The sequence below is a fragment of the Protomyctophum parallelum genome (assembly GCF_964188405.1).
Source record: "Protomyctophum parallelum genome assembly, chromosome: 9".
Lineage (NCBI taxonomy): Eukaryota > Metazoa > Chordata > Actinopteri > Myctophiformes > Myctophidae > Protomyctophum > Protomyctophum parallelum.
In genome coordinates, this window is record NC_139706.1 from 1,348,173 (window position 1) to 1,405,214 (window position 57,042).

General features: G+C 42.3%; 4 protein-coding genes across 4 annotated transcripts; 1 reads left to right on the forward strand and 3 right to left on the reverse strand.

Annotated features, from left to right (window-relative positions):
* Nucleotides 1–1,185: 1,185 nt before the first annotated feature.
* kctd14 (potassium channel tetramerization domain containing 14) lies at nucleotides 1,186–7,980 on the reverse strand. The gene is made up of 4 exons (XM_083772413.1): nucleotides 7,840–7,980; nucleotides 4,209–4,433; nucleotides 2,403–2,537; nucleotides 1,186–1,520 (listed from the first exon to the last, which is right to left on the reverse strand). Exons 1-4 carry the CDS (start codon nucleotides 7,891–7,893, stop codon nucleotides 1,200–1,202), a joined length of 735 nt encoding a protein of 244 aa, XP_083628539.1. The 5' UTR covers nucleotides 7,894–7,980; the 3' UTR covers nucleotides 1,186–1,199.
* Nucleotides 7,981–10,479: 2,499 nt separating this feature from the next.
* On the reverse strand, nucleotides 10,480–17,991 carry rps3 (ribosomal protein S3). Its single transcript, XM_083772689.1, has 7 exons — nucleotides 17,932–17,991; nucleotides 16,307–16,437; nucleotides 15,428–15,521; nucleotides 14,169–14,263; nucleotides 12,930–13,117; nucleotides 11,795–11,995; nucleotides 10,480–10,551 (listed from the first exon to the last, which is right to left on the reverse strand). The coding sequence occupies exons 1-6, from the start codon at nucleotides 17,959–17,961 to the stop codon at nucleotides 11,799–11,801; spliced, it is 735 nt and encodes a 244-aa protein (XP_083628815.1). The 5' UTR covers nucleotides 17,962–17,991; the 3' UTR covers nucleotides 10,480–10,551; nucleotides 11,795–11,798.
* Nucleotides 17,992–25,821: 7,830 nt separating this feature from the next.
* LOC310863941 (alpha-2-macroglobulin-like) lies at nucleotides 25,822–41,264 on the reverse strand (the record flags this gene model as incomplete). Its single annotated transcript, XM_083772477.1, is given in 25 exon segments — nucleotides 25,822–25,902; nucleotides 26,378–26,446; nucleotides 26,585–26,675; nucleotides 26,864–26,994; nucleotides 27,142–27,369; nucleotides 28,003–28,184; nucleotides 28,494–28,659; nucleotides 28,791–28,892; nucleotides 29,055–29,226; nucleotides 29,350–29,425; nucleotides 29,578–29,754; nucleotides 32,255–32,347; nucleotides 32,535–32,586; nucleotides 32,853–32,974; nucleotides 33,214–33,340; nucleotides 33,623–33,848; nucleotides 34,165–34,347; nucleotides 34,349–34,443; nucleotides 35,006–35,155; nucleotides 35,350–35,495; nucleotides 36,217–36,493; nucleotides 36,926–37,108; nucleotides 39,497–39,522; nucleotides 40,846–41,002; nucleotides 41,091–41,264. Coding segments are annotated over 25 exon segments (3,486 nt in total).
* A 1,313-nt stretch (nucleotides 41,265–42,577) lies between these two features.
* On the forward strand, nucleotides 42,578–55,944 carry LOC310863942 (pregnancy zone protein-like; the record flags this gene model as incomplete). The annotated part of the gene is given in 27 exon segments (XM_083772478.1): nucleotides 42,578–42,751; nucleotides 43,564–43,584; nucleotides 45,591–45,773; nucleotides 45,967–46,110; nucleotides 46,744–46,807; nucleotides 47,023–47,168; nucleotides 47,314–47,463; nucleotides 47,793–47,819; nucleotides 48,108–48,327; nucleotides 48,330–48,387; nucleotides 48,705–48,930; nucleotides 49,301–49,436; nucleotides 49,665–49,786; nucleotides 50,077–50,128; nucleotides 50,286–50,378; nucleotides 50,574–50,750; nucleotides 50,903–50,978; nucleotides 51,101–51,272; nucleotides 51,397–51,528; nucleotides 52,426–52,591; nucleotides 52,824–53,008; nucleotides 53,638–53,859; nucleotides 53,960–54,090; nucleotides 54,269–54,359; nucleotides 54,507–54,575; nucleotides 55,161–55,266; nucleotides 55,898–55,944. Coding segments are annotated over 27 exon segments (3,390 nt in total).
* Nucleotides 55,945–57,042: the final 1,098 nt, after the last annotated feature.

Sequence of the window (57,042 nt, forward strand, 5' to 3'; positions counted from 1 at the left end):
GTAAGCAAGAACAACACATGGTAATACATGTAATGCATAGATCATAACTAAGTAAAGTAGGAACCTGTCATCCGTCTAACAGTCTAACCGTCTATCTGTACGATGAAACTATGAGTATACACAATAGAATGATATGTCTACATAATATGCCATCTATATTTCAGATACAGTGCCCCTCACTTCACACAGGTGTGATTTTTGTCAGGTTTGTCTCGTAACATATACAAATAAACCTGTCACAAGATGTATTTAACTTTTATCTGCCACATGACCACCCACGTTGTCTTTTAGTGCCCTAAACGAACATTAAAAGTCCATAGAATTGGCTGTTAAAAGTGCTCTAAAAGGGACATTTCACCGCTGGAAGAAACTGCAGTCACTTAATGTTAATATTATTTGTAGTAGAACAGTACAGTAGCACAATTAGAAATGTGCACCCCATGGCCAGAAAGTCTGTGGGTTTGACTGCATTGCTATATTCTTACAATGCATAATGCATGCTTTCGTGCACGCAGGGGGCGGGGGAGGTGTGACTTGTAGTCCAGGCCTAGAGTCCAGGTAGGAAGTAAGACGATATTTTCATGACAAACTTTGGTCATGAACATGGCGCCATGACAAAAATATCTAAAAACACATATTACACACATAAAAACGACAGGAAAGTGTTTCTTCTTGTGTCCTAAACATCATTAAAACAGTTCTACTGCGTAACCCGTGTTCCACGCTATTTAATTCATATATCGGGTGGTGCGTAATACGCTAAACCCGCTATTTGTTTAATGTGTTTAATTCGCCGTTTTTTAATAATAAAAAAAGAAAGAGCGGATTTGTCACGGACCTGGTGACAAGGCTTATGATGACGAAACCGGAAATCAAGCCATGCTCTGGGCTGCTAGGGCTTCTGGGAAAATGAATTCAATGCAAGTGAATGGGGTGTTTGTTTGGACTACAACATGCTGTGCAGGCTGTTTTCACTTCGCATCGTAATGGCGGCATGTTTTTCTCTTCAACAAAACAATGGGACTACTTTCCGCCGGATTTTCGTTGATCAAAGCTGCAAATACTTTGGCGTATGCTCCAATGGTAATAGATCAATCCTGGCAGCCTAGATAGGATGGATAGATTAATCTAAGGCCCCGAAAGTATTAAACAAACTCTAAAAAAAAAAGTATCCAAGTCAAATATAAGTGACTTTGTTATCACCACCAGGTGAATATGACCTTGTGGAAGTAGTCGTAGCTCTTGGACAGAAAGCCCCTGTCCATGACGTGAGGCAGGATGGACACCCGGTATCCCCGGGTCTCGATGTCCATCTTTATGCAGTCCAGGAGGTCCAGGACGCTGGGGGGCCCCGCGGCCCCCTTCCAGGGGCCGAAGGTCACCACCGACTGCTTGTCGGCCTCCAGGCTGCTGATGGCGCTGTCGTACAGGGCCAGGTCCTCCTCGGTGCGCAGCACGCACACCAAGATGGTGGAGCGGCGAGCCGCGATGGCCTCGGCCCGCGCGATGCGGATCAGCACCTTATATGGAGAGGTTTGGAGAGGGAAAGGTGAGGAGGTAGTGGGACGATGAAGGCCTATTCATAGTCCAGTTTTAGGTGATAAGGTGACCACCGAAAAGCTAACACAAACACATCTCTCTATGTTTACTAACCACCGTTTCGGTGGTCACCTTATCACCTAAAACTGGAGTATGAATAGGCCTCGAGGCTTCTACTGGAAATGGAAACTGGGGCTTTTTGTGTTATCCTTTTATCATAACCTTTGACTGTACTATCTGTACTGTAAAAAACAAGACTGCTAATAAAGTATTCAATCAATCAATCAATCAAGAGGAAATGGTTAACCAGTGACACGTCAGTAGACAAAAAACCCAATATCAGACAGAATTCAACCCTATGCTCATAAATAGCATGTGGCCCGGCTCTAACACGACTGAGTATATTTGCAGTTTAATTAATTTCTAGCTATTCATTTTTGGGGAATGGGTGGAACTGGGAATATTTTCTATTTCCCACCTTCTCGAGCGTCCAGCCAAGCTGAATGCACCTTTAACTTTACCTGACCAACCTACAGTAGTGTCCCATATGGAAATATCTTCAATATCTCCCCTTTGACACTGAACTGTTCAACTCTGCCCTCTTGCAGTGTACGCTACCTCAATGTTCTCCTTGTAGTGTGGGACTCTGGGTAATGTAGTACTCTACCTCAATGTTCTCCTTGTAGTGTGGGACTCTGGGTAATGTAGTACTCTACCTCAATGTTCTCCTTGTAGTGTGGGACTCTGGGTAATGTAGTACGATAACTCAATGTTCTCCTTGTAGTGTGGGACTCTGGGTAATGTAGTACGCTATCTCAATGTTCTCCTTGTAGTGCAGTACTCTGGGTAATGTAGTACACTACCTCAATGTTCTCCTTGTAGTGCGGTACTCTGGAGAGGAACTGCTGCCTGGACACTGTCTCTCCAAAGAGCTGGGGGGTCTCCTCCAACCGCTTCACCAGGGGGTATATGTCGTAATGCATGGCCTCCCGGTGAACCTATGAACACACACGCATGACTTTCACATGTTACACAGGTGCAACATGTATCATAATCACATTAGTGTCTCTGGAGATTTTTGACATTTCTAGAATAGAGATGCTAGTTTCCATCAGTGCTGCACTGATTCTTGCTCAAATGTGAATCTCGATATTTCCTCCACGAGAATTGAGATCATGATTCTAAATTCTTCCATGAAAATATTAATTTCTTTAGTCTGTGTAGTTGCTGAACATTACTACTTTCAAAATGTGTCACCTGGAGCCATAACTACTGTGACTTTAAACATACGACATCAAAGTGCTCGACTTAAACCTCTCTTAAAACTCTCTCTTGTAGCAAAAACATAACGGTGACTAAAATGAATTGGACAGCCAAACTAGTGCTGCACCATTCTTGCTCAAATTTAGAAATGAGATCGCATAGGTGTCTGAATCTAGATCACGATATTTTTTCTATTAACTGTGCAGCACTAGTTTCCATGTGGTTAAATCGATGCTTTAGTTGAAATACCTGCACATTTTACTTTGAGGTGTTAAGGTGGTTGCACAATGCACACTGGACGCGTTTTTCGGAAAACCGACAGAAAAACGCTGCATTATCTTGACTATAATGCAGTGGAAAGGAAATAGCAATACAAATGAAAATACTATTCTGGGTCTCCAAGGCTAAAGAACAATGCTATGGACTCATACAGCTTAACGTCAACGAAGTCCATGATCACACCAGAGGGAGTTCCACAAACCATGTTCAACCCAGATTCGGCTCAAACAAGGGGTTAAATTCGTTTCGCTCCTATGACACTAAAATGTGGAACGACCTACCAATCCCTAGACTCCTTCAAAACCGCTCTCAAAGAGCACTCATGGGCGGCTGCAATTCGAAACTGGCACCTGTAAAAAAGGCCCATACACGTTTTTTCCTGTTTTTGTTTTTGTTTTGTTTTTAACTGTATATATATGATGATTTATTTGTTTGCATAGAAGTGTATATTTGTCTATAAATGTTCTGATGAATTGAAAATGGAGGACCCTGATGTAAACAAGTCTTAGTGCTTTGTCCGGTTATATCCTCGTAGCAGTTTTTGTATTGACCTGTACTTTTGTTGAACAAACTGTACCCTACAATCTGTTAACAGTTTCCGTGCTTTGAATGGATTACTCCAGGTTAATGTCGCTGCCATATCGGACATACGCGACTTTTGTTTTATGTGTTTAATCCGCCGCAATGTAAAAAATAAATAGAAAATCCTTCTTCGCCGCGGAGAAAGAGAGTAGATGCATCTGTTTGGATGATGAAACCGGAAATCGTCACATGCTGTGGGCTGCTAGGGCTTCTGGGAAATTGAGGCCAATGCAAACGAATGGGGTTCAACGCCTCATGGAGGAGGCTCCTGTGCTGCGTCTTCCGGGTGTACCAAGATGGCGGGTGGTCCGGCCGTTCATAACAAACGGGGGAAGCTTTTTTCGCTCGATTTTCGCGGATTAAAAGCCCAAATAATTCAGCGTATGCTCTAAAGGTAATACAACAATCTCGGCAGTGAAGGGGGGTTGATTAAAAGTCTGGTAAATCGTTTTCCGCAGTCAAACTGTTAATACAATGTTCATTCAATCAATCAATCAATCAATCAATCAATCAATCAATCCGCTACTGACATGTACCGTACAAACCTCCAAGACATTAGCAGTGGGAAGGCGGTCCGTGCGCAGGAACTCCAAAATGGCCCCGAAGTGTGTCCCGTCCCGGTCGATGAAGTAGCGCCCCTCTCTGTCCGTGCGCAGTTTGGGCTGTCCGCTGAACACGCCGGCCAGCTTGGACTCGGGGTGTTTCCTCAAGGTGTTCAGAGACGTGCTGAAGAGGTGACCTCCGATGTTCAGCTGGACCACAGGAGATTGCTGAGCAGTAAAAAAATAAACATAAATCACACCCATGTGAAGTGAGGGGCGCTCTTATCATCGTCAATGGGAATGTAATCTTTGTGTTGGACAAAAATAGCCGATGTGCTCGCCTACTGTAGGCTATGATGTAAATTCTCCATGCATTGTCAATGGGAATTTAGTGTTTGTGTAAGACACTATAGCTGAATATAGGCCCCTCAAAAAAAAGGGGAAATAAATCACACCTGTGTGAAGTGAGGGGCTCTCTTATCATCAAACATCATCATACATCACATTCCATGCTCAACCAATCAAAACCTCACGAATGTCATTCCGGCCAATCACTTCTGGCGTCTTCACTTCTCCGCCCTCACTTTTTACTTCAATATGTACTTATGCTGGCCCAGGCGGTGGCGTAACCGTCTGGGCACCTGACTGGTAACCCAGGCGCAGTGTGCCGCGGGTTCGACTCCCGAGCCCGATACGGCCTTTACTGCATGTCACCCCCCCATCTCTCTCCCGTTTCCTGTCAGCCTACTGTCTGTCCCTTCAAAAACCAATAAAAGGCGTAAGCCGCAAAAAATAAAAATAAAAAGTACTTATGCTCAGCCAATCAAATCATCGCTATGGGGTGATGATCAGCCAATCACAAGCCAATGTTTGTGTTCACACAAACCCGGAAAGCTGGGTGCACGGGTTCGACTCCCGAGCCCGACAGCCTTTGTCGCGTGTCACTCCCCATCTCTTTCCCCCTTTCCTGTCTATATACTGTTAACTATAAATAAATAAAAATAATAATAATAATAAACTTGCCATTATGTTATCTATTGTTCTTTTCTTTTACATTTTATGTTGTGGTACTGTAGCCGGGCGCTAACTGTCCAGAAATCTGGTTGTCTGGCTCTTGAAGGTGGTTAAAATACTGTATATAATATTTTTTAGGTGTATAGTGTTTGCCTGTATTGGGAAATGAGTGTGCAGTTGCGCACAAAACAAGGAAATTGATGACATATAGTCGTTTACTAGTATAGATAACGTGTGGATGGAGGTTGTCACGGGGGATACCAGGTCCTCCGGCTCCTGGTGAATGACGCCAAATCTCAAGTTCAACTCATACTGTATAATTGCACGCAGCAATACAGACAAACAATGTTCTACTTGGATCCATAAAATCAGACATGCCACTGTCCAAATACATATAGCTATATAAGTAGTACCCACCCAGTATCTAGCACAGAAGGGCGTCATGTGTATAAGTAATCTACACATTGGTTTACTCAACCTGATAAAAGCACATTCGTCACTGCACCACAGAGTCAGCCAAGCCAAGCGTGTATGTCTGCATTGTCAAACGGCAACACCCAGGGCAGGCTGATGGCCTACTGTATGCCATGCTATATTATATAATTTATATGAATGCCTGTACTGATCAAAGGGCTTGTTGTTATTGTACAAGGACTGTGGTATCAGAGAGACCAGGGCTGAACCGGTTCAGTCTTTTCTCGCCTAAAATATTGAACCAGTTCAGAGTGTTTCCACTGAAAATCCAATTATTATTATTATTATCCCACACGACACAGCTGATTTTGTGACAACCAAACGTTAAAGTTTGGTTATTTGGATTTTAACCACTTTCAAGAGCCAATGCAGGTCACCGGATTTCTGAACCGTGTCCACCCAGCTATACTGAGTAGACAAAATGTAAAAGAAAAGGAGAAAAGAAAACAGAGAAAGTAGGACGAGTTTACAAGCTCGCCACGAAGTTAGCTTGTAAACTCGGCCTATACTTGAGATACGCCTTGATATTTTGACCTGCCCACTCTGTGACGGGAGGAGTGCCACCAAAACCCACTCTGTGACGGGAGGAGTGCCACAAAATGTTGGGAAACCAAAACATGTTGGGAAACCAAAACTCATTTAAGGACAAAAGCTTAGAACACCGAATTCATGCATCATCACTCCAGCAGTGCTAGTCATCCTGCCGAGCTGAAGCTCACACCAGAAGTTCTTTCCAGTAGACAGTGCCTGATCTTGATCCCTGCCTCTCTAAGCTTATGTATGGCTTTGCGTAGCCTAGGCCTAGGCGAGCCTCACTCACACCTAAGACACACATGTCCTGTGTCTTATGTGTGTTATGGCCAACCTCAATGCATTTCCAATGGGAGTCACATGGTTTCATGGCACAACCTTGTCTTCTCCTGTCCCGCCCCCCATGCAACAACGTTGTGTCTTCAAACCATGTGAATCCCATTGGAAATGCATTGAGGTCGGCCATGACACACAGAACATAAGTGTGTCTTGCGTGTGTCTTTAGGTGTGAGTGAGGCCTATATGCGTACGCATTTGCATGTATTGTACAAAACAGTGCGTGTGGTGTGTGTGCACGTGACAGGGTTAGACACACAGAGTCTAATTACTGAGCAGGTGACCATTTCTAAAGTATGTCAACACAATGCCCCATTGATCACTATGGCCGTGCACATGGTGTCTCACCAGACACAAGTCACAAGTCCAGAGTTCCCATGCAGTCATCACTATGAACTGTATATTGCAACAGTATATTTAAACAATATGGAATATTACATGATGTGGTTCCAATACACAACACTATGAAAGCGGTCTCTGCACCTCTTTGCATTTATTGTAGAGCCCAGAGTGTAGAGTAGGAGAGTAGCGACACGCTATGATCTCACCGGAAAGTGGGTGCACTGCCTAATGGGCGATAGTTCCAAACATTGCTCCTATGGCTGGAACTATCCCATTGAGATAGAATGAGCACTTCCGCATTCCATTGTTACTATATTACTCTGGTAGAGCTAGAGCCTTCTTGTTATAAAGTTCTTCCGATTAGAAAATAAATACTGCATTTCATTGGGCCAATTTAAGCATTTCCTAATAGGCAGATTTATATTGGATGTGACAGTCATCCCAAGCCAGGCTACATAGATCAGTGCTTTTCAACCAGTGGTAGTGGTCCCCAGCTAAATGATGGAGAGTTGGTAACCAAATGGACTCTTATTAGATCTTTAACTAACCAAATGGACCCTTGCTGGTCCATTTGGTTTCATTTTACACTCTCAAGAGTCAAATTATTGTTAAACATTACTCAATTTACAAGTCTATACGATTAGTGAATATAGAATTATTTTGATCAACGTTTGCCTATTATCTCTCCTAATGATACCAACATCAATACAGCATGGAAAAGTTTTGAGAGGCTAAATATCATCAAATGACAGGTGGTCCGTGGCTCAAATGCTGAATGAATAATGGACCTTGATGTGAAAAGGGTTGAAAACCGAACCGCTCACTGACATTTCCTTGCCGTACGTGTCACAGGTGCACCTGTTCACATTTAAAACAACCCGACAATGTTTTGGTCTTATATCTGTAATTATTTTAACTTGTATGTTCTTAATCTTACCGGTGAGGCAGGAGAAGACTGCTTCCCTGGTGCCCTGTAGTCTGGAAGACTCATGATGTCGTCTCTTGGATGATGTTAATCAGTTGAGTTTATTTATGTAAAGTTTAGGAACAGATTGATGTTTAAAAGTTTAAAAGTAGTCACTCAGGTATGAAAGTGAGGGGGCGTGGTTTAACCCGGACGTGTTGTTGCTGTCAGAGCGGAATGGGCTGCTGTAGGCTGTAGGTGTCATGTCGTCATCATGCAGGGGCGGAGCTAAATCCTATTATCAATGTGACTCAAATTCCATAAATGAAATAATAAATATACCGGTATGCTCTTATCAAGTAAGATCATGAATGCGGTAGTGAAACACAGGATTCTTAAATAGCTTGTTTTAAGATAGCTCTGGTCCATAGCCTTCTACTGCTTCTACGATTCTGCCCTGCGCAGTAAAGGCTATGGAACTTTCCGTTTTAAATCTCAAATCGAAATCAGACCAGCCTCTCCTCTTTGGCGTAAATAAAAAGAACGTTTTAGCTACTCACCAAAACAAAGGCGGGTTGTGTCATTAGAAAGCCTACTTTCCTTAGTGGACGCACTCTGAGCCCCCCACCACACGTATAAACGGTACTTTTTGGCCAGAAAGGGATTTTTTCCACCGGAGGAAAAATATTCTCTATGAGGCAGTTCTCTGGGCAATATCAGTAGAGGGCGCAGCGGAGTAACTAAAAATGGTTTTTTTTCGGTGGAAAAAAAATCCCCTTTTGGCAAAAAAGTACAGTTTATACGTGTGGTGGGGGGCTCAGAGTGCGTCCACTAAGGAAAGTAGGCTTTCTAATGACACAACTCGCCTTTGTTTTGATGAGCAGCAAAAGCGTTCTTTTTATTTACGCTAAAGAGGAGAGGTTGGTCTGCATTCATGCGAGCGGCGGAAGTTGATAGTAACATAGCTCTAATGCAAAATTAGAGCTATGGAGCAGAGCTAGTTTTAAGACAAATGTCAACGTGGGTTATTCAGATGAATCTGGCATTTATTTAAAGTAAAAATATGTATGCACCAATATTTTGACTTGAAATAAATCCCAGAATGTAATTTATTTTCTTAGCAGTTCTGAACAGATTGCCATATTATCACCCAGGCTAGGGTATACAAATCACACCTTTGTGAAGTGACTCAAGTGAGGGGCATTATTGATATATTAAAGTCTAACTCATGTGATGTAAAACAAACGGTGTCAAAAACAAACATTAAATTCTCTGTTGTTAGTACCATTTAATGTTTGAATTAGGGACAAGATGACGTAAATGTTACCTTCATTGTCAATGGCGTTTCTAAAACAAACATTGAACTAGAAACAGACATTAAACCTTTATATAGGATAACTAGTCCTTTACTGACCCCTGGTGGGGAAAAAGCATATCTCAAATCAAGTCAACCACTGTGGTGACAGAATATTCGTTGAACATTATTAACAAAAACCAAACACAGGCTTGGTGACAGAATCACCGGTATAACTATTAACATGTGCTATGATCTGACGTGTATTAAATGTCTTATCATTTATAGCTGCCCAAAGTACCGAGTCTTCACATGTTGAGACCTTAATATGGTTGAAACACCCCAGGAACTTTAGGCCTACAACACATTTTCCATGGTATGATTTGCCTATCAATTTGCCTATTCTAAATTCACAAAACAAACGAACAAATCTGCAATACTAATCATTCTACAGTAACTACCCACCATTAATGCTGTACTGAGGAAATGTGTATAGATGTGTAGACCGATTTATTAATTCTGGCCTTGATATTAGGGATTAGTGATACATGGTAGTATTCCTCATGCTTCTGCAAACACAGGAGGAAATTATTTTGATCTGAAATCAGTCTGGTACAGAGACCATCTCAGTCTTATCTTTATATGGACCCATTGTCTGAAATAAAGTTAATTCATCATCATCTAGCCATGCACCTGGTGACCGTGGTGAGAGCAGGAGTGGACCTGGTGAGCCATAGGTGAGGCCCGGACAGGATTCAACACCGTCTAGTCCTTCCACACGTCAGAGGCTCAGAGCTCCCAGTCCCAGCAGAGTAGTTCGGGTGCAGTGGACTGTGTGACATCGTGGGTAGCTACATAAGTGGGGACTTGATCACCCCGGCTGGGTCACCCGAGTGAGTGGTATGATGTTGGGAGACCCGAAACCCTGATGATGATACATCACTGAGGATATGTCCCAGGTGCATCCATGTTTTTTTTAGTTCTTAGCCATATAAACTGTAAACAAGCAGAATATAATTTCCATCTTAAAAATATAATCTAAACATGGCACTAAAATCAGGGATCCTACACATTTTGGAATTTCAAAGTTCCATACTTTGTCCAGACTCTAATTTCGGGCCCGCCGGTCGCTCCCCGGGCAAGCAGCGGCCGAAAAATGGAGGTATCAATTAAAAAAAAAGAGAGACTACCAGGGCGGCGCAGGAAATAACAGCAGTAATAATCTGGAAACGAATATCTTTCCATAGATTTTAAAATAAATTCCATACTTTCATAGGAACCCTGTAAAATGCTCTGGCTTTAACACAGTAGCTCAACTTAGTGGTAAATTGCTTAACAGATCAGTGGTATGGTACAAAATAATCAATACAACAGGGTCATATCGTCCAGATTTTTTAATTTTTGTACACAAAAAACATGGTCTTGCTTCCATCTGGGGGAATAGAGAGCACCTGGAACAGAAACAAAGAAAAATCATGAAAATCCATTTCACAAATGAGTTCACTTTAATAGTTAAATATTCAAATCTGCTAAAAACAAAGGTTTTGGATTAAATCAAAATCCAACTTCACGACGGAAAGATTTGGGATGGTCAAGTCCTAATGAACACCATGTGAAGTTATGTTTTACCAACATTCCTGTACTGCCAACCAGGTGAGGAGATCACAGACTGAGGCTTTACCCTTTGCTTTTACATGAAATACTTATGGCTGATGCTTCTGAACATATTGCTATTTTGACCACACGTCAAAGGGTTAGGGTTAAAACGTCGTATCTACCTACAAGCTCTCCATGCATCTGCTATGACGCATTGAAAGCTTGTAGATCGGTCATTTTCGCTGGCGGTTGAGACTGAGAACATTAACCCATGTTATAATGTTCTTTATCTTAGTAAACCCTTCTCAGACAAATGCCTCAAATGTCTTCAACTGAGAAAGACAGGCTGCTCTGAGGAACTGACCCAGAACCACAGAACGTGACCCTGAGCCAGAGACCCCCAGAACCAGACCCTGTCCCGTTCCGACTCGTCATCGTATCATCACTGAAGGGGAGGAGAACTGACTCAATAAAACTTGGTTGGTTTCAACAGTGGACCATGTTGTCCACCATAAAATCCAGTGCTAACTTTTAAAGCCTCAAAATGGCAAAAGGGACTTTACATATTTTGAGTATCTCCGTTCATCCAGTTATAAAGTGTAACTGGATGAATACGTGTATACAGGGTATAGATCTGCACATTTCTAAAGTGGCAATTTAAGGACTTAAGATATTGTGCATAAGATGGGGGCAAATAGAGGGAAATAGCCAATCTACGAGCTCACAACAAGGGTTGTGGAACCCTTGCCCTAGTGGCCTAGTCCATGGATGATTATGCAGCATCTAATTTCTACATTACACCAGCGTAAAAGACACATTTTATTTAAAAAGAGCCCTATATAATTTTGCCACAAACGATGGCACAAACAGACCATCTACAAGCTCACAGCACTTTATGAAAGATTTTATTTTTTACATTTTCACCTGTAATGACATGTCCAAAATAGGGACACAAAGTTGAAGTGGTTAAAAATGTTTAGGTCTAAGTTCTCTACCATCTCTTCTTGGGTACACCCGTAACCACCGTTAAGCAGTGGGTACGGGTCACTTACCCTGCTGTGCAGTGGGTACGGGTGGCATGAGTCTACCATGTCTTACCCTTTTATGCAGTGGGCACGGGTGTGGGTGGCATGACGGGAGCGTCAGGCTTGACCCCCTTCTGCTCAGAGATGGGTGTGGTGGGCAGGGTCTCCTCCTTGGGCTCCACGATGCTGACGTGGTCGGGCAGGGGCTTCTTGGGACCCATCTTGCCGCTGGGGTCCCATGGGAGCATGATCTTCACCTTGATGCCCAGCACACCTGAACAACAAGATGATGCAACCTTTTACTAAACCTTTCTAGCAGGCTGAGACACTGCCCGACACTTGTCTAGAATAATAAAGTCACACATGCCATTTTATAACCACATCAACGTATTTATCCAATATCAGCTGGTTCAGAAGTTGCATTGTAGTTTAAACTTCTAGCTTCCTTTCATTTTTAGAAATAAAGTACAATCTTAGACCCTTCTCAGACAAATGCCTCAAGTTATTCAACTGATAAGACCGGCTGCTCTGAGGAACTGACCCAGAACCACAGAACGTGACCCTGAGCCAGACCCCCAGAGCCAGACCCTGTCCTGTTCTGACTCGTCATCGTATCATCACTGAAGGGGAGGAGGTGGAGGCTTTGAGGAGCCATTCTATAAAACCTCATCTGCAGTCTAGTAAAGCTGAGAGGGTTGAAGTCAACCAAGTGCTACATGTGCTAGCAAAACAGTCTCACACAGTGCCCAATCTCAGAGTATCCCGATTCAAAATTCCATTCAAAAAAAAGTAGTGGCATGTGTGGGCATTTTGGGAGGATATTTTCTCTTAACAAAACTTTAAAATCATGCATCTTACAACACATTGAGGATCAGTAATCAAACACTCAGCATGGACTCCTGTGACCCTTATCGTTCTGAAGTCTGACATACCATGTCTTTGACGCATACTTTTCTCAAATTACAGGTGAAAGTAGTGCTGCACAATTAATGGCAAAAAGATGCTTGAGATTCAGACACCTATGCGATCTCATGTTGTGAAGAACGGTGCAGCACTAGTTGGCTGTCCAATTCCTTTTAGTTACTCTTATGTTCTATTTATGGAAAACTCAATTCTAGTGAAGGAAAAGAAAAATCGAGATTCACATTTGAGCAAGAATCGTGCAGCACTAGGTGAAATACAAAAAATTAAATCTGGTTTGTACATACCCTGTCTGAGCAGGACGTGACGGACAGCTGTGTCGACGTAGTAGTTGACGGGGTCTCCACTGTGGATCATCAGGCCGTCCACAAACTTCATGGACTTGGCCCTCTGGCCTCGGAGTTTCCCAGACACCACCACCTCACAGCCCTTGGCTCCGCTCTCCATGATGAAACGCAGCACGCCGTAGCACGCCCTGCACCGTGGGAGAAGGAGAAGGCAAGAAAGAATGAGGCTAAGATAAAATCTCTGCACCGTGGGAGGAGGAAGAGAATGCAAGCAGAAGAATAAACCCATTTAGACCGGACACTAGATTCTACAAAATGTTTTCTGAAAAACCTCACGTTTCTATATCAGTGGTGCTCAGCCTGTTTCATGTCAAGGAACCCCAGAATTATCTGCATTTGGCTGCCGACTCGCATATATAAAATAAATATGTTGTTCCAGGGACCTCCCATAAGCAAATATTTGAGTTACAAATGTTCGCTGTGAAATAATATTTATTCAGCGTTTTGGGCCACATTTTCACAATTCTTCAAAAAATATTTTTATATTTTTTAAATAGCTCAAGTATAACATAATGCTTAAGTACCAAAAGGGGTTCAATGCATCTGAATTTCCTTAGACCCTTCTCAGACAAATGCCTCAAGTTCTTCAACTGAGAGGACAGGCTGCTCTGAGGAACTGACCCAGAACCACAGAACGTGACCCTGAGCCAGAGACCCCCAGAACCAGACCCTGTCCTGTTCCGACTCGTCATCGTATCATCACTGAAGGGGAGGAGGTGGAGGCTATAAAACCTCATCTGCAGTCTAGTAGTAGTAAAGTTGAGAGGGTTGAAGCGCAGTACGTGCTACAGCGCTAGTAAACAATCCCCCCCCACCCCACAGTTATTAGTGCCCCCATTGACTCAGTAGCAGAAGTTGGGGCGGCAGTGGCTCAGGGGCTAGAGTGACCGGTATAACAGCCGCATGGGAACCGCGAGGTTCCCAGTTCGATCCCGGGCTCCTCTAGTCAGTATCGAAGAGTCCTTGAGCAAGACTCTGAATGTATACATGTTACCTATGTAAATGTGTGTGAATGCGTGTCTGTGAATGTAATTGCACAATGTAAGGTGGCTTGGATAAAAATGCTATATAAACGGTAAATGCACTTAGGTCTTCGTACTGGACAAACTTCCATTTAGTAATTCATTCAGACAAAGATTTGGAAAACGAGGTACAAATACTAAGAGTATGCATATTTACCTACGCACGGCCAGACCTCCCAGCAGCTTGTAACGCAGAGACTCAGCCTGAGCGATGGCGCACAGTCCACGGGTCGCGACCTTCTCGGCATAGAGCTGTGAGAGGGGAAGAGCAGGACATGATTAAACTTCAATACTAGTCGTAGTTTCGACTGCACGGCCAAATCTCAACCGCCTAGAACTGTCCCCCTCAAAAGTAGACCAATCACATGCCAAGTCAATTTAAAGTTAAACTCATTAAAAGTGATTTTTTTGCAGTTAAAGATGTCATTTACAAACTTCCGTTTGGCCAAATGTGGCATAGACTTCAACACACTAACACATGCACACAAGCAGAGAGATTATATAGTGTGATGTCACCACTCAACACGGAATCGCTCACACAAACTGTACACATACCACCGATAACTCAATACTGGACAGAGGCCAGACAGACAGAAGCCAATATTTAGCCATTACATTGTTTAACTAGAGAAATGTCATTTAGCACGTTGTTAAGACTTAATTGAGGAGCAAATCGAGGTGTGAAGATTAACCACCATTGCGCCAAAGACTAAGACCTCAATTTGCATAAAGCTACAGCCCTTCTCAGACAAATGCCTCAAAGTTCTTCAACTGAGAGGACAGGCTGCTTTGAGGAACTGACCCAGAACCACAGAACGTGACCCCGAGCCAGAGACCCCCAGAACCAGACCCTGTCCCGTTCCGACTCGTCATCGTATCATCACTGAAGGGAGGAGGCGGCAGCCTTGATTAGCCTCAACCACAGAAGCACTGCATCAACGCATCAACTCATTTAAAGTACTGAACACATCTCGCATCCTTCCTACACTCACTGAAATGTACAGGGTTCATGCGTTAAAGCACAGGAAACCAAGCAAAAACAGCTGAGATCATGTCAGCTCCCTTCAAGGATTTTGTTGCTTTCGTTTTGTGTTCTAGATTACCACAGCATATGTCGATTGACAGGTAATTTGGTCGCACAATATGGTAGACTGACTCAATTAAATTTGCAACAGCCAGACTGATAAACGCCCCCCCCCCCCCACACCTTGCATAGTATGGTATGTAATGATCGTTTAAAGATGACCAAAATCATGTCGGGCAGAAAGAAACCTCTTTCATTCATATTCTAACATGTTTATAGTAAATGAACGCCCTTCTTGAGCCATGTAAATATGTACCAAACTAGAGTATAGAAATTGACCAATTAAAAGATATATACAAGAAATTGTCATCCATCCATCAGGGCATTCTCACCTCCACACTGCCCTCAGGGAAGCCAAACCTCTTCTGCACGACAGCAGTCAACTCTCTGATGCGACGACCCTTCTCTCCCAGCACGTTCTGGGTCCTGGACAGAGAAAAGATATATAAATATAAATGCGTACAGTCGCATCCAAAGTTAGGACGAGTGTCATAATTTTTCCCGGCTTAGACCCTTCTCAGACAAATGCCTCAAGTTCTTCAACTGAGAGGACAGGCTGCTCTGAGGAACTGACCCAGAACCACAGAACGTGACCCTGAGCCAGAGACCCCCAGAACAAGACCGTGTCCCGTTCCGACTCGTCATCGTATCATCACTGAAGGGGAGGAGGTGGAGGCTTCGAGGAGCCATTCTATAAAATGCTGTCTAGTAATTCTGAGGGTTAAAGTGCAGCATACGCTAGTGAACAAACACATACACAATGGGAACCCAACAGTTAGTAGTGCCCATTGTGAAGTAGTGGTTTTAACCCATTTAGACCCGAGGACGATTCTACAAATGCCTATGTTTCTATGTCAGTCGTTCTCATACATTTTCATGTCAAGGACCCCCAAAAATGTATTTGGCCGCCGACCCCCATCTGAAAATATGTTGTTCCAGGGACACAACAGAAGAAAAGATTTGAGTTAAAAACGTTCACTCTGAAAGTATATATTCCAAGATTTGCACTACATTCACAATTTTTCTAAAATAGCAGACCTACAAGCTCGTAGCTTGTAGATCTGCTATTTTTCAATTGCTAAAGTATAACAATGCTTAAAACCAAAAGGGGTTCCCTCCCCAAAATGGGTTAACGGGGCAACAATGCCGTTTCCACCCAACGGAGACGATATACAGTTATGACGAGCTCTGTGTGTGTGTGTGTTGCCAACCTGGTAGCCAGGATGATGATCTCAGTCCTGGTGGGGGCCACACGCACCTCCACGCCGGAGTAGCCATCCTCAGCAAGCTCACGAGTCAGGAACTCATTCAGCTCGGCCTTGAAGATACCGTCAGAGACGAACTGGGTGGAGAAAAAAATATATACAAGCATCACTAGAACACCCCCATAACAGCTTATTATCCATCCGTCATCATAGAACACCCACTGGGAGTCACGGACCTAAATAGATTATGGGTCACGACTTGGGTAAAAATCACATTTTCTCACAAAAACTGTTCCAAAGACTTTTCCCTCCACCCCAAATATATTCTATAACTTTTAACCCTTTTAGGACTGAGGCCCGATTCTACAAACGCCTTCAATAAATCCTGACCCAAGTCTCTGGAAAAACTTGTGTACAAAACTTCATCTTAAATGGGTTAAAGAGCTTTTAAAAGTAATTGTTAAGGAGGTTCTGATCTCAGTCCCATATCCGCTAGTTTCATCCAACAGTCACTAGAAAATGCATCATCATCGATCAGAATAAACTCCATATAAATACCAAATATTATAATATATATATTTTACGTATGGCCAGTTGAGACCCGGCTGTACAATAGGACACAATTAAAAATATATAATAATTAAGTAGTGAAAATAGCCGATCTACAAGCTCATAAAGACACTTTTCTTCGCGTTGTGAGCTTGTACATCTGCTATCTTCACTAGTTTCTTTTGGGTCACAGGCTAAAATGTTTGGAAAGTTGTCCTGAGCAAAACTAACTAATAAGAGTATGGAGAGCACAGACCCAATGATGTACTCTTCACGTGCAATCATGGATGCAATACATTCTTCTGGTGAACAGTCAACATAATTAATATTCACTAACTTTCTGAGAAATAAATGTATGTCCTTAGACATGGAATGGTTTGAGCACCACTGACTGACATAGAAACATTGAGTTTTTCCAGAAAACTGCCAGGATTTAAAAGATATTTAGTAGAAACTGCCGGTCTCAGGTCTGAATGGGACAGTGTCATGCAGCCAGTGTGTGTAATACAGTACTGTATAATGAGATGTGCTCCTGTGGTAAGGCAAGCTAACAGATCAGTCCAACCACAATCTAGAAGACTAGAGAATAATACACACATGTAAAGAACTTTACATTGACACAGAACTGCCGCATCTGCAACGATACTTTAGCATGAACTACTCTCTCACACACACACTGGGGGTAGCTAAAGCTAACCAGCTAGCCAGAATAGATAGCGGTACCGTTCCACAACAACACCACACACCAGTCAATGGATACGAGACCAGACGACACCAGTAGAGCTAAAAACAACTCTACGGGACAATGTCGGTGGTCAATGCGGGGTTTGTGTGCCCCAGCAGCGGGTCAGTACGTTAAGAGTACCGCGGCCCCGGCAGACAGACAGTCAGAGAGAGCCATGTTTGCGACGTGAGGAGACATCAGTGTGTGTGGAATAAAATCTGACTCAATCCTCAGCGGAGGAGCGGCGGGCGCGTCCATCCGACTGTGAACCGAACGCGGGACACTCGTATATACCGCGACGCGGTGACATTTTTTGTGTTTTTGCGAGGGTTAGTGGGTGATTAAAAAGGCTGCTAACCTTTCTCTTCTTGGAGATTTGCACCGCCATCTTCCAACAGGCCGTAGACAGGAAAGGACGTGCAGCGGATCCGGAAATCTATTTATACCCGACGCGTGCTGCTTCCGTTGAACCGACTCAGCTGGGATTTGTAGTTTATCATCGGGAAAAATGTTACAGAACCACAATCAAGTTTTAATAACATTGTTATTTGTTCCAGTATTATTATAAAAAGATATTGCAAGTATTAAACGAAAGAACAATATTTAATATCAAATCAGTGGTGTAGAATACAAACCATTACCATAAGCACATAGTCATAACATAAACATAATCAGAATCAGAATCATTTTATTTGTCATTTTCCTATGTACTTGCATACAAAAGAACATGAAATATCGTTTCCCCTCAGTTATTGGCAGTGCAACATAAAACATAGAGCCTATTTAAAAACACAAGCTAAAAACTAAAAACCAAACATGGACAAACATTTAAAAAGAGCCCCAGTATGTATGATGACGTGCAATTCATATGGGCAAGTTAAAAGTTACCAACACCACGCACAACTATAAATAAATAAAGTGGCATGGTGCAATCCTTAAAAACAAAACGTTACCAGCACTGTTTTTTTTTTTTAAGTGCTGTTGTGCATCCAAAAGTGCATTTTTTGTCCAGTTCAGTCCAACGCTTCATTCAGTTTTGCCGGGGGAGGGGGGGGGGGGGGGGTAGGGGGCGCAGTTCGTTTATGAGCCTCACTGCACTTGGGAAAAAACTGTTTTTCATCCTGGTTGTCCTTGCCCAAATACTCCTGTACCTTTTCCCTGAGGGTAGGAGCATAAACAGGCCGTGGGAGGGATGATGGGGGTCCCCAATGATGCTGGTGGCTCTTCTGGCACAGCGCTCTTTATAGAGCTCCAACAAGGGGGGAACAGAGGCACCAATGATCCTTCCAGCTGTCTTCACCACCCGATTCAGCTGGTGTTGTTCCTGTGCCTTGAGGCTGCCGAACCAAGAGGTGAAGCTGTAAGTCAGGATCGACTCTATGGTGCCCTGTAGAAGGTGGTAAGGAGGGGAGTGGGAAGGCCCGCCTTCTTGAGCCTCCGGAGGGGGTAAAGTCTCTGCTGAGCCTTCTTAATGATGGCTGTGGTGTTGATCGTGGAGGTAAGATCGTCTGCCAAATGCACCCCCAGGAATTTGATGCTATTTACCCTTTCCACAGGGGCACCACCGATGGTCAGTGGTGTATGATGGCAGCTGCTGGCTCTCCTCCTAAAATCAACCACCATCTCCTTTGTTTTGTCCACATTCAGAAAGAGGTTATGTGAACTGCACCACTCTGTAAGCAGATCCACCTCCTTCCTATAGTCAGACTCATCATTTTTACTAATGAGCCCCACCACAGTAGTGTCATCAGCAAATTTGAGGATGTGATTACTGCCAAATTTGGCAGAGCAGTCGTGGGTCAGCAGGCTGAACAGCAGGGGGCTCAGGACGCAGCCCTGAAGCGATCCTGTGCTCACTGTGATGGTCCCAGATGTTTGGCCGTTGACTTTGACTCGCTGTTGCCTCTGAGACAGGAAGTTGAGGATCCAGGTGCAGGTGCCATGGTCCACATTCAGCAGCCGCAGCTTTTTCACCAACTGTTGTGGAATAATGGTGTTAAATGCTGAGCTAAAATCAATGAACAGGAGCCTGGCGTAGGTGTTCTCTTTCTCTAGATGTGACAAGGTGAGGTGGAGTGCAGTTGAGACGGCGTCATCTGTGGAGCGATTGGCTCTGTATGCAAACTGTAGTGGATCCAGGTCTGCAGGCAGGCTGCTCTTGATGTGTTGTAGTACAAGCCTCTCAAAACACTTCATCACCACAGGTGTAAGGGCCACAGGTCGGAAGTCATTTAGACCAGTTGGATTTGTCTTTTTTGGCACTGGCACGATGGTGGCGCTCTTGAGGCAGGTGGGCACAACTGCCTGGCTGAGCGATATATTAAAGATATCTGAAAAAACATCCGTAAGTTGCTCAGCACACCCCTTCACCACACATCCAGGAATCCCATCCGGTCCTACCGCCTTGCGTGGGTTGACGCTGGCGAAGGCCCTCTTTACCCCAGCTGCCGACAGCTGCAGCCTCTGCTCGCTGGGAGATGGTGGGGGGATCTGTCCCTCGGTGGTGGTGTCGACCTCAAACCGTGCATAAAAGTCATTGAGTCTGTCTGGTAGTGAGGGGTCGTTGTGGCCAACCTGCTGGGAGGGGGGCTTATAATCAGACAATGTCCTAAAGCCCTGCCACAAGCGTCTGGGGTCGTTGTTGTTCGCAAAGTAGCCGTTGAGTGTCTGCCCATACAGCCGCTTCGCGTCCCTGATGCCCCGAGCCAGGTTGTTTTTTGCCAGCTTAAACGCTGCGGTGTCCCCAGATTTAAATGCCACATCTCGAGCCCTCAATATTGATTGATTGATTATTTATTGCAGACTCAGGGGAATCCATATCACAGTACATAACAGCAACACAATAGATAAAAAGAATAATAATATAGAAAGAAATATACAATAAAAAGAGTTCCACTTCCACCATATTCAGTTTCGAACATACAGACAAGTTCGCCAATGGTTCCACAGTCTGGAGGAGAACCTGACAGAACTATGTAACGCGTTAGTGATGACATTAATGATGTCATTTACTGACTTAGATACATGAATTTATACATAAGATTGCGTAGCACAGCAGAGCAGGTGGGAACCCCAACACTGACAAACATTTGACTTGCACTGGAGCTTCATGGAGCTCTCAGAAGCAGCCTCATACAGTCATTGTAGGCCACTGTCAATCGTCTGAAACTGGCCTGCTTGTAGCGGCACCACAGGTGGGCGGTGTACAGGGGTGTACAAAAGGATTTAAAAAGTGAGATCTTCACCTGTACTGAGCACATGCTAAATTTTCTACACAGCATGTTTCCTTGCGCATACAACATCCGACGCTGTCTAAATATATCCTTGTCATCAGAGAGGTCATTCGAGATGATGTGGCCCAAATATTTAATCTCACTGCAGACACTAAGGACAGAGCCAGAGAGATAAAAGTCAGGAAAGGTTAAATGTCTGTCTTCCCTGCTACGGACAATCATAATCTTGCTCTTTTTTGCATTGTATTTAATGTCAAAGTCAACACCGTACTGTGAGCATGCACTCAGCAGCTGTTGAAGGCCAGCACTATATGGACTAAAGATAACCAAATCAACAGCGTACATAAGGTGATTAATTAGCAGAAAAGGGGATAAAATCCCACCCTGCCTGACGCCATTGTTTACCCCAAAATAACATAATACGAAGCCTACATGAATATAAACAGGCAATGGTACACAGTACAGTACACACACTTTAAATATGAGTTTTTGAGTGGTGCAACCCCCGCGGTCCGAATATTGAAGCATTGTCCTGATTTATTTTGTGGGCTAGAATATTAGAAAAATGAACCAATATTTGATATTTGTTCAGAAACAACAGCAATTAACACACCACTTACACCAGGCCAAGTCAGCCCTGAAGCACCGGGACATAGTCGGTCATGTGCAAAGGGGAAGAGGAGGCCTTTTGGGCTTGGGGAGAGTGAACCATCCTGGTACCAGGAGTTGCTGTTGAACCCGTGGGCCTAAGTCAATTAAACACTGAAGATGGAGGGCGCCTGCTGCCCACCTGACGACGACCCCAGTGAAAGCCTTAGCCCCTTCCACCCACCACTAGGCCTGGCTCAGGGAGGAGGATTTTTGTGTGTCTATGAATGTCTTGATGAATTGAGGGTGTTGTTGGGCCCTATTGTAAACAAGTGTAATGCTTTTATAGTGTTGTCCACTCACAGTTAACAGTTTTTGTATTGAGTTGTGCTTGAAATGTACTGTAATTCTGCAAACTGGTAATCAATCAATGCCCCTGCGCCCCTGAAACCTGAGAATCACCTGCCCAATGGTGGACGCCAGAGATGTCATGGAGTCTTGGATGAACTTTGTTCATTGTCACGCTAATGACAGGCTCTGGTGCCACATATACCAAACCAGTAAGTCACTGCACTTACTGGTAGACATTGCCTCACCCAACTCTTTTGTTTCTGATGTTTCTGATGGATGGTATAAACGGATTGTAACATCCAGTCCCCAAGACACTTTGGATAATAACATCATATCCTGTGTTTGTAAAACTTTGTTCAGAAACAAAAACTGAAAAAACGTGTTTCTTTAAAGTCAATTCCTCCTGTGGATCAAGTTATACTAAGATCCCCTGACCCTAAATATACCAAGGTTTAGTGATGGTGTAACAAAAGTTGCGTTTAATGTTCTACAGTTATAGGAATTATATTTCATAGGCTGCTATAGGCCTATTTAAAACAAGAAATTAGCAATACATTTTGTGAATGTATTTTATTATGTAGATTTTATTTTATATTCAATGTTAGTATCCACGATAAATATCTAAAACTATATTTATTTATTTAATTTGACTTTTTATTTGTTTGTGGAGAGTCGTAGACCTATACTGTATAAATACCAAACCAAACACATATTTGTGAATAGCCTACTTGCAATACTATTTTGAAACTGGTCACCATCTGGCGAAGTCAGGTAAAGGCGCCTGTCACATCTAACCTGACTTCGCCAGGTCAGGGGATCTTAGTATAATCTGATCCACAGGAGGAATTGACTTTAAAGAAACAAGTTTTTTCAGAACAAGTGATAGTCGATAGACCGTTATCACGGCCGAAACGTCGTGTCCTGATTTAAATGGTGTTTTAACCAAATAAACACTGTTGGAGCAAAGACTGTGTGCGGAGCTTCTTCTCTGTATGGACTGACACTTTCCCCACAATTTCGTTGAACTCACTTTGAATATCACTTTGCCAGAAATTGCCACTCACTTTATGCGCACACCTTCTATAGATTTCATTAGACCCTCTCTTTTTGAAAGATGGTTTGGTATAAAGCTCCTTCTAAAGATACTTCTGTTCATGAAATATGTAACACAAAAGTTCCCTCTGGAAATACACTAAAGATTTACATGTTTATAATATATACATAGATTCTAAGATGTATTATGAAATGCAAATTGCAAATTGACCAATGAACGCCTACAGAAAATATAACTTTTGGTCTGCTTTTCATTTTAGATTTTGTTTATGGTTTTCATATACTGTAGGCTAGTAGAATCCATGTTTAGTTGTTTTTCATATCCACTAAATCTCACATGTTAAAGGTCAGGTCAAGGTTATATTTGGTTGTCCAACACTCTTTGAACAAATGTTCAGTTGTTGCAGCAGTTGTGACTTTAGGGCTGCAGACAAACATCCATACCAGGTGGTACTACAGTACTGAAGAACACTCATAATAACAGAAGTACTACAGTACATCCATACCAGGTGGTACTACAGTACTGGAGAACACTCATAATAACAGTAGTATACACTATACAGTATATCCATACCATGCTATATAAGTACTGAAGAACACTCATAACAGTAGTATACAGTACATCCATACCAGGTGGTACTACAGTACTGGGGAACACTCATAGGGTGTGTTCGGAAATATGCACCGGGAATGTGGTCAACTTGTTGTGTGGTGGGCGGTGACGTCACAGAGTGCGTTCAGTGCGCCTTATTTACGAACGACCACAGCTGTGACGCAATCACACCGATTCACACTGGACAACCACAGCTTCAGGGTAGGGTCGCTCAGTGCGGGCACTTGGCGTTGTCGTTCGAAAATCCAGTGCACTGAATAAACAAACGACAAGAGAGCACACCAGTGCGTTCAGGGCGCATTTCCAAACGCACCCAGAACAACAGTAGTATACAGTACATCCATACGGTACTACAGTACTGAAGAATACAAATAACAGAAGTACTACAGTACATCCATACCAGGTGGTACTATAGTACTGGAGAACACTCATACCAGAAGAATCCATCTAGCACCAAAAGGATCTTAAACAGCGAAGGAAATAGATACTTTGCTTTGTTTTCTTAGTACACACCGATTCAATCGGAACTTTACCTGACAGGAGATGATCTATTACAACTAGTCTCCTTGGTATTTATATGAACATACCTGGTAAATCTGTTCACTGTGAAGAATAGTGATGGGGGATCTGTGTGTCTCTAGTGGTGCACAAAATATAATATGTCTTTTGTGTTGGTGAGAGCACTGCGTCAGGCACCCAGAACTAGAGGCAAGTAAATTGACCCTATATGGGAGCCAACCCAGGGCAAAGCCAGGAGGGAAAAGAAGCGTACCATTCTAATGCAGTTCTACAGTAAGCTTAAATGACAACTTTAGTTTTTTTTCAACCAAGGTTCATGTTTTAGGAACCAGACAAAACTAAAGTTGTCCTTTAAATGTTTATGTATGATTAACGTTTAGAGAAAATGCATGACAGTTTGAAGAAATGCCACAGCAATTTAAAAGAAAATCATGTAATTCATCCCAACTACTGTATATGCCACACATTTAGACCAACTTAATTGAATGCAAACTTGTTGCTGTACAAATAGTACCTCACGTGTAGACAAACACATTCCCTTCAATGATAACACAACTTTATTATCTTCCATGAGACATTTCCAATTACACATGATTCAATTATAGGTTGAAGAAGTTGAGACGACGTTTCTCTTCAAGTACTCCACCTGTAAAGTAAAAATATCAATCTATGAAGACATTGTGAGCAATTAAAATATACATATATTATTAAAAGGGGGTTAAGCAAACATTTATATATCTATCATATCCATTACTAATTTTGAACAGTGTCAATACAGTGCTATACTGCAATTATAGACCAGCCCAGTTTGACCTGCATTAGGCTACGGACCCCCATTTCCATCTCAGAGACCCTCAATTTATATTGTAAAATCAATGTTAAACTCTGAGAGTGTACAAATTTGACCCATTAGGGTCCATTTGATTCCATTTGTACTCAGAGTTAGACCCATAACAGTCCATTTGGGACCCCTGGGGGTCCCCGGACCCCACTTTGGGAACCACTGTAGTAGAGCATGCCATGTAGAGCGATACTTATTATATATATATATATATATATATAAAAAATTGATGCATTTAAAAGATACACTTTTACTGTAAACACACATTGAGGAATCAATTTGTAAAATAGTCTGTACCTGCTGGCTACATCATGCATGGTTACTGGCAATGACAAGGATAGCTGTATTCCGTCTCCATGTTGTCACCTGAGTGAAAACAAGACCACCATGAGTTTACTTCAGAGCAACAGGACAGAAGAGTCCTCCATTTGGTGTCCGTTAATCAGAGCAACAGGACAGAAGAGTCCTCCATTTGGTGTCCGTTAATCAGAGCAACAGGACAGAAGAGTCCTCTATTTGGTGTCCGTTAATCAGAGCAACAGGACAGAAGAGTCCTCCATTTGGTGTCCGTTAATCAGATATTGGAACAGGTCAAAACGCAGATTTTAATTATGGGACAACTCAAACATAGATTGACCAACAGCTTAATCACCATTTTAGATCAATGCTCATGATATAATAAACTGCATGCAACTATATAATCAAACCATTCGATTTTCTCTTTGCCCAGAGCTAATCTTGCAATCTGCTGCTGCCAAAAAAAAATTCTTGTGCCAGTATAGGTCAACATACAGTAGTACCTTCCACAGGTTTTATTATTAGTTATTCATAATGGAAGTAAAGGAGGATAGATCGGCTCAAACCGTGCCCAAATTTGGAAATGGCCAATTTGCCTACAACACTAGGTCAGAATTTTACAATAATCTACTGTAAAATGCATGCACATCCCCCAATACTAGTACAGTGTTAAACCTCTCCTACATCTCAGTCACACATGTACTCACTCAGGGTTTAGTCACACATGTACTCACAAATGTACTCACTCAGGGTTTAGTCACACATGTACTCACTTGGATGGTAGTAATCATAGATCTTGACCAGTGCTGGTTTCAGGTTCAGAACAGGGACAGTCTGTATGAGCTCCAAGGTGTGGTTGACTGTTAACAGTGTTAACTGTTGGCAGAAATGTAGTTCACCATACTGTACCCTATCTATATAATATATATAGTCATATACTTGTTATGGCAGTGGTTCCCAATAGTCCTCCTTTGTCTTTCTATCGTATACAGCTAAACATTGCTCTCAAAAATGGATTGATCAACTCACTTCCCATTGTTTTCCGCTGGGCAGACACCGGCCAGCGCAACACTTATGGAATACTTTCATTACTTAATGTATTAAGTAGCCGTGTAATAAGTGGGATAATGTCTGCCTAGGTGGTCATTGTAGGATATAATTCACCTTCAGGGTGACGCTTCACGTCGGTAGTTATAAACACCCCGTCTGTGAATTATCTCTCTACAATGTGACCACCTAGACCTAGGCAGACAATATCCCTTACTTATCCTATCCTACCCCCCCCCCCCCCCCCCCCCCGCCCTCTCACCTCTGTTAGATACAGAATGATGTGGTCGTCCTTTTGCTCTAGAAGATCCACCAGCAGAGCCTTTTTCAGCTGTGAAGAAACCATATTAAACTGGTTAAAATATAACCAATACAGAGGTAATGGATGATACCCATGTGTTGGAACGTTCATGTCTACAAATTAGAAGTTCTCACCAAGGTCAAAAATGTTTATAATAAGTTAACTCACCTTTTTCAAAGACTCTGGGTGTGGGATGAATCCAGAAAGCATCGCTATATCAACCAACACCATGTTTGTAGTGGTTTTATTTCCAGTATATCTGTGTGGGTATAACATGTTAAAACATCATTTCTAATTAAAGTATTTTGGGGGGAGGTTTTGGGAAGCTTTTGGATGTTTGAATATACAATAATATTGCCTATAATTTGTTCATAATTAGTGGGGATTGTCGTCAATAATGGGTACATTTAACATGGTTGTGGTTCCATCTCTACGGGTGATCCTTACAGACTTTGTAGTTTCAGAGTCATCGTCGGTGTCAGAGAGTGAGAGTTTCTGCTGCAGTTGGCCTCAGGTGTGACCTTGATGGACAAACTGCTTTCCTCAACTGTTGTCGGGATGTTGTACTTAAGAGACATCTGAGGAAACGGAAGAGGAATTCCATTTCTACAGTCATGAAGAGCAAATGGCTAATTCTACATGGCTTGTTTTTAAGAAAAAGGCCATTTGTAAATGTAATTACATATAGGACAGTTAATATACAACTTTATAGATGGTGAGCTGACCTGCACTGCGAGGCATGCAGTGCCCTTGACCTCCAGGCTGTACACTCCTCCCCTCACAATGTGCAGCGCCTTCTCCTGGTAAAGCAGTCTGTTGGCCATATTCACATTGAAGATCTCTTCACCGCTGGAGGATTTGACCGTCAGAGTGCTGGAGGCCTCAGGGTCGTAGTACGCTTTGAAGTACAGATCGGCGGAGCGAGCCAGGGCCTGAATAGCCACTACCGTGTCCTACAAAGCACACAAACCACCTGAACATTGAATGTTGTGCAACAGGAGCTCCCAGCCTGTGGAGCGATGCGATGGGTTTTGATATAAATAACCTCTTGATCTTTCTGATCAAACAGTCCTGGGCACTGGGTGTTACTAATTGAAAGGACGGTGAACTTAGTCCTGTACGCTCAGGGTGTCAACAATGAACCAGTCCTGTACGCTCAGGGTGTCAACAATGAACCATTTCATATTTCACAATTTTGAACAAAGTTGTCAAATAAATGTCTGATTCTCTTCATTATTATTACAACCATATTATTTTTCAATAGAACCTCCTCCCTACCCATGCCACTGGCCAAAATCAATTAATGTATAATATTGCAGCATCACAGATAAGAGATGTTGCAATGGCTTTTATGTTTTACTACTGTGTATTACGTGAAAGCGAGACTCCAGGAGAGCAACATCATAATAGTTACAAAGATGTGCGGTTTCAGAGATCTAAGGAGAGCATAAGAACATTTCAGAGATCTAAGGACCTGCTGTTTAGAGCTTAAGAAAGACGAACCATTTAGAACGAGGAGACTATACTCTCGCAAACAGTGCAACAAGGTGTGGAGTCTGTGGACGAAGGCAGCATTTCATCCGAACCTGTGTGGAGGAGAAGCCACCGTAAGAGTTCTGCTGGCGGGCCAACCACCTCACGATGGGTGTATAGTCTGCAGCTCTAGGATTGGGGCTGGCAAGCTTGGCCAGCAGCACGTAGGAGGTGATCTCTACGGACAGAGAGGCCGAAGTGTCGTCGGAGGTCTGAGACCAATGCAGGAAACCTCCTGGGGATGCACCAAGACACAAAACAAAAATCTATCAAGTTTACTGATAAATGCACAACAATAAAAGGGTCTGCACATGCATAAAGTGAGTGCCGAGTTTAACGTCGTCTAATGTTTTACTGTACATTATGGGTCGTCATGGCCATAAAGTATTTTTTGTCACTCCCGCATAACCTCCACTGTTTATAACACAGCACTGACTGCATTAATGCTTTACGGCTGCTAATAAAATTAATTTTAGTCTCAAGTAAATACAGTTTGATAACAATCTTATCTAATTTTACGTTATCTAAATGCTTTCAGTCGCACCATCGCTTTCCAATGCAATCTCGTCCAGGCGATTAAGGAGCCGTGAGCTTGCAGTCGTGTCACCCGCCAGAGAGAAGACGTAGGCCAGCAGAGCTGTAGTGTAGGTGTTGGTCTCCATGGACACATTGATGGCATCCTTCAGGCAAGACAGACTCCCCACATGTTCCTACAGAGAGACAGGTGGCCCTTACCTCCAGTGACATAAGCTAGCCTTCTCCAGGCAAATGTGCTTCATTTGAATAATAGCACCACAGCATTCTCTGAATCTTATTGCATCAAAACTCTCAGGACAATTACCTTTGCATCGATACCGAATTTCTCCTTGCCCATTATCGTCACACATTCTAGGAATGTAGCAGTGATGTAAGCACTGAGAGTCACTTCATCTGACACTCCACCCTGCAGAGGAGAGCAATAATACAAAGACATGTTACAATCTCCCATTATGTTTCTAAAATATATTTTAGAGTTTTACTCCAAAATATATTTTAGAAACATTAACATGCTACACTAAACTCCTTTACCGAGTGTGTACCCGACTCCAATTGGTCCTCTCTATACCTTCAATCTGTTGTTTAAGAGTTTTCCAGATTGTTCAAAACAGCCATTGGGTTTCCGTTTACTATCCAGCCAGGTCTTCGCTTGTTCTATGGTCGACTGTATGTTCAACTGGTCGAGGGAGCTGTAGAAAGACTTCGCTTGGACCAAAGTTCTCAGGACAAATGTAGTCAACCTGGACAAAGATATTTACACACTTGTGTGTTATCAAGACATCAGTTGAGGAATGATTATATCCCCATACCTCAAACTAAATTATACTGTAGCATTTGTTATACACATTTAATAATATTCTCACCAAGTGTTCTCTTCACCATTTACAAACGAGCTGTAGGCACCATTGCTGTGCTTGAAGTGTAGTTGTCTGTGGTAGCCTGAATATAAGTTTATTCATGATTATAAAGTCATGAAAAATACAGAGGAACACAGCATTGTGGGTGAGGTAAAGGTGCGTTGGGAGGGCGACACTCGATTGCTGGCCCTTGAAACATTTACTAAATTAAGACAATCCAGAAACTTGACTCACCGCCGACCAGGAAGGGCATGGCCTTCTCCTTGATGGCCGCTGTGAGCTGGTTTGTGTTCTCCAGGTATTGCAAGATGTAGACGTTGGGAGCTAAGAGCGCCATATTCTGTTCCCCACATCCATACGGCATCCTCAGCAGTCCATCCACGTTCTTCATGGCACGGCCCAGGAGGTCGCCTGTCGTCAAAGAGATACTAGATTGAAACTGTAACAGCAAAGGGGCTCCAAGGACAGCAATGTTGGCCTATCAGTCTCAAAATCTCTTGTAAATTACTGGCAGTATGTACAAGTTAATGTTTTAAAATGTTCATCACCTACGGAAACAAGATGATGTTCCAGAGAAAATGTGAGGTTATGAATTAAGGGAAGGGTCTGGGTTATGCTTTGTAGTTATAAAGAGCCATAAAGGGGTGCTTGTTTAATCAACGGTCAATGAGTAATACAAATGTTCAGAAGATTACATTCTTTTGGTATTAGACTGTCCTTGAAATAAGGCAATTCAGTCAGATAACTCACAAATAGATTTAACCAAAATGTATTGTGAATTTACACTCAAGACATGCTCCTTATATGGCCAGTACAGAATTAATTCCGTTCATCCGACACCCCATATCAAAGCGCCAGCACTCGCCCAGCAGTCTGCCGTCAACGAGGCGGATGTGTGCACACAACTCTTAGGCGTCTTACTGGTTATAGAATCAGAAAACAAGAATGCAATCAGTGCATATAATATTTTATCTTGGTGTTCGGCTCCGCTACATTTTCTCCCTGCTCGGCACAAACATCAAACATTAAGAGCAGGGAGATAGACGTACAACAACCCTCCATGCAGAACAGAAATAACAGAAGTTATTTGGCGGTGGGAGCAAACAGTGCATAACAACCATAATGCAGAAATATATATATATATATATGCAGACTCCGTTTATCTTTGTTATATTTACCTTATGAGAGAGGAGGGCTAAAGTGCCTCAATATGTTATGGTACTATTGGGCAGCTCAGTTGAGAACTATAATGTTCTATTATACGGAGAAGGGATCCCCCACATGGAGGAACATTGAATCATACTCTTTGAAGCTCCCACTGCCCGAATAGCTTTACTCTAATTCGAGTAAAAAAACTGATAAAATACACAGCTAATCCTATGGTTAAAAACATGATTAAAGTTTGGCAGGATGTCAGACTTTATCTTTTGGATATCCAACCCAGTTTTCGATTCAGCCCAATTTGGGGAAATGAATATTTCACCCCAGGAAGGGCGGATGGGGGCTTCAAGATATGGGCCAAGCAAGGGATTAAACAATGGAAGGATGTTTTTGACAAAAGGGGGAATCTATTCTCTTTTGATGAACTAGCTGCTAAATACAATTTACCCCGTACACACTTCTTTAAGTATTTACAACTCCGAAGCTTTATAGGGGTTAAACAGGTGAATTCTCTGACACCCTCTCCCCTGTCAATAATAGAAAAAGAGCTTATCAGAAACCCCTTTAATAGGGGCATCATTTCTGATTTATACTCTATGTTAGTAGAATTCTCTCCTGAATCCTCTGAATCCAAATATAATGCATGGAATGCTGATCTACAAGGGGAATTGACATTGGAAGAGTGGAGCTCAGCCTGTATGGATGCTCAATCCCAGACGGGTAACACTCGGTTAAAACTGTTGCAATATAATTGGCTGATGAGGGTTTATATCACTCCAGAGAAATTAAATAAATTTAGTGCAGATATTCCAGATACTTGTATCAGATGTAGTAAAGACAAAGGTACACTTTTCCATTGTCTGTGGGCATGTCCAAGAGTGAAAGAATTCTGGGAAGAAGTGAGGAGGGAGATTCAGAAGATATTGTCGATAGATATTGAGCTTGACCCAAAACTGTTTCTATTAGGTCTTTACCCACCTGGCCATAAGATTCAGAGTAGCGAACAAAGATTACTGGAATTATGTTTACTACAAGCCAAAAGGGCTATAGCCTTATCGTGGAAAAAGATAGGCAAACCCAGTATTGCTCAGTGGTTTAGGGAGTTATCACTGTGTCTTCCTCTGGAAAGAATCACTTATACTTTGAAGAATAAACAGAAGATGTTTGATAAGATATGGGGAAGGTTTATCCAATATATTACGGTTAATGATTTATCTTATTTAATGGTGGAAATTGTCTAATTGTATTCTCTGCAGCTGTTTGGTCTTGTGTTGTTGTTGATACCATTCTAAGTGCCATTATTATATTATACTGTACTTATATATGTATGTTATTGTTTTGTTTTTTTGTCTGTATTATGTATTGTTTTGTTGTATTGTCTGTCAAAAAAAGAACAAATAAATTCAATAAATATATTGTTTAAAAAATATATATATATATGCAGTCTAGGTGAGGCTCCATTTTAGTCACCGCTAAACCCCTTTGCCTTTTTTTACTATGGAAAAACATTTGACTAGTTCAACTAGCCAATCGACATGTTGTGAGATTGTAGACTGGCCATTTTAACTATTCAAAGATGTTTTGCAAAATAGTAAAAAAAAAAGACAAAGAAGTGTTGGGATAAGGAGTTTAGCGATGACGAAAATGGAGCCCCATATACCCCGCCCAATTGGTCAGCTGACTGCCACATCAGCAATGTGGGTCTAGTTGCAAACACTGTATACATCTGTATACACACAGGCATCCTTACCCAGGACGGATATAGAACAACTGGCAGATCCCGTAATCACATTCTCAGGGAGTTGTAGCTGGAAGTCCTCTGTTAGAGTCTCTCCGATATATCCTAGACAGAGAAAAAAGATTTAACTTTGAACAAAACATGAACTCGAGGAACAGAAATGAAACAATCACCTCAGTCACAAACTCTGGAAACAGGCATTATCATATTAGGTCCCGGTGTCAACCACTGAACCACCCCCTAAAGAACCAAACAGCTCACAGCACGTTGCGCTGCAGGATTCTATACTCACCTTTAGCATTCAATAACCAGTTGTAGGTCCGTCTAACTTCCGTTCCTTCCGACTGAAAAGGGAGAAAGGCAGAAAATTCAATCCAGTATCGGCCAAATGTACATCGAGTAAAGCAAAGTGCACTTTCAAAAGTGCTGGACTATAACTGGCCAGACACCCCTAGTGGGGCCAATAACTAAAGTGAATTTAGAAAAGCTGGACTCCAATTAATTTTATTAAGTTATTTGGAGCAGAGGGCACACCAGATTGGACATGTGACTCTTTGGAAATCGTTGCATAGGACCATACAACTTGTTAGGGAGACAGACAAAACTCTACCTTGATTATCAGAGAGCGAGTGATGACATCAACGCGACCTCTCTCAGGTACACTGACCGCCTCGTTGTTACACGATACAGTGGACGCCACTGCCTCAGCAGTCACAGTCACATTAACAACGCCTGGAAACAGACATTTGCAATGACACGTCAAACATCTGATAACATGCAGATCAGAAGGTCCTCTTGAAAATGGACTGAAAGTTGTGGAAGTAATGGAAGCTGCCTTCCGTGGGCAATGTGCCCTTTGATTATGTGTCATAGCTTGTCCCAGAGGGAAGCCAAAGGCATTTCCATGAGTGTTGGTACAACGTTATTGCATAGTGTTGATGATTTAAACTGTGGTAGAGTTCAGGTCTCACCTAGGACATAGACAGCCATAGTCCAGTTGAAGGTCTTGCGTCCGTTGGCACAGACACAGGCGGAGTACTCTTCACCAGGGATGGCTGAGAGAGTGTAATCTGATGAGGTGCTGGGAGTCGCCTTCACCTGATGGAATAAAAAACAATGTGAAATGAGATGATTCAACCATACTTTTAGACCATTAAAATATAACAAGCCAGGGCTCCAACTACGGTGTAGCTTCTTATAGATCTTAGTCATCTGGTCAACCTATAATTTTCATATGATTTCTACAGTATGACTTAGACTTAATATTTGGGCAATGTTTCAGCCCGAGTTAGCCACCAATGAATATTGTAAATATGTCTACACAGGTTACAGAATGTACCAAAAGTTGCCACAAATGTACTGGCATTTACAACAAAGTACCATGATGCAGCTGGACAGATAGTTGAAGACAGTAGCCTTCAGAACAAATGTCTCTCCCCTGACGATGGAGTAAGGCAGGCTGAGCTCCAGGAAGAAGGGCTGGAAGACTTTGAGCTCCTTGGGAGGAGCGAGACCGAAGCCGCTTGAGGACAAGCAGAAAGCCTCCGTCTCCCATGTGGTGATGGTGTCTGGGACAGTGAGGGACACGTCCGCTTTTCCAGAGGTCCTGGATGGAAGGACAGACAAATATTAAACTATTGGACATACATGCTGGCTAATGAAAACAAGTTCTGATTGAACAAGTTTCTCATGATCACACAAGTAACCTTCCATTTTGTGTGGCTTATGATATTCTTTCAACCTCCCCCCAAACAAAAAAAAAAAAAAATGCTGGCTGTGGTAATTTAGCTAAAACATACAAAGTTTGTGGAATTGTAAAGACACCAACATCATAAATACAGCTTTGAAGTGAATCTTGAACTACTCATTCAATTTCAAACAATAGGATGTTTAACAATCGTGTTGTAGCTCTGTGCACTCACCCCACTGCCACCAGGTCCCATATCCATGTCTCTGGGAAGAAGGAGCGGATGGTCTGTATGGCAGATCCTGGACCAGCGTACGCAAGAAAGCCCCAGATGGGCACTGAGGGGAAAAAAAACCAAACACTATATTCATGAATGCCAACAAACACACTGAAATCAACTTCTGTCATGCTTGTTAAATTTACTTGGGACGTCTTTGTAGTACTCTCTTCCCTTGAAGAGGACGCAGGAAGGTGCTTTGATAGCCAAATTTGTTGCCATCTTCAGTCCCAGGTCCTAGAGAAAACATTAAAAATAGCCCAGTAAATTGGGAGTGCATCCCTCAACAGGTAGTGAAAAAACAATGTTACACACATTTAGAAATAGATGTTGTACATAGTCAACATTGTACATGATATTATTGCAAAGAGATACCATAAGCATTGTGAAAGCATCCTTTCTTTCATCATATCCAACGTAGAAACGACTTCTTTTTTGTCTCACAGGCAAACATTGTACAGGCCGCACAACATCGTCAAGTTCAATTGGAATATAGTTTGCTGTCTTGACTGGCAACCGGTCAAATATCTGTTCAAAAGAAAAGAGGTTGTGAAAAGCAGTTGTCAAAATGATCTGCGTCTTTTGTAAAATACAGGTTGGTAGGGGTAAACAAACAAAAGTTCCAAAACGGTGGACCGGTCTGAACAGCTCCAAGGAAAATTGAAAATTACTGGACCCGGTGTCATCTCCCCATGCCCCAGGACAGTGTCCAGAGTGGAGGTCTCATTCAGACATCCCAGATAAAGACAAGAGTGCGCCCGGCTTAGTTACAGTCTGTCCCTGCATATGAAAGTCTCACCTTGTCTGCATCCAGCCGCTTCCCTGGCTCCTTGATGTGAACACTCTTGTCGATGGCACTGACACCACACAGCGAGCCTGACATGGCTGACACCTGCAGTGTATTCTTCTCTCCGGGGATCGCCGTGGATGGAGAGAACTCCAGAAACACCTGGATTGTAAACAAATCACCATGAATGCAGACCTTGACACGTGCAATGTGTCAAGCCACAGGTTAGCCCTACTCACATTTGAAGGGTCTTCTGACTCCACATCCTCCACCAGACAAGGTTACCCAGATCCCTTGAGATCACATGAACATTGGCAGTTGGCACAAAAGAGAGCAGAGGCTAAACTTGAACTGACCTTATTACGGAAGCATTTCTCTGTGGTGAATTCTGCTCTGTGAGCAATGACCGTCTCACTGGGGAGGACGGCGTACACAAGGACCTGGAGCAATGGAGCCATTATTGGGGTGACATCCAACTTGAAGGAGATCTCACCATCGGTGACTGGAAACACAGTAGGTAAGGAAATTGGTAGTAAACTGTAGCTGTAGTATAGCTCAATCGAATATATATTACTGCTGCAGCTTATATGCATTTCTGCTTATTCTTCTGAATGTTCATAAACTGAAGCTTTCAAACTAAGTTCTGTTTAAGTTCAAATTAAAGGAAGCTTAACAAAAGACAACGGCAATTACGTCCTGTGTAGACTTACTTGAACTACACAGCACATCAATAGTTACTAGTCCTTGGTGGCGAATGGCTGCTCTGGATAAAATCTAGAGACAAAATGGAGTAAGCCGATGATACATACATGTACATACGTCAACTGCACATTTAGTTAATCGAAGTACTGAATGTGTACTATTGCCAGGGTGTAGACAACCACATGGCCTCTAATACACATGTCACCACCATTTTATATCAGACATTAAGAGTTTCATTGAGAGGAAGATGCTCCCTCTTAGTTCAGCTCTGCTGAATAGACATGTAAACAACCTGTAAAGGGTGCATTATTTCTGGAGAACAAAATTACAGTAAGAACTTCCGTTTTGCAGTTCATGCACCTCGAAGATTTTCTAAGAAACCGGATACCTGCTCAATGTATTGTATGCTGCAGGACTTTATAGGTGTTCTGGTTTCTCAGTAGTCCCAGGTTTTCCCAATGTCTCCAGTAAACTTTATGCCAATTGAGTTCGCTGGCGTGCCCAGCCAAGCAGTGTGGTACTACTCACCAGGTACATGGGGCCTGCAGTCTCTCCAAGCAGTGTGGTACTACTCACCAGGTACATCAGGTCCATGGGGCCTGTAGTCTCTCCAACTACAGTGTAGTGGATGGTTATGTTGTTTTCTCTATTGCAGATCAGTGGGTTCCAGATCCACTTCACCTCCAGTGAGCTCACGGTCTTGGGGTCAACGGTGGCTTCCTGGACCAGTCGGTGTTCCCCGTCCACATAGTGTGGCACTCTGTACTTGTGGTACTGCAACTCTGGTGTCGCACTAGCCTTGATATGAGAGAGAGAGAAAGAGAAAGAGAAAGAGAAAGAGAAAGAGAAAGAGAAAATATATAAATGAAGTCGGTCAACCTGAATATTATTTTGTATCGACAAATCCACAGAGGGTTGCCTGGGTGCGGCCATTAAGCACAGCAGCACTGATTAGCCACACCTGGCCTACGGAGCACCTGCTCCATGGATTACACCTCAGTAATGGCCGCGCCCAGGGCACCCCTCTGTGGATTTGTCTATACGTTCCCTTTTTAGACTTCCGGTGATGCTTCAGCAACATTTTGGAACACTCGTTCCCTATGATCTGACATGCAGAACCTTAGAGCTGCCATTTTCATAGATTTGGTGTAACGTGAAAATGGACTTTAATGTAGACTCCTGGGGGACTAGATAGATATGCACGAAATTGCATAACCAAGGCTGACTTACTGTGAGAAAGATGTCCTGTCCTGGGTCTTCCATGGAGTCTGCCGTGTTGAATGAGAAACTGGCCTCACCGTTGCTGTCAGTCTTGACAGTCAATATTTGATGCGCCGTTAAACGTATTTGACCCTCAAACAGGTACACCGTCATGTCAGGAATGGGTGCGTTATTCAAGTCACGTGCTTTGACCTGTTGGAAATAAAAATATTATACATGGAAATAAAAATATTATACAGAGTGCATAATAATATGGCCAAATGTGTACAACTATACTATGAAGCATTTTGACTTACTTTTCCTTCAATCACTGATTGGTCCTTATACACCATGGGTGTTTCAATGAAGGAAAGATATCCAATACAATAAACTAGAGAGATCACTTTTTCTTGTGCAGACAGTGCAATACCTGTGGAGATAACCCCATGTCATTTCAGTGTTAGAAACATTGATGAGCTACTAAGCTCATGGCTTCATTTTTGCTTAAAACGGTTCCAACAGTGGCTACGTTTACATGAAGGGTGATCATTCCGAATAAATACTTCAGAATAAAATACATCCGATGTAATGTTTTTTGCCACGAGTTTACATGGGAAATGGTCATTCCGAATGAGTGTTTATATGGAGAAGTGATAGAAGACATGATACATGTTAATTCACGTGAAACTACGCCATCTGTTGGACACATAAAATATAGGCAGTTCATTCATTGTGACTTTCAGACGAAAGACGACACTTTGAAATCCCATCATTTCATTCCGCAGTAGTTTTGAGGCTGCTGCTTGGATAAGGACGGACATACTATGTTTACCGTCTTTTTTTCCCCACCTGCTGCGGCTCCCCTTCTCCGCTGGGAAGGTGATCATCTCGTTTTTATGTGTAGCCTACTTTATTATCTACAGCACGGCCAGGGCACGCAACACACTGATTATTATTGTATCGGGTCGCTCGTTATTTTTGAGAGAGAGAGAGAGAGAGAGAGAGAGAGAGAGAGTGTGAGAGAGAGACCGTTGACCACACACACACACACACACACACACACACAAAATGCACGAAATAACGCGCTCTATGTGCAAACTCCTCAGCGCGCCTTGGATATGAGGCTTATGAGCGCCTTGGAGTTGGAGCGCAATGGAAATGAGCATGCTCAGAAAGACCAGAATTAATTTACATCCGAAGCAGTGTATACATGAGTCCAATTTTCTTTCAATCGCATTGAACATCGGAGTAATCCGGCCAGTGACATCGGAATGGTTTTTAGATCGCATCGAGCGTTTTCATTCGGATGTAAGTTTTTGTAGGTGTTTACATAACAACGTTTAATACGATTTAACTTCTATTCGGAATGAAAAGGGGATTTAACTGCTCATGTAAACGTAGCCAGTGTGAAGACTTGCCTGTTCCATCTTCGTCTACTTTTGCATTGAGTTGCAGTTCATCATCAAGAGACTTTTTGGCAGGTGTGGTGAAAGTTGACATATTGAAAGTGAAAGTCCCACAGCCATTCGCACACGTCTGTACAAGAGGAAAAGAAAATACATAATGTGTGATTTAAACATAATGACTGAGATTCTCCCCTTCTATTCCTCTTGTGCACCAGATAGACCTCAGAAGTCAATGGTTATAGATTGCCATAAAGTTGATGAGGGCATTTAGGCACATAACGTCATGGATTAAAACAAAAGCCAAAGCCAGGCAAAGCGTTGGCCAAGAACTAAGATGCAATTTGTGAAACAGTATTCATAGACATGTAGTAGTTGTTGATTCTGTATTTTTTTTGTCTTTGTAATGTAATGCATGTCCATAATTTGATGAAAATCCAATAAAAATATTGAAAGAGAAATGTTTGGTAGCCATAGCCAAAACCTTGCATTGAAGATAGTGTAACCGTTGCCTTTATGAAATATCTGTGATCGTTGATTGAATACTTTAGTGCAAGACATTAAGGCTAAAAAGGATAACACAATAGTCTAGGTATGAGGGTATTGAGGTCATCATTTATTTTGCCATCTTCAAATACAATCTCATTGATATTTGCTTAACACCGTCTTCTACCCTGAGCCATCTCAAACTATAGCAAAATGTGTCAGAATTAGGTGGGTCATTCATGGGATGTAGTTGCAGTTTGTTTTGGGAGGTCTGAACCTTTAATTAGTTTTTAATGACGTTGAGATGTTGTGAGGTGCAAAGCATAAGCAAAATGGCATTGAATGAAGGCTACAGCTAGAGTCACAACTTAAGTCACTAGTCAGTTTAGAATGACCAATTTAAAATGCTAAACACATGCCATCTACAAGTTTGCAATTTTTGGAGTGTAGCTGCGTAACATTCTTCCACGGAAGCCATGCTGACTTATATGTAATCCAAATGACCAAAGTCAGTCAGTGGCAACTGAGAAACCCAATTGCCTTTACTCTAGTACCAGCGTTGCAAAATGTTCCATTTGTTTTCACTGCACAAATATATATATTATAATAGATCATGTTACCCGTTTACTCTCTTTATGACAGGGCACAGTCATGCCAGGAACAGGAACACTGTATCGATCAAGTGGTCGGCAGAGCTCCACTTCTATCGTACCAGGCACAGGATGTCCATAGGTGTACCTGATGAAGAGACGTACAAACTCATCTCTAAAAGGTAGTCAACCATAGCAGAAAATTTATGCATTTAAACTGCAAAAAAATATGTATATTTCAAAGCATTTAAAGGCATTTTTCCCCATGCAGGAAAGTAGGCTTGCTGTAAATTATAAAGTTTATTTTCTGTGGGAGTGTAGACAAAGACCACAGGAACATAAGCCAAAAGTTGATGCGTCATACTTACGTTGCACAAACTTTAGCTGTAAATTCTTCTTGTTCAATGCTCAGCTTGTCATCCACTTCCAATTTGACATCAAATCTTGGCAAAACTGGGACAATTGTTGCACGTTTATAGTCATGACATTAATGTAAATGGATGCCCCACAAGTGAAAAAGACATTTTCATATACATGCTTAATGTTTAGATGATGGGTGAACTCTTACCGTATTTCTCCACCTTGAAATAATGATCCAGTTCCATGTCGTCAACATGAACAATAACTCTGTAGGGTCCTTCGTGGGCCTCAGGGTTCAATGGGTAAGAATGCTCCACAATGCTCTCATTAGACATTTGGTTCACCCACTGTGCAATGCGGTTACCACGAGCATCCTGATCAAACGAGAATTGTGGAGAGAAGAGGCAACGGACAACCATAATTATCATCTCACAAACAAACATATGGTCTACTGGTATAGCTCATCTGTAGTCATATGACATCTGATTTGGTAATATACTGTATGCGGTGCATGTCGTTATATGTCAAATGCAGTGAGTCTTACCTCAATCTCTACCATCTTGTACTGAAAGATAGAAAAAAGATCATTCTGTTAAACAGGAAACTATCATCTGTATCAGTCTCATCAAACACTCTGAACATGAATATACTGTAGTCGTCACAAATGTACATTTATATCCACATTAGCTTAATAGCAGACAGACAGTACAGAGGTGAGATGGCATTTTCCCCCCTGTGAGTAGTCTCGTCTGCCATCTGAGCAGCCATCTGCTGATTGGACAGAATACCTGCCCTTTTCTAGTTTTCATATAAATTTTTCTCCAGAAAATATTTAACTGCGTGCACACACACACACACGTAATACAAGTAGCAACCACTCACCAGCTCATTGACAGGCGTGAACGTGGTATTCATGGTAAAGATTCTGAATTTCACTGCAATAAATGACATTGGATAAAATGATCTACAAAGGAATTGATTGAATAATAACATGGATAAATGCTAAATGGGACAGCTGTCGACTCACAACTGATTAGTTCGGACACAGTAGTTTATAAAACTCTTACTCAACTTCATTTTCAAATTGTGCAAATTTAGTTAAATCTCATACCCGTTTGTCCAGGGAGGTAGATTGGTTTATCCGTTTGGATGAAGGTCATGTTTTTGTAGGATTTGAACATGATTTTCCTGACTTCTCTGGATAGGAAGGTTTGTCCTTCCACCACCACCCCGAGACTCAGCACCAGTTCATTCTTCACTGGACAAGCCTGTGGTGGATACAAGAAAAGTCAGCATTATGTTGAAATGGAACAACAAAACCAAGTTAAATCAACTTTATTCTGTGCCAGAGGTGACCTGGAATAGTCCACAGTGGTGGAATGGTTTGTCTGTAGTCTTCTGGAAGATTGTTTTGTTCGAGTTAGGGTAAATTAGAAAGATGGTGATGGTGAGATTTTCGTTGGGCTTCATAAAATCCACGCAGAACATGGTCTCAGAGCCGGCCTGGATGACTGCAGGAATGGTCACCATGTATTGCCTATAAAATCATGGAAATGTTTATACATACATCGTTGTATTTGCTAAAAGCCTAAACTGTAGACTAAAATGTACCCTTTCAACTTTCAAGAACAAAATATCATCCAACCAAACAGAGTGGAGTGGAGCTCTGTATACTTACGGTGCTGCTGCTGCTTGACTGATACAAATCCAGGTTAAACAGGCAGACAGAATCCATGTCCACATCTGAATCCTAGAAAGAGCCATGACTGAGGGATACAGAATCAGTAGTCTCTGAGACACTGCCTGCTACATACACTCACACAGCAGTGAGTGAGCAACAAGGCCTGTGGTGGAGGTGAAGGCTGATTTAAGGGTAACAAGACAACTCACCCCGTTTCTGTTTTTCCTCCCAGAGTTTTCCCCAGTGAGGGGTGTGGGAGAGGCTGGACAGCAGACGGTTGGACTTTGAATTTCTCTAACTATAAACTTTCATGACAGCAGACAGCCTAAGTACAAATATAATGTATGAAAAGCTACTACAGTGAAGTCTGTTCACAGAAGTTGTTGTAGGATATGTGGGGATTATCTGACGAGGTACCATTTGAGTGGGCAAAACCTTACATATACTAAATAATACTAAATTGTTTATAGGGTCAATATAAGTAAAATAATATAGCCTTTCCACAGGAGTATCTTTTTATATTTTTCCAAAAAGAATACAAACAGCCAATAGCATATGTGACCGGGGATTTTCACCAGTGAGGGGGATAACTTTGTAATATTATTACAAAGTTATCCCCCTCACTGGTGAAAATTCCGGGAGGAAAAACAGGCAAGCACCGGGGTGAGTTGTCCAGTATTCAATTTAATTAGACTGGTCTGGCTGTGATTTGTGACTACCAGGTGTACCGGGTACTACCTGGTAGTCACAAATCACAGCCAGACCAGTCTAATTCATTTGACTCAAGTCAGGTGTGCACTGATCGTCTCAGGCAGCTTAAATCAGCCTTCACCTCCACCACAGGCATTGTTGCTCACTCACTGTTGTGTGAGTGTATGTAGCAGGCAGCAGTAGAGACTACTGATTCTGTATCCCTCAGTCATGGCTCTCTTTAGGATTCAGACATGGATTCTGTCTGCCTGTTTAACCTGGATTTGTATCAGTCGAGCAGCAGCAGGACCGTAAGTAGTAGAGCTCCACTCCACAGCTCATTTGAATGTCTGTTGGGTTGGATGATATTTTGTTCTTGAAAGTTGAAAGGGTACATTTTAGTCTACAGTTTAGGCTTTTAGCAAATACAACTATGTATGTATAAACATTTCCATGATTTTATAGGCAATACATGGTGACCATCCCTGCAGTCATCCCGGCCGGCTCTGAGACCATGTTCTGCGTGGATTTTATGAAGCCCAACGAAAATCTCACCATCACCATCTTTCTAGTTTACCCTGAATCGAACAAAACCATCTTCCAGAAGACTACAGACAAACCATTCCACCACTGTGGACTATTCCAGGTCACCTCTGGCACAGAATAAAGTTGATTTCACTTGGTTTTGTTGTTTCAACATAATGCTAACTTTTCTTGTATCCACCAGGCTTGTCCACTAGTGACGAATGAACTGGTGCTGAATCTTTGGGTGGTGGTGGAAGGACAAACCTTCCTATCCAGAGAAGTCAGGAAAATAATGATCAAATCCTACAAAAACATGACCATCATCCAAACGGATAAACCAATCTACCTCCCTGGACAAACGGGTAAATGCTGTCTCATCAATATGAGATTTAACTACATTTGCTCATTTTGAAAATGAAGTTGAGTAAGAGTTTTATAAACTATTAAGGCATGTGTCCGAACTAAAGGAATGTCATCAGTTGTGAGTCGACAGCTGTCCCATTTAGCATTTATTCAATCAATTCCTTTGTAGATCATTTTATCCAATGTCATTTATTTCAGTGAAATTCAGAATCTTTACCATGAATACCACGTTCACGCCTGTCAATGAGCTGGTGAGTGGTTGCTACTTGTATTACGTGTGTGTGTGTGTGTGTGTGTGTGTGCGCACACGCAGTTAAATATTTTCTGGAGAAAATGTATATGAAAACTAGAAAAGGCAGGTATTCTGTCCAATCAGCAGATGGCAGATGAGACTACTCTCAGGGGGGGGGAAATGCCATCTCACCTCTGTACTGTCTGTCTGCTATTAAGCTAATGTGGATATAAATGTACATTTGTGACGACTACAGTATATTCATGTTCAGAGTGTTTGATGAGACTGATACAGATGATAGTTTCCTGTTTAACAATTGTATTTTTTCTATCTTTCAGTACAAGATGGTAGAGATTGCGGTAAGACTCGCTGCATTTGACATATTATGACCTGCACCGCATACAGTACATTACCAAATCAGATGTCATAAGACTACAGATGAGCTATACCAGTAGACCACATGATGTTTGTTTGTGAGATGATATGGTTGTCTGTTGCCTCTTCTTTCCACAATTCTCGTTTGATCAGGATGCTTGTGGTAACCGCATTGCACAGTGGGTGAACCAAATGTCTAATGAGAGCATTGTGGAGCATTCTTACCCATTGAACCCTGAGGCCCACGAAGGACCCTACAGAGTTATTGTTCATGTTGACGACATGGAAGTGGATCATTATTTCAAGGTGGAGAAATACGGTAAGAGTTCACCCATCATCTAAACATTAAGCATGTATATGAAAATGGGGCATCCATTTACATTAATGTCATGACTATAAACGTGCAACAATTGTCCCAGTTTTGCCAAGATTTGATGTCAAATTGGAAGTGGATGACATGCTGAGCATTCAACAAGAAGAATTTACAGCTAAAGTTTGTGCAACGTAAGTATGATGCATCAACTTTTGGCTTATGTTCCTGTGGTCTTTGTCTACACTTAACACATTGTGGTTTCCCACAGAAAATAAACTTTATAATTTACAGCAAGCCTACTTTCCTGCATGGGGGAAAAATGCTTTGAAATATACATATTTTTTTGCAGTTTAAATGCATACATTTTCTGCTATGGTTGACTACCCTTTAGAGATTAGTTTGTACGTCTCTTCATCAGGTACACCTATGGACATCCTGTGCCTGGTACGATAGAAGTGGAGCTCTGCCGACCACTTGATCGATTTAGTGTTCCTGTTCCTGGCATGACTGTGCCCTGTCATAAAGAGAGTAAACGGGTAACATGATCTATTATAATATATATATTTGTGCAGTGAAAACAAATGGAACATTTTGCAACGCTGGTACTAGAGTAAAGGCAATTGGTTTCTCAGTTGCCACTGACTGACTTGCACATCTCAACGTCATTAAAAACTAAGGTTCAGACCTCCCAAAACAAACTGCAACTACTTCCCATGAATGACTCACCTAATTCCGACACACTTTGCTAGTTTGAGATGGCTCAGGGTAGAAGACTGTGCTAGTTTGAGATGGCTCAGGGTAGAAGACGGGGTTAAGGCTAGTTTGAGATGGCCAAAAAAACGCTGACCTCAATCCCTCATACCTAGACTATTGTGTTATCCTTTTTAGCCTTAATGTCTTGCACTAAAGTATTCAATAAACGATCACAGATATTTCATAAAAGCAACGGTTAAACTATTGGCTATGGCTACCAAAACATCTTTCAATATTTTTATTTTTTTTTCAGAAAATTATGGACATACGCAAAAGAAGACGTACAAAAAAACAATCAACTACTAAATGTCTATGAACACTGTTTCACAAATTGCAGCTTAGGTCTTGGCCAACGCTTTGCCTGGCTTTGGCTTTAATCGTTGTGCCTAAATGCCTTCAACTTTATGGCAATCTATAACCATTGGCTTCTGAGGTCTATGGTGCACAAGAGGAATAGAAGGATAATCTCAGTCCTCATTATGTATTTTCTTTTCCTCTTGTACAGACGTGTGGGAATGGCTGTGGGACTTTCACTTTCAATATGTCAACTTTCACCACACCTGCCCAAAAGTCTCTTGAAGATGAACTGCAACTCAATGCAAAAGTAGAGGAAGATGGAACAGGCAAGTCTTCACACTGTTGGAACCGTTTCAAGCAAAAATTAAGCCATGAGCTTAGTAGCATCAATGTTTCTAACACTGAAATGACATGGAGTTATCTCCACAGGTATTGCACTGTCTGCACAAGAAAAAGTGATCTCTCTATTTTATTGTATTGGATTTCTTTCCTTCATTGAAACACCCATGGTGTATAAGGACCAATCGGTGATTAAAGGAAAAGTAAGTCCAAATGCTTCATAGTATAGTTGTACACATTTGGCCATATTATTATGCACTCTGTATAATATTTTTTTATTTCCAACAGGTCAAAGCATGCCGTGACATGAAGCACACACCCATTCCTGACTTGACGGTGTACCTGTTTGAGGGTGAAATGCGTTTAACGGCACATAAAATATTGACTGTCAAGACTGACAGCAACGGTGAGGCCAGTTTCTCATTCAACACGGCAGACTCCAAATACCCAGGACGGGACATCTTTCTCACAGTAAGTCAGCCTTGGTTATGCAATTCCGTGCATGAGAAGGTTGTCATTATATATATATATACCATATTATTAACCTCTCTCACTCACTCACTCACTCACTCACACACATATCAAGGCTAGTGCGACACCAGAGTTGCAGTACCATGAGTATAGAGTGCCACACTATGAGGAAGGGTGTCACCGACTGGTCCAGGAAGCCACCGTTGACCTCAAGACCGTGAGCTCACTGGAGGTGAAGTGGACCTGGAACCCACTGATCTGCAATGGAGAAAACAACATCACCGTCCACTACACTGTAGTTGGAGAGACTGCAGGCCCCATGGACCTGATGTACCTGGTGAGTAGTACCACACTGCTTGGCTGGGCACGCCAGTGAACTCTATTGGAATTAAGTTTACTGGAGACATTGGGGAAACCTAGGACTACAGTGTCTGTGGGTGAGAAACCAGAACACCTATAAAGTCCTGCAGCATACAATAAATTGAGCAGGTATCTGGTTTCTTAGAAAATCTACGAGGTGCATGAACTGCCGAACGGAAGTTCTTACTGTCATTTTGTTCTCCAGAAATGATGCACCCTTTACAGGATGTTTACATGTCTGTTCAGCAGAGCTGAACTTAAGGCTCATACATAGTCTGGATTTTCGGTGGTGAGGTGACCACCGAACTACAACATGACATCACAAGCCGCGGTGAAGAGCAAACCACCGCTCCAGCCCTTCTCTCTGTTTTTAATCACCACCGCTCAACGTTATTTCAGCTCCGGTGGTCACCTCACCACCGAAAATCCAGACTATGAATAGACCTTAAGAGGGAGCATTCCTCCCAATGAAACTCTTAATGTCGGATATAAAATGGTGGTGACATGTGTATTAGAGGCCATGTGGTTGTCTACACCCTGGCAATAGTAGAAATTCTGTACTTCGATTAAATGTGCAGTTGAAGTGAATGAATCTCCATTTTGTCTCTAGATTTTATCCAGAGCAGCCATTCGCCACCAAGGACTAGTAACTATTGATCTGCTGAATAGTTCAAGTAAGTCTACACAGGACGTAATTGCCGTTGTCTTTTGTTAAGCTTCCTGTGTTTAATTTGAAATTAAACTGTACATTTTGTTTGAAAGCTATGTTATTAAAATTCAGAAAAATAAGCAGAAATGCATATAAGCAGCAGTAATATACATTCATATTCGATTAAGCTATACTGCAGCTACAGTTTACTACCAATTTCCTTACCTGCTGTGTTTCCAGTCACCGATGGTGAGATCTCCTTCAAGTTGGATGTCACCCCAGTAATGGCTCCATTGCTCCAGGTGCTTGTGTACGCCGTCCTCCCCAGTAAGACGGTCATTGCTCACAGCGCAGACTTCATCACAGAGAAATGCTTCCGTAATAAGGTCAGTTCAAGTTTAGCCTCTGCTCTCTTTTGTGCCAACTGCCAATGTTCATGTGATCTCAAGGCATCTGGGTAACCTTGTGAGTGGAGCTTGACACATTGCACGCGTCAAGGTCTGCATTCATGGTGATTTGTTTACAATCCAGGTGTTTCTGGAGTTCTCTCCATCCACGGCGATCCCTGAAGAGAAGAATACACTGCAGGTGTCAGCCATGCCAGGCTCGCTGTGTGGCGTCAGTGCCATCGACAAGAGTGTTCACATCAAGGAGCCAGGGAAGCGGCTGGATGCAGACAAGGTGAGACTTTCATATGCATGCAGGGACAGACTGTAACTAAGCCGGGCGCACTCTTGTCTTTATCTGGGATGTCTGAATGAGACCTCCACTCTGGACACTGTCCTGGGGCATGGGGAGATGACACCGGGCTAGTTTCAATGTCACAGTCAGACTTGCATGAGCATCGGACCGGGTCCAGTAATTTCCAATTTTCCTTGGAGCCGTTCAGACCGGTCCACCGTTTTGGAACTTTTGTTCGTTTACCCCTAGGTCTCCTACCACCCTGTATTTTACAAAAGACGCAGATCATTTTGACAACTGCTTTTCACAACCTCTTTTCTTTTGAACAGATATTTGACCGGTTGCCAGTCAAGACGGCAAACTATATTCCAATTGAACTTGACGATGTTGTGCGGCCTGTACAATGTTTGCCTGTGAGACAAAAAAGAAGTAGAAGAAGTATCTACACTTACCTTTACCTTGGACGTGATCAAAAAAAGGATGCTTTCACAGTGTTTATGGTACAGTATCTCTTTGCAATAATATCATGTGCAATTTTGACTATGTACAACATCTATTTCTAAATGTGTGTATCATTTTTTTTTTCACTACCTGTTGAGGGATGCACTCCCAATTTACTGGGCTACTTTTAATGTTTTCTCTAGGACCTGGGACTGAAGATGGCAACAAATTTGGCTATCAAAGCACCTTCCTGTCTCCTCTTCAAGGGACGAGAGTACCACAAAGACGTCCCAAGTACATTTAACAAGCATGACAAAAGTGTGATTTCAGTGTGCTTGTTGGCATTCATGAATATAGTGTTTTGTTTTTTTTCCCCTCAGTGCCCATCTGGGGCCTACTTGAGTACATTCGTTACGGATCTTCCATACAGACCATCCGCTCCTTCTTCCCAGAGACATGGATATGGGACGTGGTGGCGGTGGGGTGAGTGCACAGAGCTACAACACGAGTGTTAAACATCCTATTGTTTGAAATGGAATTTGAGTAGTTCAAGATTCACTTCAAAGCTGTACTTATGATCTTGGTGTCTTTACAATTCCACAAACTTTGTATGTTTTAACTAAATTACCACAGCCAGCAGATTACTTTTTTGGGGGGAGGTTGAAAGAATATCATAATAAAGCCACACAAAATGGAAGGTTACTTGTGTGATCATGAGAAACTTGTTCAATCAGAACTTGTTCTCATTAGCCAGCATGTACTTGATGTCCAATAGTTTAATTATCTGTCCTTCCATCCAGGACCTCTGGAAAAGCGAACGTGTCCCTCACTGTCCCAGACACCATCGCCACATGGGAGACGGAGGCTTTCTGCTTGTCCTCAAGCGGCTTCGGTCTCGCTCCTCCCAAGGAGCTCAAAGTCTTCCAGCCCTTCTTCCTGGAGCTCAGCCTGCCTTACTCCATCGTCAGGGGAGAGACATTTGTTCTGAAGGCTACTGTCTTCAACTATCTGTCCAGCTGCATCATGGTACTTTATACAGGTTTCAGAATGTACCAAAAGTTGCCACAAATGTATTTGCAATAGACACTTTATAGTTTAGACTATACATGTACATGTATAACTCTAGTGTGTGTGTACTGTGTACACGCTGTAGGCCATGTATTATGTTTAAATATTTACAATGGTCATTGGTGGCTAACTTGGGCTGAAAAGTTGCCCAAATATTAAGTCAAAGTTATAATGGAATAAGTCATACTGTAGCGCTCATAGGAAAATTATCGGTTGACCAGATGACCAAGATCTGTAAGATGCTACACGGTAATTGGAGCCCTGGCTTATATTTTAATGGCATAAATACGGTTCAATCATCTAATTTCACATTGTTTTTTTTCATCAGGTGAGAGCGACTCACAGCAGATCATTAGATTACACTCTCTTAGCCATCCCTGGTGAAGAGTACTCCTCCTGTGTCTGTGCCAACGGACACAAGACCTTCAGCTGGACTATGGATGGACTATGGATGGATGTCCTAGGTGAGACCTGAACTCTACCACAGTTTAAATCATCAACACTATGCAATAACATTGTACACTCATGGAAATGCCATTGGCTTCCCTATGGGACAAGTTATGACATACTATAGCCTATAATCAAACGCTACATTGCCCACGGAAGGCAGCTTCCAGTCCATTTTCAAGAAACTTTCTGATCTGCATGTTATCAGAGATGTTTGACGTGTCATTGCTAATGTATGTTTCCAGGCGTTGTTAATGTGACTGTGACTGCTGAGGCAGTGGCGTCCACTGTATTGTGTAACAACAAGCCGGTCAGTGTACCCGAGAGAGGTTGCGTTGATGTCGTCACTCGCTCTCTGATAATCAAGGTAAGATAAGAGATTTTAGAGTTGTCTGTCTCCCTCCATAACATGTTGTAATGCTTCTAAGATTTTAAACCTACAGTTATTTCTTTCCAAAGAGTAACGCGTGTCCAATCTGGTGTGCCCTCTGCTCCAAATAACATTACAGTCAAACTTTTCTAAATTCACTTTAGTTATTGGCCCCACTAGGGGTGTCTGGCCAGTTATAGTCCAGCACTTTTGAAAGTGAAATTTGCTTTACTCGATGTACATTTGGCCGATAATGGATTGAATTGTCTGCCTTTCTCCCTTTTCAGGCAGAAGGAACAGAAGTAAGACGGACCTACAACTGGTTCTTCAGTCCTAGAGGTGAGTTTACATGGAGGACTGGCAGAACTAACACATTTTTCAAAGGTATAGAATCCTGCTTATTCCCATTTCCAGAGTTTGTGACTGAGGTGGTTGTTTCAATTCTGTTACCAGAGTTCATGTTTTGCTCCAAGTTAAATATTTTTCCTCTGTCTAGCATGTTTAAGACATACATTGACGGAGAACATCCAACTAGAACTCCCTGAGGCTGTGATTACGGGATCTGCCAGTTGTTCTATATCCGTCCTGGGTAAGGATGCCTGTTTTGTTTTTGTTACACTATTTCAAGGTTTTCTGTTTATGATGCGTAGCTTGCGGAGGCAGTTCAGTCAAATATACTCGCGCGGCTTCATGCAAGGGTCATACATGTACTGGAGGGGTTAATATGCTGCATTACTATGTGGGTGTATACAGTGTTTGCAAGCTAGTATCTCTTTGACGACAGGCGACCTCCTGGGCCGTGCCATGAAGAACCTGGATGGACTGCTGAGGATGCCGTATGGATGTGGGGAACAGAATATGGCGCTCTTAGCTCCCAACGTCTACATCCTGGAATACCTGAAGAACACAAACCAGCTGACAGCGGCCATCAAGGAGAAGGCCATGCCCTTCCTGGTCAGCGGTGAGTCAAGTGTCTGGATTGTCTTAATGTATTAAATGTTTCAAGGGCCAGCAATCGAGTGTCGCCCTCCCAACGCACCTTTACCTCACCCACAATGCTGTGTTCCTCTGTATTTTTCATGACTTTATAATCATGAATAAACTTATATTCAGGCTACCACAGACAACTAAAGTTCAAGCACAGCAATGGTGCCTACAGCTCGTTTGTAAATGGTGAAGAGAGCGCTTGGTGAGAATATTATTACGTGTATAACAAATATACTACAGTATAATTTTGATTTATGGGATATAATCATTCAACCCTCAACTAATGTCTTGATTACACACACACGTGTAAATATCTTTGTCCAGGTTGACTGCATTTGTCCTGAGAACTTTGGTCCAAGCGAAGTCTTTCTACAACTCCCTCGACCAGTTGAACATACAGTCGACCATAGACCAAGCAAAGACCTGGCTGGATAGTAAACGGAAACCCGATGGCTGTTTTGAACAATCTGGAAAGCTCTTTAACAACAGACTGAAGGTATAGAGTCGGGTACACACTCTGTAAAGAAGTTTATCATGTTAATGTTTCTAAGATGTATATATATTTTAGAAACATAATGGGAGATTGTAACATGTCTTTGTATTATTGCTCTCCTCTGCAGGGTGGAGTGTCAGATGAAGTGACTCTCAGTGCTTACATCACTGCTACATTCCTAGAGATGAAATTGCCTTCAGTGAGTACAGACTGGATTACCAGCCAAGGTGCCTGGACCGCTGAGCCACGGCCCAGGCCAGTGAGTACTTTTATTTGTATTAATGCATGAATTTCAGGGGAGGTCAGGAAGTGAGAGCGGGTGACATGCAAGGTACATTCTAAACCGGTTGGTCCCAATACGTGATTCTGATTGGCTGGTTGCCATGGTAAATCTCACGATAATCTACACCTTCAATCACTTTATATCATTCCTATGCTGCATTGATCCCACAGCTGTAGTGAACTGGGGAAGGAGAGCACTTGATTGCCTTACAAACAATGGCCTTGCGGGTGTCTAACCACCGCCCACGCTCAAATGACTGATTGTGTGGCTCCGGGAGTCCGGGCAGCCTCGTAAAAACATGAAGCTCCTCCTATTCCCCTGTCTGAGTAAAAACAAGGAAGTGTGGCTCGCTCTGGTGGGCGCAAAGTGTAGCTACTTTTGTGAATTAGGAACAGTTTTGAGGTTAATATTGCTATGTTTGTAACCGTTTTAGAAAAGCATTAAGCCACTCGAGGTCCCATGGCTTACCGGGTATTTTATAATGGCTGAAGGGGTCAGAGACACACCGCGTCGTGTCTCACTACGCCTCTCGGCCATTATTAAATACCCGGTAACCAGAGACCTCTTGTGGCTTATTGCTTTATTCTAATATGGATTTGAACCTAATGATGCCGATATTGTAGTTCTGACACGGGCCGTTTACAGTCATCTCGTGCTTCTTAATTTCTAACTTTACTATTGTCAACGAGACATTTGACTATTGTCAAGAATACATTTGGTGTCTGACTTATTGCATCAAAACCATGAGCTTCATGGTCTCAGGACAATTACCTTGACAGACAATGCTGTGGTGCTATTATTCAAATGAAGCGCATTTGCCTGGAGAAGGCTAGCTTATGTCACTGGAGGTAAGGCCCACCTGTCTCTCTGTAGGAACTTGTGGGGAGTCTGTCTTGCCTGAAGGATGCCATCGATGTGTCCATGGAGACCAACACCTACACTACAGCTCTGCTGGCCTACGTCTTCTCTCTGGCGGGTGACACGACTGCAAGCTCACGGCTCCTTAATCACCTGGACAAGATTGCATTGAAAAGCGATGGTGCGACGGAAAGCATTTAGATAACGTACAATTAGATAAGATTGTTATCAAACTGTATTTACTTGAGACTAAAATTCACTTTATTTATACTTTATGGCAATAACGGCCCATAATATACATTAGACGTTATATGTTAAACTCTGCCACTCACTTTATGCATGCGCATACCCTCTATTGTTCATTTACCAGTAAAGTTGATAGATTTTTGTTTTGTGTCTTGGTGCATCCCCAGGAGGTTTCCTGCATTGGTCTCAGACCTCCGACGACACTTCGGCCTCTGTGTCCGTAGAGATCACCTCCTACGTGCTGCTGGCCAAGCTTGCCAGCCCCAATCCTAGAGCTGCAGACGATGCTGCTCCCATCGTGAGGTGGTTGGCCAGCCAGCGGAACTCCTACGGTGGCTTCTCCTCCACACAGGTTCGGCTCAAATCGGATGAAATGCTGCCTTCGTCCACACCCTGTTGCACTGTTTGCGAGAGTATAGTCGCCTCGTTCTAAATGGTTCATCTTTCTTATGCTCTAAACGGCAGGTCCTTAGATCTCTGAAACCTCATCTTTCTTATGCTCTCCTTAGATCTCTGAAACCGCACATCTTTGTAACTATTATGATGTTGCTCTCTTTCACGTAATACACACCGTAGTAAAACATAAAAGCCATTGCATCTCTTATCTGTGATGCTGCAGTATTATACATTAATTCATTTTGGACAGTGGCATGGCATGGGTAGGGAGGAGGTTCTATTGAAAAATAATGTGGTGGTAATAATGCAGAGAACCAGACATTTATTCAAAAACTTTGTTCAAAATTGTGAAATATGGAAATTGCACTGATCGGCTTTTTGCATAATATGCCCTTGCTGGTGTATCCCTCTTCCCCACTGTTAACTGTTCACTTCAAACGTAGAAGTAGGCTTGTAGAAAGATCAATCCCACCACACGGCCTGTCTGGTGATTTACATCGGCTGAAAATGGTGCTGTCTGGTGTTCTGGTCAACAAGCTCTGTACGTGGCAGACTGATTTCAGAGGTGGTTTGTGTGCTTTGTAGGACACAGTAGTGGCTATTAAGGCCCTGGCTCGCTTCTCCAGTCTGATCTTCCAAGATGACCCTGAGGACTCCAGCACTCTGACGCTCAAATCCTCCAGCGGTGAAGAGATCTTCAATGTGAATATGGCCAACAGACTGCTCTACCAGGAGAAGGCGCTGCACATTGTGAGGGGAGGAGTGTACAGCCTGGAGGTCAGGGGCACTGCATACGTCTCAGCACAGGTCAGCTCACCAAGACTGTCTGATTAATTGTCCTATACGTAATTACAAATGGCCTTTTTTACATGAATGTAGAAATGGAATTCCTCTTCCATTTCCTCAGATGTCTCTTAAGTACAACATCCCGACAACTGTTGAGGAAAGCAGTTTGTCCATCAAGGTCACACCTGAGGCCAACTGCAGCAGAAACTCTCACTCTCTGACACCGACGATGACTCTGAAACTACACAGCCTGTAAGGATCACCCGTAGAGATGGAACCACAACCATGTTAAATGTACCCATTATTGACGACAAGGAAATCATTATGAAGAAATTATAGGCAATATTATTGTATATCCAAAACCTTCCCCAAAATGCTTGAATTAGAAATTATGTTTTAACATGTTATAAATGATGTTATACCCACACAGATATACTGGAAATAGAACCACTACAAACGTGGTGTTGGTTGACGTAGCGATGCTTTCTGGATTCATCCCACACCCAGAGTCTTTGAAAAAGGTGACTCACCTTTTTTTCTAAATTCTAAACATTTTTGACTTTGTGAGAACTTTATTTGTAGACGTGAACGTTCCACTTCCAACACATGGGTAAAATATAACCCATACAGTAATGGATGATAACCAGTTTAATATGGTTTCTTCACAGCTGAAAAAGGCTCCGATGGTGGAGCTTCTAGAGCAAAAGGACGACCACATCTTTCTGTATCTATCAGAGGTGAGAGTTGGGGGTGGTGGTGGGGATGTAGGATAAGTAAGGGATAATGTCTGCCTAGGGAGATAATTCACAGACGGGGTGTTTATAACCACCGATGTGAAGCGTCACCCTGAAGGTGAATTATATCCTACAATGACCACCAGACATTATCCCACTTATTACACGGCTACTTAATAAGACATTAATGAATTTACCCCAAAACGGAACTAGGTATTTCCGAACTTGCGGCAATGAAAGTATTCCATGCGTGTTGCGCTGGCCGTTGTCTGCCCAGCTGCAAACAAGGAATTGAGTTGATCAATCCATTTTCTGGTAGTCGACTGCATCGCAACATTTTTGAGAGCAATGTTTAGCTGTAAATGACCGTGTATACATGGCTGTCATGTTGGAAACTACAGTAAATCAGCGGGGTGCAGGTCTGTTATAGAGCGGACCGGTCATTATCAAGAAGAAATAACAACCACTGAATTCGGTGATTGATCGAGCATTCAACCAAGCCGTGTAATAAGATGGAAAAGCACTGGCACAACTAGTATTATGACTATATATAGCGTACAGTATGGTGAACTACATTTCTGCCAACAGTTTACACGAGGCACACCTGTCGACCACACCTTGGAGCTCATACAGAATGTCCCTGTTCTGAACCTGAAACCAGCACTGGTCAAGATCTGGGATTCCTACCATCCGAGTGAGTACATGTGTGACTAAACCCTGAGTGAGTACATGTGTGACTAAACCCTGAGTGAGTACATGTGTGACTAAACCCTGAGTGAGTACATGTGTGACTAAACCCTGAGTGAGTACATGTGTGACTAAACCCTGAGTGAGTACATGTGTGTGACTGAGATGTAGGAGAGGTTTAACACTGTACTAGTATTGGGGGATGTGCATGCATTTTACAGTAGATTATTGTACAATTCTGACCTAGCGTTGTAGGCAAATTGACAATACATGCAGTTTGTTTTTATGTGTTCTGCATACAGTATATCGGCCATTTCCAAATTTGGGCACGGTTTGAGCCAATCTGTCCCCCTTTATTTCCATTATGAATAACTACTAATAAAACCTGTGGAAGGACATTTATTTGGCAGCAGCAGATTGCAAAGACACTCCTGGAGAAAATCGAATAGGTTTGATTATAGTTGCATGCAGTTTATTATATCGTGAGCATTGATCTATAATGGTGATTAAGCTGTTGGTCAATCTTTGAGTTGTGCGCGTTTTGAGTTGTTCCAATATCTGATTAACGGACACCAAATGGAGGACTCTTCTGTCCTGTTGCTCTGAAGTAAACTCATGGTGGTCTTGTCTTCACTCAGGTGACAACATGGAGACGGAATACAGCTATCCTTGTCATTGCCACTAACCATGCATGATGTAGCCAGCAGGTACAGACTATTTTACTAATTGATTCCTCAATGTGTGTTCACAGTAAAAGTGTATCTTCTACTGTATATAATTTATTGACCGATAAGTATCGATGTACATGGCATGCTCTACTACAGTGGGTCCAGGGGACCCCCAGAGGTCCCAAATGGACCCTTATGGGTCTAACTCTGAGTGTACAAATTGAACCAAATTAGTGTACAAATTTGACCCATTAGGGTCCATTTGATTCCCACTCAGAGTTTAACATTGATTTTACAATATAAATTGAGGGTCTCTATGAAATGGGGGTCCGTAGCCTAATGCAGGTCAAACTGGGCTGGTCTATAATTGCAGTATAGCACTGTATTGACACTGTTCAAAATTAGTTATGGATATGATAGATATATAAATGTTTGCTTAACCCCTTTTTATTAATAAAATGTGAATATTTTAATTGCTCTCAATGTCTTCATAGATTGATATGTTTACTTTACAGGTGGAGTACTTGAAGAGAAACGTCGTCTCAACTTCAACCTATAATTGAATCATGTGTAATTGGAAATGTCTCATGGAAGATAATAAAATCATTGAAGGTAGTGAATGTGTTTGTGTGAGGTACTGTGTGTGTATATATATATATGGATTTGCACAATTTGTACAGCAACAAGTTTGCATTGAATTAAGTTAGTCTAAATGTGTGGCATATACAGTAGTTAGTTGGGATGCATTACATGATTATTTATTTTTAATTGCTGTGGCATTTCAAACTGTCATGCATTTTCTCTAAACGTTAATCATACATAAACATTTAAGCTTACTGTATAATAGCCATGGTTCACGAGCGTCATGGCGCAACTGCCTCCTGTTTTACGCGATCTCTACATTTACAGTCCAAAGTCCAAACGAAACGTGTATATAAACATTCCGATTTGAAATATAAAGTACTCGCCACGGGTGTTAGAAATTTGCTGGTACAGCGATTAGCATTGCTGCATCCCGCGTTGTTTAATAAAAAGCATGACAGTCATGTTTCAGGTTTAACTGCATTAGACTGGCATTTACAATTTAGGCATTTAGCAGACGCTCTTAATCCAGA

Excerpts from the sequence above, each read along its gene's own strand:
- kctd14 (XM_083772413.1), bottom strand. The coding sequence starts at position 7,893 with ATGAGTCTTCCAGACTACAGGGCACCAGGGAAGCAGTCTTCTCCTGCC. Across the intron at positions 4,434-7,839 it reads AGTCTTCTCCTGCCTCACCG|CAATCTCCTGTGGTCCAGCT; the intron begins GTAAGATTAAGA and ends TTTACTGCTCAG. Across the intron at positions 1,521-2,402 it reads ACTACAAGGAGAACATTGAG|GTGCTGATCCGCATCGCGCG; the intron begins GTAGTGTACTAC and ends TCTCCATATAAG.
- rps3 (XM_083772689.1), bottom strand. The coding sequence starts at position 17,961 with ATGGCGGTGCAAATCTCCAAGAAGAGAAAG. Across the intron at positions 16,438-17,931 it reads AAATCTCCAAGAAGAGAAAG|TTCGTCTCTGACGGTATCTT; the intron begins GTTAGCAGCCTT and ends TTCTCCACCCAG. Across the intron at positions 15,522-16,306 it reads ATCATCATCCTGGCTACCAG|GACCCAGAACGTGCTGGGAG; the intron begins GTTGGCAACACA and ends TTCTCTGTCCAG.